Here is a 72089-nt window from a genome sequence, read left to right on the forward strand (position 1 = left end):
GCGCACTACGACCCAACAACGGAAAACAAAAGGTAAACAACCTAAACACATCGAGTAACACTCGAAACAACTAAAAACAAGAATCGAGATAAAACAAAAAGACACGACACTCAGACGTGCACAGGGAGCCTGTTTCTTTGGGTATTATTTCCCACCCTTTCTCATTTGTGATTCTCACATCACTCGGCCCTCAAGCTCTGTTTTTCTGAAAAAGCTCTTTTCCTCACTTTTTCTCTCAGCGCACATCTCTCTATTCTTCAATCTCTCATTTTTTATCCCTCCCCTGGGTGGTTGATGGATAAGCAGGAAGTTGTGGGCTCTTGCCCCTGGTATTCTACCATATTCTTGTTCTTGTTCACAATGGTGAATTTCTCCCACAGAGGGGTTGCGCTACAACTAGGTGTGTAGCAAATCTGCAGCTGACATCGGTTGACGATGCTCTGCTGGGGAGTTTAGATGTGATCAGATCTATCCAGATGAGGGAGTGGAATATCTTGATCCATTCGAGTTCGTGCTTCGCACTTGGCTCGATACCTGGCTACTTGGAGGATGAGAGAGCTTTCAGCCCTTTTGCAGTCAGCTTCAGCGGTGCCCTTTTCTGGCGAATACGATGCTCTTTCCGGCAAGTAGAGTGCCCTTTCTGGCAAGTATGTTGACAACGGGAAAAAGACGGAACACCTAACTCAACTGTGCCCCTAGTTCATTATTTTGACCATTTTTTGTTTTTGTTTTCTACTAAAACAATTTTGACCAATATGAGGGTTAGATTAACACACTTGTTCGATTTTCTGATTTGAAATCATACAAGTTAGGTTATGAGCACTGAAAAATTTCCTTTTTTGGTCCAAGAAATGGTCCAGTTTTGGAAAAGTAAAATAATTTTCGAGAGAATTAGTCAACCTCAGTAAAAATTCTCAAAACTGTTTTGCAAACGGCCACTGCTCAACGAGCACGAAACCCACTCTCGAGATGCACAACCTCAGATCCGAAAGAGAATTGCCCGTGTCTAAACGGCACTGCATGGCAATGGAAAGTTGCCCTTTGTTTGAATGGCACTGCAGCGCGCTGTATGACAACAGAAAGTTGTCCCTTGTTTGAATAGCACCGCAGCGTGCTATATGGCAACGGAAAGTTGCCCCTTGTTTGAATAGCACTGCAGCACACTGTGACCAGTTTTCAAGGTGACAATCACAACCGAACTCTCGGATACAGAGAAGACAATGATGATCAGAACCATCACATGGACACAATCAAATTTGAAGTGTTTTACGGCTGGACTTCGGAATGAAGTTGCCTACGTATCCCAAAGATGGGAATCAAGCCTTACGTAGTTCGAGGGGTTAAGGTACACTCGGGTATTAACCTCTCATTTTGCGCTCTAACTTTTGCTAATGCCGCCCTTTCTGGGTTTTCAACATTGCGAGCTTTGTTCTTCTTTTCTTTTCAATTCTTTTCATTTCTTTTCTTCTTTTTTTTTCTGTATCATCTTTTCTTTTCATTTTCTTCACTTTTCTTTTTCTCTCTCTTTTTTTTTTTTGTTCTTTTCTTTTTTTCTTGCTCTAACTTTTGCCTGGGTTGCCCTTCCGGGTTTTCAGCCCAGCGAGCCTCTCAAGGATAAAAGTGTAGCTTTGTCCATGTCAAATGGTTTTGAGATCCTGAAGTCATCTGAATCTAGGAGAGTGGTTGTTATGGATAGGAATTTGGTTGTTTTTCAACAAAACTTTCTTCTTTCCTCCCTTCTAGGATTTGGCATTCTTGCCAGTCTTCCCTGGTTTGCAGAAAAGACTCCTCTTTGACTCTTCGAGCACATCTGACATTTTGTGCCCCTAGTTCGAAGGGTGCTTCAAATCTGGCCACACAGGCCTCATATTGTAATTGACCGTTGAACATTCTGAATCCAAGTTCAAGGTTTGAAAGTAAAGGGGTTGAGTCTCGAGGCTGAGAGCGATCCTAAGCTGCACAATCTCAAGAGCGATTCCACACAAGTCTTCGCAGGACGGCGCAAAACATTTTTTTTTTGAAATCTTTTTAGAAAGCGACTAGTCGCTTGTGCCGAAGACAATGTAGAACCAATCTAGATCAAGTCAGGATCCTTCTCAGTACTCACATTAACAAACATGATCTCAATCATTAAGGGCTTAGGATGCCTCTCTTTCTCTCAATTGATCAAATTTTTTTGCAAATCCTGAGGAATTCCTTCATCTTTGTTTTCATCATAATGTTCAAAAATTTTTGAAAAACTCAGGTCAATGTAATGATTTCAAAGCACAGAAAAGACGCAGTTCTGGTCAAATACTGCCATCTTATTCAGAACTTCTGGCACAATTGGTACAAGGCAGAAGCAAACACAAGAGCATGAAAATCACTGCTGTTTCATTCAAAATCTGTTAGCACAACTGGCTCCAAGGCAGAAATAGACTAAAAAAAACGAAAAGACAAGCACAGAACAAGCAAGTGATGTCCGAGGGAACACCCCCGAAATCACCCGACTCTAACAAAACAAGACTGACTCGATACAACAAGACAGACCTAACTGACTCAGTATGAAAAAACTGACTCTATACAACCGGACAGACTTTAAACGACATAACAAAACTGACTCAATACCCGAGTCAGAAAGTACAAAAACCAGCATTCACAAATGCTCAAAACAGTGCGTGCCATACGCCACATCTGGAGTAAACTGAGTGCCGCCCGCAGGTGGTTCATCCCCTGATCACATATTCGTACTATCCCCCAAGTTCACTGATCCAGTGGCGATAGACTTTGTTGAGCTGGTGCGGCGATGACCTTGTTATCAAACAGATCTTGTACATCATGGCGAAGACGAAAGCAACTGTCGGTGTCATGACCGGTTTGTTGATGGTAGGCACAATATTTAGTCTAGTCATGCTTTGGAGATATAGGATCGGGTAGAGGTTGTTGTTCTAACGGTTTCAAATATCCTTTCCGGAGTAAGACCTCTAGAGCCTTTGACAAAGGCATATAAAGTGGGGTAAAAACCCACTTAACTCGAGGTGGATATTTGGTTTTCTGTGAGCTACTTCCGGACGCACCGGTGAATGGGGTAGCTGTTCTTGATGTGGCGATGGTGACCATACCTACTTCAAAAGATCTTGCAGCTGCATCACCACTGGTGGTTGCATTCGAACTGCGGGAATACGCCCCCCGGGGCTGTTCCTTCTCGTGGTCAATGAGGCCCTGCTTCACAGCGTCCTCAATCTGTACCCCCATCTCATGCAAATCTGAAAAGGTGGGGAAGGGGAGAACGATCATCTTTTGCATGAGTTTGGGCTGGAGATTGCGTATAATCATCCGAATCTTATCTTTGTCAGTGGGCCTAGTGGTCATCATTGAGGCCTTGGCCCTCCACCGGGTTACGAAGTCAGAAAAACTCTCCTTAGGCTCCTACCTAGTCGTCTCGAGATCACGGGTTGTGATCTCGATCTGTGTATTATAGGAGTACTGAGCGACAAAAGCCTCGGCCATCTCATCCCAATTCCTCTTAACATCGCCTTCCAGTTTTGCGTACCAGATGGCCGTCACACCCAACAAGGTCCGGCCGAATAAAGAAAGCTTCTGTAGTCTAGTGAGGCCCATTGGCCTTAATATGTCTGAAAAAAGCCATAAGAGCACCATGGGATCCTCGGACCCATCAAAGCGGTCAATATATGGCATCTTAAATCTGTTCGGCAGCGTCACGACTGCGTCGGTATACCATCCTCGATGTCCAGGATGGACTTCAGATCCTGAGATTTCTTGAATAGCTTTTCAAGCTTGCTCACTTTTAATGCCGTTGGGTCCACCTTGAATTCGGAGGGAGAATCCGGTAGGTTGGTAGGTGTTTTGGATAGTTGGGGTAAGATTGGGGGCGGAGCCGGCCCCGTTGGAATGTCCGTACCTTCCTGGACATTTAGTGTTTCTCCGGGTATCGAAACCCTTGGTGGGGGAGGAGCTTGATGCAAAGCAGAGGCTCTATTTTACTGTTGTAGCCTGGTGATTAGCTCTGACTGCTGGGCCATGATCGCAGTCTGCTGTTTGGCAAATTTCGCTTGGCGGACAGCGTCCTGTTGCATGATTTTCATACTTTCTTGAAGTTGACGCATCATTTCGTCCATTCCTACCATAGAGTGCTGGTTTATCTGGACAACCGGTATATCTATCCCTACAGTAGAAACTAAGACCTCAGCCTGACTGTTCACTGGTGCGGTGGATAAGGGCCACTGATCTGGTAACTGCTGAACTGGTGATCTGTGCCTGACTAGCCCTTTTACCTTGCCTCTGGCAAAGGAACACTAATTTCCCTTGAACTGAATCTCTGACCTGACAAAGTCTATCAGTACAAGTCCGTTGAACCTCAGGGGATATTGGAGCCTTCTGAAGCTACGGTTCCAAGACTACCTAGCAAACGAGAAAATAGACAGCATCTCAGCTTGATTTCACCAGAACAGGTATACGCATAGCTGAACAAATGTGCTTTCTATTGAATTCTGCCCAAAACCCTGCCAGTAAACTGATACCCTCAGGTAAAACTGATTCTTCACATACTGATGCCCGCAAGCCTAATACCCCGACTTGCAAACTGATACATGCATTCCTGTAGAGACGTACTCTAACAGCACATAGCAGGCAAATGAGAGCCAAAACACCCCTATGGTGGGGTAGGGTTTCCCTGTCCTATTTTGTCAGGAGCTAGGGTTTCACTACGCACACAGCAGTTTCAAACAACCTACAATCGGGTAAGCAACCTGTCCTAGCTTGGAATGGTCACTATGGATTCCGAATATGCACTAGGTCGAATGGTCAAAAAGGGTGCCTCGGTAAAAAACTGGGGTTTGTGTTCCCATCGTGGCAAAGCCCGTAACCGGTCAGTCTTATGGCACACTTCTCAAAGCAAGCCTCCGACAAACCGTTCAAGAATAGCAGATGGCAAACACGGTGTCCTAGGCACACCGATGTAAATGTAATGCAAAGAAACACATAAGTATAATCAACCAAGATATCATGAGTTCAAGTCAAGTTCTCTAAGTCCCCAACAGAGTCGCCAGAAACTGTAGACGTCCCCGAACGTCCCGGGAGGGAATCCCGTTTTGTTCATTGGGGCTCACTACAGTTCAGGACTCAATGTCACGGTCCTGTATCTAATCTCGCAGAGTGCAATACAAGACCGATGAATCATCAAAGAGTCCAAATTCAGCAAATCATTTTGAAAACAGATTTTTAGAAAGAAGTGCCAAACATGGACTGCTTTACCAGATACAGAGTCGCTGCCTAAATATTTTTTTTGGGGGGAATTTAGGAAACCCTGACTAGTGCCTAAGGCCACGTGTCCATCATCACCAAAGTTGTCTCGGCTCAAGAACTTGGATACGATTGGGGAAGGTCAGCTATGAGCACCCCCGCTCGCCCAATCAAAGATCGGCCACTACTAAACATGATATCTTATTTTTGAAAACACATGTGTTCTTATTCCGATTAATTAGCTAGAATTACTATGTGATGCGCACAGCAAAACAAGTATAGACTAGATCGCTTAATTTGGAACAAAGCATTGCATATCCGTTTGTTCGGAAAAATGGTTTGAGTTTTGCTACTCGCAAGTAGGCTAAAATACGGATTTCAATGAATTGTCCCAATTCAAGCAATCCAACCTTCACCTACAGGCATTCAGGCAATTACATCACATAAGCAAATAGCCTCATGGTAACCATGCTGTCATGGCAACACTCACACACATGCAAGGATGCTAAAGCGTAAATGCTTACCTAGTACTCCAAGCCAAAACAGAAACTAGTTAGTAATTAAATGCATGATCCTAGTTCATGTTAAGATGGCTAATGCAACACATGCAAAATGCAACTAGAAATAAACTTGGCTATTCTAAGATGTCATGTGAAATGCAACTTGATACATGTATTCAAATTGGAATTGAAATACAATGCAGTTAGCATGATGCGCCGAGCCCAGTGCATACAATACGAATGAATGTGTGCAAACATACTATCATAAGTATGCTAATTGAAGTGTGCCCTAAAACTAACCATTGTAAGCGGTTAAATAAAAGGGAGAAAGACGTGAGGTTGGAAGACATGCATCACACACACGCACGCGTATTACACAATTTGCCCTCTCTCGGAAGGACCGAAAGAATAATACAAATTAACTAACTAACAAGCTAATTAATTATTACATAACACTTAACTAATTAAATGAATTAATTAAGCTAAGAAAGCAGTAAAGAGGCCTCGGGAAGAGGGATGAATGCATGCATGTTCGGTTTTGCTCGGAAATCCATCGCCACACTCATGCTGCCTCTGTTTATACTGCTCTGCACTTCTGAAAACTGCACAAGTCTCCAGGATGTTTCTGAACCACCTTCTGAGCACTGTGGAAGGTCACCGGCCAAAAGGCAAGGCCACCGGCCATGGGAAACTGGTCATCGACCATGTGTGAGGCTCTCGGCCAACAATGCATAGCCGGCCGGCACTGAAGATGGCTGACCGGCCATCTCTTCCTGCAGAATCCTGTTTTGTTGCAACAGAAGGCAAACAGAGCATGTCAATGCATTTTCAAGGCAATGTTTGCACAACCACCCTCCTTATCATGTTTAAGACTCAAAGGAGTATGGTTTTCGACCCTCGGATCATCAATCACGCATTTCAATGCATGATGGCCAAAGAAGCCAAGTGTGTAACTCAATATGGAATAAAATGCACAAAACACATAAAGGGCCCCAACCTCTATCATGATTGATCAAGAGGCAAGAGATGCACACACAATGCAATGCAACCTAGGCAAGCATGCAAATAACTCAAGTGTGCAACAAATCTAATGCAACATGAGCATGTTAACATGCAATATGCAATAGGCATACAACCTAAACATGTACACATGTATAGCATGCAACAACATGCAAAATGAAACAAGCATGCAACAACATGGTGAGATGGACTTACACTAACATGGGTAGCTCTCAAGCATGCCAAAATCAGTGGCCAAATGAGATGAGAACAAGGCCCAAGATTTATGCAAACATGTACAAGGCAAGGGCTCCAAGCCTAAGGCACAAAATGCAACTCTCCAAGAGCAATGCAAGGATGAAACATGGCATACAATGGCATACATTCCAGCTCTGAAATGGCATACTAAATGGCCCCAAAATGACTCCGAAGCATGCAAACACTCATGTAATGCATTGTTAAAGACTCAAACACTGAAGCTAGTGAAATGCAATACACTATAGACATGCAAAGCGATACTCAAATGACGAAACCAACCCCAAACAGACCTGATGCAGGCCAAAATCAATGGCAAAATGTGTTGGGATGGTGGCTCGGAACGCACAAAGATGAAGTTCATGCAATGGTCCATAAATGAGGCATACAAGCACAACTCTCAAACGCATTTAAAGATTGATAAATGCATGTGCATGACCATGAAACATGAACTGAAATTACACTACAAATGATGCCAAATCATTGAAATAGGCCAAGTAATGCATACTAAATGACTCAATACACAAAGCTTACAAGCAAGATTGAACCAAAGCTATGCAAAACAAGTCATGGGTGACCAAGACAACCAAAATCAAACCTCAAGCATACCAAAACATGGATAAAATCTTCTTGAAGTCAAGCCAAAAGCATGCTAACACTACAAGAAGTTGGGTCTTGAATGACGAAATTTTTTTGTCTCCAAAGAGCTAATTTCGTCACTATAGATATTTGTGAGGAAATATTTTCGTCACCAGTTTCGTCATTGAATGTTTGTCACTAAAAACCACCGTGACGAAAAATAATTTCGTCACCAATGAAATTACTTCAGTGACGAAATTTTTTGTCACCAATAAAACAATATTTTGTCGCCAAAAATTCTCATTTTCGTCATCAAATAATTATTCAGTATCATATTTATAACTTTAGTTGACGAATAAATTTGTCACATATGTTGATCATTGATGAGGAAATAATTTCGTCACAGTAAGATGTAAAGGTGACGAAATTTTTTGTCTCCAAAAGTCATGCATGGGTGACGAAATATATTTCGTCGCAAATATATACACACGTGACGAAATTTTTAATCACCAAACAATAAAATCAATGAAAACTTTCATATATAAACTGTAATAAATTTTATCACAAAAAATATTTATTAGCGACGAATAATCACTTTGTCATAATAACAAGTACAAATGACGAAACAAATTCGTCACTAAACTTGTTTCATATTTTATATTTCAATTTAAATTATTATTTCACAAATATTCCTGCTCATATCCTAATAACTTTTTAATTGTACTAAGAAATCCACTAATTATTATACACCACTCCATAAAAAAAATTCACTAAATAATTTATATTATAAATCAAAATATATCCATTAAACAAATTTAATAATAATCCATTAAGTAAAACAAAAAAAACATCATAACAAATTCCAAAATGAACTAACGTGGAGTCCACAAAAAAAATCAACACGATCTTGATTTGCAACTCGAACTAAGTATCAGTTCATATAAAAATAAATAAATTCAGCACTTAATCTTGATTTGCAAGTATGCTTCCAAATGTCATCAAAACCAATCTGTAAAGAAAATAAATAAGGAAAACATTAATATATTGTCAATTACATCTAAACTCATATATAAATAATTTTATTGTATAAGCCAATTTAGTAGAAATATATATAACAATCCAAAACTGCAAAGAGTTGAAATTATCTTTGATGATAAGTAACACGGATAACAGAAGATGCCAGAAGATGCCAAAAGAGTACATGAATATCCTGTATCACTAGCACTAATGTCAACAAGAACCAGAAAAAATCAAAGAACCTGTTTCACACAAACTAATCAGCATTTTTATTAAAATCTAAATATTTTCCTATTTTATTTTTAACTTCAACGAGGCAAAAGGTCAAAACACATAGCTTTCAGGTTTCTTTGGTCACCAAGTTTCCTAGTGTTCAAGCTAGATTCTAACATAATTGGCATTGTGTAACATATATCTTGAATAAATTTAATGTTGAATGTCCTCAAGTATGATTTCCAAGGCATTTCCCTCTCATTGTTCTAGAGCCGAAAGTTTAAATTCCTAGGAACACTATACCAAAGCCCAAGTATGAACTAAAAAAGTCCAGATCTGACATTCCTACATCATCAATATAATGATTATTTGAATATAAAATTCCAATATTTGACTTTGATCCACATCCATGATACACATTATCTTTTCACAGTTTAATAAGTAATTCGTGGTCTTTGATCATACTCAAGCCTCTCTGCATAAAAATCAATACATAAGATTAAAATTTGTTGCCTATAGCTTTGACATACAGATTTTAATTTGATGAAATCTATCTAAGTTGATTAAATGAGCAACCTCATTCCAAATCTGCTGCATTTCAATAAGTGAGAAATCAAGTTGAACTATGCAGTAATAACTAAAATGCCTCTATTAGAGATACAGGGAACATAATATTATTTTGTACGCATTAAGAATAACAACAGTAGGAGGGCATAAAGAAAAGAAAACATATTAATGAACCCATATCAACAATTAGTAGCCCATAAGAATCAAACAGCAACCAGAACCTAAACAAAGAGGGAATGAGAGAGAGAGAGAGAGAGAGAGAGAGAGAGAGATTACGTTAGGTGAAGGGCAATAAAATGCTTGCTTCTCATCCTCATTCGATGGACCAATTGTTCACCCATTTCAGTTATGGGATCATTACATTAACTGTCTATCATCTTTATAGAAAAACATCCTTGATAGTTAGTTGATTGGGCATGTTTGCCTGCAAGAATATAAAGCTATAATTGTGAAGGTTTGGAAATAATTACATAGATGCTACATGGTTTATAGCAAAATGATTCTATTATTATATATCAATGAATAACACATACCAAGTCTCTCAGAATGACCATGATGTTTCTGCACAATAATATCACGCTTTCTATACTCTACAACCTCAACATCCTCTTGGTATTACAGTAACTTAACAGTATTTGGAGCATTATAAGCGCAGGGATCTACAGATGGATTAGCGCGAACAAAAATATGATGAGTGTCCAAGTCAGCAACTATTCTCAAACTTCTGCAGAACACCAAATATGGAGTTGAAGCCCTAATAGCAATCAAAAGGGTAATGATGTGTGGATCCAAGTTATTCAAAATCACATTTTTCCATTTTTTCCTTCAATTTCCGAGCAAGCAAACACATTAATAGAGAGATTGAAGCAGCCAAATATAAAAAGAGAGCCAACACATACAGAAATTAATCCAACATATTATCACAAATTTCCACTCAATCACATATAATACGTACCAAATGACTCCAAAATCTATAAACTGGTATTTTTCTCACATTTGTCTTATTTTATTTCAACACTAGGACATTATATCTTCCAATTTCAAATTTACCAGTTCATGCCTCAACAAATTCAAACTTGCTGATAATCAATGAAACAGTAAATTTGAAACAAATCTAGGAATCAAAACTTTTCATTCAATCGAAACTAATACCAATCCACAGATGCTATATGTTGAACTCACAAGACAACAAAATTCACCAAATGTAGCAATAATTGAAGACTGAATGATGGCAATAGGAACTAGTTGATTTCCCAAACAAGAAGAACAATATACATACAAAGCAATTAATTTTCCAATTCAGAGTAGGTTCAAATGAATATTCGATGTAATAGAGTAACTAAATTCAAATCAACAATAAAATCTAAAAACTAGTAAAATCCATTAACTAAATTCAAATCCACTAAAATCAATTGATGATTAGTAAATAGTATGTATTTAAAGTCAATGCAAGCATGGAAATAGAAATATTGATAATACTTGATAACATGATCATTCATCAAATAGTCCATAAGCGCTCCTTCTGCCATGTTGAATTGGCTTAATTCTTGGATAGGAATATCTTATCAAGTTAAACTGATATGATAGTATTCGATTTTAGGTGACATTTATGTAGTATTAAAAACATAGCATCAATAGCAACTCCTCTTTTAGACTAATATACACACTACTAGTTCTATTGCACACCCAATTCTATTGTTATTTCTGTCTTTTTGATTGTGTTGGATTGTATCCTGAACTCCAAGCATGCAACTTGATAAAAAATGAATGTACTAATTCCTTGCTTAACAACTTTCCTGTACCGCACACATCTAAAGTAAATTGTCAAATGTGTAAAATTTCAGGTATCTTTCTTTATAGGCACAGGTAAACTCAGATTCTGATTTATTATTGATATATGTTTTATGCAAGTCTATGTCCAGGGCAAAGAATTACCTCTGTATTGAACTCATCCAACAAATCTTTTACAAATGGCATCTCTTCGAGCAACTCGTTCTTTAATCCCTTCAAATACTAAGCAAGGAATGCAGGTAGAGTCAGTCAGCATAAAAGTTTATGTGCATGTGAAGCTAATTTAAGGGTTGAGTGGGGAACTCTGATAGTGGAAACACTGGTGGATGGCCCATCAAATTCAAACCTCGCCACGTGATGACCTAAAAATAGTTTTCCAATGCTTAGAAAAAAAAATTGTGTTTCAATTTTTTGGGCACTGTGTGTACAGTTTCCTGGGAGAAGTTGGTAGTTTAATCACTAACTTCTTGTGCTATGTACTTGTCAAATGTATCACTGATAATATCTAGAAACATGAGGAAATATAACATTTTTAAAACCTCAATTCTCAATAATATAAAAAAATTCCAGACCTGTATAAAGTTGGAGATTATTATCTTTCCATCTAGATTATGTGGCTGCACCATTTGCTTGAATTGATGATGACTAATCTGGATGACCTGAGAAAGTCTCTTAGTTCTCACCGTAAAAGGTTGTGGGATATTGAAAAGTACCCCTATTTCTCCTGCCATGTCTGCAACCCCTAATTTTGACAAGAACTGGAAATCCCATTTGAACTAAGTTAACATCAAATACAACTCTTTGTTCTGTTAGTTCAATGATTCAAATGTAGAAAAAATGGAATAACTAGGATTTATTTCAACAGATAGGAAACTTTCATCAGTTTGGTCTCATATAAGATCATCTTGTGATTTCCTTCGTTGAATGGATTTTTTTCTAGTGAAATTTCTACATATTACAATTTTTAGATTGGTGTTGGTCATTCTTTGCCTTGCATGTTACATAGCAACTAGAAAGGTTACTGCTTTCCTATGACAAATCAAAACTATATACAACGTAGCTGTGAAATGAAACCACAGTTACAGATTGGTTTTGGCTCTCCATTTTATTTTCTTTTGAAGTAATATGTTTTTCTGTGCAAGTAATTGTGTATGTGAGACTCAATGTGGGTTGATTAGTAGTTTCCTGTGCATGACATATTGTGTCCCATTACAATCACCATCATTTTCTAGTTTTACTGTTCTACATTTTTTTCCCCCCTGCAATAGGTGTTTTTCCATAAAAAAATTGTGGATCTTTGTAAAAACAAGGACCTTGATTTGTCAGTCAATGCAGAAGTTCATTACTAATTTCTTAGACATGGTCAATCATGCATCTTTCATTATTTTTTTTTGTCTTTGCAATACTCACGCACTGAACATATCAGCTCCATTTCATTGAAAAAAAAGTAAAACCATACCTGCTCCGTGCCATTTTTGTATATCACGACATCCTGCATTTCAGATGGTCAGATTTTGCTTCTGGTAGTGTACATAGAATAACATGTGAAAGGAGAAGTAACCATACCACTGCTCCAGATACTAGAATGTAGAAATCCGTAGGTATCTCATTTTGTAAGTTGATATCAACCTTTGGTGGAAAATATTTTGCTTTCATTTCGGACACCTGAGAGGAGAAGATGCCACAAGATGCTGCTTAATTAGATGACAATCTGGTAACTCTGAATTTAAAATTTCCACATTGATTTTGGCTCCTGCTATATGGACTCATTATGCATCCTGGATGTGTGTATGGACTGTCTATCAGACACTTCTTTTTCCCTATGTAGGACATGGAGACATGATGTTTTAAGTATCTGAATTCTTCTTAAACGTTTACACTAAAATGTTATTGTATCATATTATGTTTGACATGGATGCCTCTAGCCTCGTATTAGTAGTATCCATGGAACAGAAGAACAATTTAGTGAAATGAAATGCTAGAGCTAGGAATTGTTTACCCTTTTTTTTTCCCCTTTCTAAACATGTATGTATTTGACATGGGTACTTCACCTTACTTTGGAATATTCATATATTACCAACAATATATACATATATATATATATATATATTCTTAGCAAACATTCTCTTGGCTTCAAGGAACACATAACTAATAGTTTGTCTATTATTATGTCATGTTGAGTGTGAAATAGGTACTTCACATTTTGAAGTGTCAATGTGCTCAGTTAATAATATTCTTATTGTTGTTATTGTTTTGTTGCTATTAAACTAGAGTAATTACTATAATATTGCAACATGATCTATAATGTGAAGGAGAGGGAAAAGATATTGTACCAGTTGGACGATAAGGTCTTTAGAAACTCCTTTGAAGAGATAGGCATTTTCCACAGTTCCATGAAAAAGATGCTGAGCAATACTTGATCTAATTGCCTTAGGTAGGTCTTCAAGCACTTCCTCCTGCTGTAATTCTGCTGTCCTAAATTTCAGTTGCATATTTGCCAGCATTTGCTCTTTCAAACTTTCCGGAAGTCGATTCTTGCTTGCATATCGCAAAATCTGATTGATGGTGTTCCTCTATAAAGCCATTATTAGCTAATACTCATAATAGTGTAGTCTAGTAGATTAGGGAGGCACACTTCTGAAAAGTTAAGGGTCTGGTCATTTTGATTCCCTCCCCACACTAGAGAGAGAGAGAGAGAGAGAACCGTGACTCCAAAAGTCAAATGTGTTCATAAAAAGGGTTTTAGAGGAATTACCATGGCAAAGGTTCGGACTAAAATTACCATGGCAAAGGGTTTTAGAGGAATTACCATGGCAAGGGTTTTAGAATTGTATTTCCATGAACAACACATAATGAGAGTGAAAATAAAAATTCAAAAGACTCAAACCCCATTATAGAATAAAACACAACTAGAAACAATCTACTATCACTAAGACCACAAGCTCTGCTTAAATTGTTGCTCTTTTGTTACCTAGAACCAACAAACTAATTAATAGGCACCAATCAAAACATGAATTGATTATATTCAAAACCTAAATTCTGGCCATTTCATAGAGATGGCAATGAACATGACACTAAAAATCCTGTCCAGTAGAAACAAGCTCTCCATAAGATAACAGAGCCATCATTGTGAGAGAAGGTAAAGAGAGCATCAATTCATGTCAAACACTATTTTCTTTTCTGTAAAAAATTAAAAACCTTCCGGGAATAACAGTCAATCTCTGAACCCCATACAAGAAAGTCACTTTTTTCCAAAATCTAATAGAGCCAATCTTTTACCATAACATTAATTTTTAGTACAACGGTAAGTAAACCTTATTATTATTATCAAAGAACCTATGTTGGCATACTCACACATTAGGGGAAACCAAACCAGCCCTTTGCCGCAAATTATTAAAAGAATAAATAAATAATGGTGCGGCAATGACATTATGACAAGAAAACCTTTGCTAGAACTAGTAAGCTAGCCACTTAAGATATAAAGGTAGATGCAAAGTACACTGCTCACATAGGCATAAAATATTCATTCAAATGCTCAAAGCCCTTACAACATTAATTTAGTTCTTACAACTCAAGCACCCAATATAAAAACAAACAGCAGATTCATTTCATCTATCCATCAATTCAAGCATAGAAAGGGACAGATTCCACAGTGCATAAAAACAAACAGAAAAACAGAGAAGAGAAGGGAGGAGGGGGATATAAATATATATATATACCGAGAGAGAGAGAGAGAGAGAGAGAGAGAGAGAGAGAGAGAGAGAGAGAGAGGCTAAACAAGGGTTTCAGGAAGAAGAAAGAGAAGAGAGAGTTGAAGCACATTACAAATTGAAGCCAAGTTCAAGTCGAAGTAGTTGAAGCAGACTGCGTCCATGGACCTTTCTTCTAGTAAGGCGAAGCAGGCGTCAATGGATCTCCACCCATTCAATTGATTGAAGAAGTGTTTGAAGAAACCCTTCCCCTTCACCTACGTCTCCCTCTCTTCTTAGAAACTGTGTTTTTTTTCTTTTCTTTTTTTTGAATTGTATCAGTCTATTTGATAATAAAAAAATAAATTAAATATTTTTTTTTTTCATAAGTGGTGCCAAAAAAATTGGGTTTTGGTGCCTGAAGTATTTTGGGATACCATTCACGACCCACATAGTAAGTCGTAAAAAGTGACTTATTTTTAATGACTGGCAGACGTGTGCCGTATATAACTGATGTATTAACGGCATGCTATATGTACGTCGTAGAAAGTTTTATCAATTACGGCACGCAATGCAACCCGTGAAAAAATTATCATTTTTACCATTAACGGCCTACGCAATAGACACGTCATGGTTACTCTATTATTTACGACATGCAAAAAAATCAAGTCGTAAAAGTGAGAAATTACGGCTTGCATGCATTGTATGTCGTTGATGTGGTGCCGTAAAAAGTCAATTTTGTTGTAGTGCAAATAGTTTATAGCAAATCTAGTTCACTCTAGACTTGGAAAAAGCCTCGAATTCCCAAGTTCAAAAGCAACTAAAGATCCCTCATATCTTCTAGCTGACAAGAGCTTGCATAAGGAAACAAAATTGCAGTTTCTGCACCAAAACCTAATAAAATTAAGTCTGAACTATACCATTACTGATTAAAAAGAGAAAAAAGCATCACATAATTAACTTCAATACAAGTAACCACTGGCAAATGACAGTAAAGTAAGAAATTTGAGTTCCCTATTGTCTCATTAAGTAGCTGAATCCAAAAATAGAAGAAATTCTAGATAGCAAAATGATGTTTCACCCTATATGCAAAACAACTATGCCACGTAAACCAAGATTATGCTAGGCACAAAATTCTGCTAAAGCTATAAAGGTTAGGATCAGTTGATACCAAAAAATTAAAATAATCCTGTGTAAGGGAGATATTACTGACATGATAGAATGGTGGTGAACTGTTTAGTCCCCCTCCTTTAGAACAGCAGCAGCAACAGCCTCACATTTCTATTCAGTTATCTCTATTGTCCACCAGAAGCTATCAGCAATTTAGTCATCATGTTCCTTCTGTTTGGCATAAGAAAAGGAATTCTATTAGATGAAAAATGCTTGGCATAACACAAGGACATTCTATAGATCAAAGGTAAACAATGTCATAGTTAAAGCCCAAAAGAAAACTACTTTTAAAATTCGGACCGACTCAAAAATCATCAATGAATATCAAATAACATGTGAAAGGGCATCTGAGACAAGTATAAGATTGAATCAGCACAGATATACACACAAACAACTGAAGTACATCAGTAATAAGACACTAACTTGATAGGTGAGTGAATGCTTAATTGTGTGGTGTATACCCATTTCGATTCAGTGGATATGGGTTCTGATACCCAGTTCTTATACCAAAAATTTGTTCTCTTTGTCGGCATTTTCTGCTTCTCTGTCTCCACCTACTTTTTTCCTCTTTTTGATTTCTTCAAGAGATAACTTATCAGGTATTTCAAAACTCTTGTCTTCAATTTTCTTTTTCTATTTTTATGGTAATTAAAAAAATCTTACTTGTTTTAAAATCTTATGTTGTTTCTGATTATTTTGTTTGTTGCAGATTCAAAAGAAATGACAGGTCATCAGAGGACAACTCAAACCAATCGAAGGTTTCTTCTGCAGAAAACAGTCTCAAAGATTCGATTCCTATTGAGCCAAAAATAGAGTTACAACCGTGGATATACAGGGGTCGAATCCAAACAAGAAGACAAATGAATTTTCGGATGGGTTTGACCAAAAACAGACACCCGAGTTGTCTTTCAAATTCAAGTTTCCAACTTTTGAAGAATTCAATCAAAACAGGAAAAAAATGGGGGTTCTATCAGCTTTGAAGCTGCCCCAGATTTGAGCATCGCTAAGTACGAGTTCATGCCTGTTGTCAAGTGTTCAAGTATATATATATAACAACAGCAACAACAGCCTCTCACAGCGAAAGGAAGAGAAGAGAGATGAGATGAGTGCCTTACCGTCGAACTAGTCTCGCCGCGAAAGATATGAGTGCACCATTCACCTCTCACAACAATTGATTTTGATCCTCCCTCTATTTTGAGTGCATCGTTCGGCTGTGATCCTCTCTCTGTTTTGGGACATTGCAGTAAAGCTTTGATGAAGAATATCAGGACCGCCGTGTTCGCCTTCGATCACCACAGCTATTCGGTTAATTAGCAGTCAATCAGAACAAGGTTTGAAGAGCCCCTTTCCCCTTCCAACGAATTTTGGAACCCTATTTCTTGTCCCTCTCTTTCCTCTATGTTACTTTATCATTATAACCCACTAGAACCAGAGAGGCAAGAGTCAGTGTATCTAAATCAGATAAGAATTCAGATAAGCAATGAAAAGAGCGAAAAATCATATTCATGGCTTCAATAATTATTGGCAATCCCTAATGGAGGTACATAAAATACATTTAAACATATTGACAATCCCTAATTAAGGTACATAAAATACATTTATCTAGAATTTATATGTGCCCTTAATCTTTATTTTTTTAGTAAATCTGTTACATTTAATATTTTCTATTAATTGCATATAAAGCAAATAACATGAACGAGTTATTAACTTAACAAGTCTATATTCAAGTACTCATTTTTTCATAGCTAGTCTGAAAAAATAATATATGGGACACTATGTGTCTTAGTAGTTTTCAAAATTAGGAAAAACAATGAAATTAGTTTTGAAAATTAGGAAAAATAAAGATTGAAAAATAGAGAAATCGAGTGAGGGAGAGGGAGAGAGAGAGAGGATCTATACCTGAAAAGAGAAAAATAGAGAAATAATCGAATAAGCAACGCCGACGGCACTGACTATTGCTCGGAGGAGAACGCGGGTGACATCGGTGGCGGCACTGAAGGAGGAGAACGAATGACGTTGGTGGCAGCGCTAAAGGAGAAGAAGGGGGCTGAAGACAGAGAACGTATGTTTTGCAAGAGAGGGATGAGAGGAAAACTGAAGCACCAAAAAAAAAAGAAGGGGGAACTAGTAGGATTTTTTTTTTTTTTTTTTCATCACCGCCAATATCACAAAGTTCTCCCTCCAAAATTGGTGATAAAATAATTTTCTCCCCAAAAATTTTAAAATGTTAAATAATTGACGACAAAAATATATTCTTCATCAAATAGTTTCAAAATATTTAAAATCAATTTTTTCAAAAAAAAATATTTAAAATTATTGGTGACAAAAATATATTTCTCACTAAAAAGATTAGAGGAAAAACCTTTGGTGACGAAATTTAATTTTTCCTCACCTAAAAAGAAGTATTTATTGACGAAAATAAATTTCGTCACCTATTATTTTTACTTTTTTATTATATATAACAAAATTTTATAATTCGTCGCGGATTATTCTTATTTAGTGACGAAATTTATTTTCTTCACTACTTTCGTTACCATAGGTTACTTAAAGAACTAATTAACTTGTGTTTTGTTTTGAGAGTAAGAGAGAGAGAAAAAAGGAGAAAATAAAATTGATAAACAATAAAAAGGGGAGGGGGGAGTTAGTAGTCTATTTTTTTCATTACCGCCCAATATGTCAAAATTTTCCTTCCAAAATTAGTGACAAAATAATTTACTCACTGAAAAGCCTCAAAATATTAAAAATTATCAGTGATAAAAATATATTTCTCACCAAATTGTCTTAAAATATTTAAAATCAAGCTTCTCAAAAAATATATATATGTAAAATTATTGGTGACGAAAATATATTCCTCACCAATACCCTCACCAATAATTTTATAATTGGTGACAAATTTTTTTCCTCACCAAAAGTCTTAAAATTTTGGCGCCACAAAAAAAAATTAGCGGAAAACTTTCGGTGACGAAACTTATTTTTTCCTCACCTAAAAAGAAGTATTTGTTGACGAAAATAAATTTCGTCACCTATTATTTTTATTTTTCTATTATATGTGACAAACTTTTGTAATTCGTCACGAATTTTTCTTATTTAGTGACGAAATTTATTTTCTTCACTACTTTTCGTCACCATAGGTTACTTTTGTTGTAGTGTAAAAAGACATGTCACAACATGACGCATGTTAGGCTATTTCATGGGATTGCATGGCAAGTATATGGAGCATGCAAGGGCTAACCAAACCAAACCTAAACAAAGGTATGACATGATAAAATAAGCCCAAGAACATACTGAAATGGACACAACATAGGCTAAAATGAGATGCTACTTCAAGGAGCATACAAAGCTAGTGTGTGTGATTTACACTACAAGTGTATGAGGCAGGCAAGGGCTAACCAAACCAAGAAAAAACAGATCTAAGGCATGTTAAAAATACACCAAAAATCTACTGAGATGGCCCAAAAATAAGCTAGAAACACATGCTCAAACATGAGACATACAAGACTAGTTTGCAAAATTTACACTACAAGTGTATAAACCATGCATGGAATGACCAAGATAGGCAAAAACAGTGGCATATAACAGAAAAATAACCACAAATACTAGCTAAGACATGGCCAACATGAACTTAACAAAGGTGCTCACATATGAGGCAAATATGACAAGTATTGAAGACAACAAGGAAAGGGGATGACCCTCTCCTTATTAGGACCTCAAAACACCACCCCCACAAGGTGGTCTCGAAGCTCACAAAAAAAGGCACAAAAATGAGGCCACACGAGGCCTAAGAGGGGTAAACAATCCCAAACACAAAAGTGATCTTAATCAAAATCATGCAAAAATAGAACTTTTATCAGTTATAAGTTATGCTCAAAACAGCATGCAAGATAAGCTAAAAGTGTGTGCAAAAATGGAGAATAAAGAGGGTAGTTCTCACCCTTGATGCACAACTGTAAAACCAGCAGGTTCTTGGACCAAGAACCAACTCTTTAACCTCTAAAAATGACCTCCAAGAACCTTAGATGAATGGTGGAGGTGTGTGGCTATGAGGTGTGGTGTAATAGGCCAAGAACAAGACCCTTTTGAACCCAAAATATAGAGATCTAAAGAGAGATATATCTTGGAGCCTTAAACAAATTTTTGGAACCTCTCTAAAGAAGAGGGAGGCCCTCTCTTATAGAGAAACAAGAGGGTTCAAGCTTCTTGGAGAAGCTAGAGCAAAAGGTTCAAGCTTCTAGGAGAAACTAGAGCAAAGGTTCAAACTTCTTGGAGAAGCTAGAGCAAAAGGTTCAAGCTTCTTGGTGAAGCTAGAGCAAGGGTTCAAAAGGTTCAAGCTTCCTCAAGAAGCTAAAACAAAGGTTCAAAATCCTCCATACACGTGTATGGAGGATATGGTCTGTGCCAGCTGGCACAAAATATCTGCATAAAGTAGATAAACAGGGTTCAGCCAGCAAAAAAAATGGCCGATCAACCAACACCATGGCTGGCTGACTAAATAAAGTGCCGATCGGCCAGTACACTTGGCCGGTGGAAAGAAAGCAAGGTCAGTGGCCTCAGGCCATGGCCGGTGGGTTAAGGGGGGTGGCCAACAAGTCACTTCCTACCCTCAGGTGCAAAAACCACAACTCCTTGGTCTAGCCAAGCACAAAACAAACAAGTCGAGAGGTCTTGAGGCAAGGCGCACGACCGAAACCTCCGAGAACTCAAGACGAACACGAACATGGATGATCATCGAGTGTTCAAACGATGACGTCCAAGTCTTGAGGACGGTCAAAAATGGGGTGTCTACAGGGGTTCTTCTATTGTAATTGTCATCATGTTTGTAGAACTTGGAGTTGGATACAAAGTTTTAAGGACATGTAAATAGAGAAGTTGTAAATTTTAATTATTAGTTCAGTGAAAAGGATGGCTTTAAGGTGTGTTGTTATATTGGCTGCGATGGATTCATATATGAAATAGCAGGGCGTTACAGTTTGAAATCACAATGTCTTTCCTCCATTGTCTCAGATTCAAAATGTGCTATCATAAATTAAATTGGTTATATTCATATTAGATGGTTGAATTTAATTTAATAATCGATAGTGGTCGTAGCAGTGACCAGATCTACGCACCAAGAAGAAGTGGAGGAAGTGATGGCGATGGATCGGTGTGTTTTGGTAGCACTACGACAAGGGTGAAATGCCGATCGCCACCATAGACTGGAGGATGAAACGGCAAGGTACTGTGAGATTTCAACTAGTTGGTCGTGACAAGAGCTCAACGAAGGTGTGGAAGCTCTCTGGCGAGACAATAGTGGTGATCCTCGCTACATGGAATTATCATTGGAGCCACTACCGATGGGCGACGACGAACAATGAGGAGAGAGAGAGAGAGAGAGGTAGGAGTGAGTGAAACTGTCAGGGCTTGGGACCATATGATATATATATATATATATATATTGATCATTTTACTTGAGTTTGTCCTTTTAGACAAAATATTTTAACACCTAGATCTTTGGCCAAATAAAATTTAAATTTGAATTTATGAACTGAGTGCCTTTCTTGAAATGGGACATTTTATATATGGTCCTTTTTTTTTCATTTCGGTAAAATGTCTTAATATTTATAAGTTTTTTTTTTTTATTTGCCAATTTATGCATACAAATTTTACTTATATATAATCACTAAAATTATTTACTAATTTTACATATATAGATAGAGTAAGATACGAAAAATCATTACAAAACCTCAACAATAAAAAAATGGTCATAGTGCTTTATAATTTAAGAAAATCCAACTTATAATAAGAAAAAACATCACCCAGTTTAAAAGGAAAAAATAAAATAAAATCTAAAGTTGTAAAACACTAAATAAAAATTAAACCAACTACAACCAAATATGAGTTAAATATTACATTTCTTATATTTTCAAATATAAAATACTATTTAATATTACATAATCTATAATATCATTTAGGGTAAATTGCACTTACCTCCCCTAAGATTTCGAACAAATACAGAGATCTCTCATGTAATTTCAATAATTATAGAAATATCCCCTACTTTAATTAACAATATCAAGATTTTTTCAATCCGTCAATTTTACACAAACGACGTTACTTGTCTATACAAAATAACTATATTACCCTTTTATTTGAGCATGAAAAGATGAAAATATCCTTTGTTCCATCAAAGTCCGAAGATCTTCCTCAAAACTTAGGTTTTGAAAAAGAGATGACCTTGAAGATGTTCTACTTGAGGAAGCCATGATGGAATTTTTTTGCTTCAAACACAAAATCACACAAATTATTAAATCAAGAGAGAGTTATTTAATCAAAATAAGCAAGACCCAGATGATAAAAAACACTAATTTGGATATATAGATGTAGAGATTTATATGTAGAAATATATATTTATAGATAGAACACAACTGAGAAGGATTGAATAAGAATATGGGAATTACGTCAGTGTGTGGAATTTGTCATAAACCCAGAAACAAAGATATATACATATATATATATATATATATATAACAACTGGGTTTTGAATTTCAAACATGGAGAATAGGGTATTGAGCGTTAAGAAGATGGTTTTGAAAGAAGATGGTGAGTTAAGAAACCCCAAACTCAGATGAGAAAGTTAGGCTCTGTTTGGTAAGCAATTCAAATTATAGTTTTACCTATTGATTTGAGTGTGTTGTTTGTTTTGAGTTTTCAAATCATCATTTTACACCCATTTCTCAAAATTCAATTCAAAACATAATCATTACCTTTCAAAACTCATAACCAAACACATAATTCAAAACTCTTTTCAAAACTCAATTCAAATTAATATTTTAATTTTTTAAATATATTAAATATTTAAATATTTTAAAATATTTTAATTTTGTTAAGATTTTAAATATTTTAATATTTAAATATGTTAAGATTTTTTTAATTTTTTAATTTTTTGAATATTTTTAAATATTTTAATTTCAAAATATTACGATTTTAATTTTTTTAATTTTAAAATATTTTATAAAAATAAATTCAAACTCTATTTTATAAAAATATTTTTAAATATTTTAATTTTTTTGCTATGTATTTGGTTACGATTTGAGTGTAGAGTTGTGAAAGTAGTATAGAGTTTCGAGTTATGTGTTTGGTTATGAGTTTTAAAAATAATTTCTTAATTTAGTTTTGTTTTATGTGTTTGGTTACGATTTGAGTGTAGAGTTGTTTTTAAATTTAAAATATTAACATTTTAAATTATTTAAATTTTTTGAATATTTAAATTATTTAAATTTTTTGAATATTTAAATTATTTAAATTTTTTGAATATTTAATTTAATTTTTCACTTACTAAATTTTTTAGATTATTTAAATTATTTAAATTTTTTGTATATTTATTTTGAAAAAAATTATTTCCTTTGTAGTATTCTCAAATAAAAAATTGATTAATGTTATTTTCTGTTAATAATAAATTTTTTTAATTGAATTTTAGAAAGAGTTTGGTTATTAATGTTGATCAGAATTTTTAATAGTGTGAAAGTAGTGCGTTTTGTTATGAGTTATAACAATTTGAATTAAGTTTTGAAAATTCTTTCCAAAACTCATAACTAAACAAATTTTCTTACTTCACATGTCAAATCAAACTTTTAAAACTCAATTTAACACTTTATTCAAAAATCATAACCAAACAAATTTTCTACACTCAAATTATAATTTCACGACTCACAAACTCAAAATACAACTCATACTCTCAAATCATATTTACAAAACTCTACCAAACGCAACATTAGTTTTCCAAGAAAATAAGGATTTTCAAGAGAAAATCTAGAAAGGGGTCACCTTTTTTTTTTTTCTCCCCAGCTTCCTTCTCTCTTACACTTCCCAAATCCGAGACGCAAATTTGACAAAGACCACACGAACATCGACGGAGAGTGGGAGAAAGCAATCGATAGACACGGGCGACGAAGAGCAGCAACAATGACCCTTACAACATTATGTGTTTTATTACCAGATCTGAGATGACACTGTTGGGTTCTTCGAGATGAAACAATGAAAACAAACCTGAATCAGAGAACCAAAGTCGTGGTGTTGATCAGAAGCCATTTTTGATTTTGACTCAAGAAAACAAACCCAAATCTAATTTTAATTGGTAAAATTTGATTTCTTCTTCTAATTTCTTTGCTCTATGATAGAGTCACTATGTTCATCCTCTTCACTACACTCATTTTTTATTTTTTTTTTTCTCTCAATCGAATCTAGGCTTGGGTTTAGAAACTAACGAAGGAAGAGGAGGAGAGGATGACGATGTTGAATGTAATCCTACCCTTGAAGCTTTTGAACTAGTAATGAGTAAACAATATAAATTCCAAACTTTCTCTATGGCAGAAATCTGAACTGCCACTTTATATATATATATATATATATATATCATAACTCTCTACTGCTCTAATCAACCACAATTTCTCACTATGAGTGTCTACAAACCACTCTCCAAACACTAATTAAACTTAACCCATCAATTTCACTTGACAATACACCAATTTCTTCTAATAAAAACACAAACTAAGGAAAAAAGGTTTTTTCAATTTCTAGGTTTTATAACTTTAGATTCATTTTTTGGATTTATTATTATTATTATTATTATTATTATTATTTTGAAACAATGATTTCATGCATCTAAACCAAGACACTTGAGGGCATTATGGGAATTTTAGTATTTATCTTGGATGACATCAACAACTTATGGAGAGCATCTATTTACACACACACACCTCTCTCTATACACATCTTCCACACACAACTCTCCAACATATTTCTTCATTAAGTGTGTGTGAAAAGTGGATGTGGTGTGTGCAAATAGAACCTCCCCAACTTATGTTAGTTGCTTGAAGGGCCGTCAAAAAATGGGCAAATCTTGATATTGTCAGTTAAAGTAAGAGAGGTTTCTATAATTATTAAAATTACAGGAGAGATCCCTCTATTTATGAGAAATCTCAAAAAAGAGATAAGTGTAATTTACCCTATCATTTAATTTAGACTGTGAACTTACACATAGATATATATGTTATAGAAGGGTAAAACAATATTATTAAAGCGAATTTGCATCAGTCATAATAGAAGAAACAACGATGATGGAATATCTTCCATCCAAACACGCGGTCTAATACAAATAAAACTAATCTACTCAAAGAATGAGCCACAGAATTAGCCTCCCGAAAAACATGGCTTACCAAAGACTATCTAAATCCCTTCAACAAATCATGTGTAGCAAGAGCAAGATGACCAAACCAGATAACGCCTGCCCAGGATCTTGAATCGCGGTGATCACAATTGTGGAATCATCCTCAAGAAAAATACCATGTAAGCACAAATCTCTCGCAAATTGCACCGCACGCAAATGAGCCAAAGCTTCCACACATGCAACATCATCCCAGAAATGAATCCCCTCAGACATAGCAGCCACAACTTGTCCCTTAAAGTTTCGCTCAATGACCCTGACGCCAGCCGCTTGATCCATTTCCTTCATCGAACCATCAAAGTTGATCTTGTAAACACCCTCACAAGGCCCACTCCACCGCCCCTAACCCCGACAAGGGATAGGCACAGAAGAGACATGCACAACCCGTTTATATTCTTGAAGAAATTCACCGGCATATTGAGTAACTTCGTCCGCACTTCGGTGACTGTGAACTTATATTGATTGAATCGTATCTTTATTTTTTTTTAACTTTCTAAGAGTTAAAATTAATTGAGAACCTTTCAATTATTTTAAAATTTGAGGGTGCATTGAATTTTTTTCTCTCTGTGTCTCTTATTTCTATCTTTGCGTATATCTTGTTCATATGTGTATATGTTTGATGAGTCTGGACCGGCCCAGATTGGGTTACGTCGCCCACTTAGAAATGGCCGGCTGAGATCTGTTCGTTTAAAAAGAAAATCCAAAATTTTTCCATTAATGTTCAACAAGAGTATATCGATTTCGGTCTCCGATGAAGAGTCCGACGATCTCGCCGGAAAGATCCGAGTCCGTAGAAAGCGCAAGAAATCGGTGTTCCGAGGCAAGAACGAGTTGGCTCAGCGATTAGTCAGGAAGCTATTGAGATGGTGGCCCGTCTTGCTCTTCCTTCTCCCCGCCGGACTCCTCATTTTGGAGGCCTCCAGAATTGGCCGCAAACCGAGTCCAGTGCTCGACTCGGGACTCGCTTCTCAGAAGGAACCAAAACTTGTTGTGGAAAGGAAATCGGAAGCGAACTTGAATCGCAGCAAATCGAGTCCAGTGCTCGACTCGGGACTCGCTTCACAGAAGGAACCAAAACCTGCTGTGGAAAAGAAATCGGAAGCGAACTTGAATCGCCTCAATCCGACTACTCGGGTTATCAGAGGCATCAGACAACGTAAGTCCCTCTCAGAATCTTGAAAATTTGTTTGCTCATGCATGCATCTACTTGTTTGTTTAGGTATGCACTTGAGCAATGGCTTTAAAAATGACTGGTTTGATTCTTAGTTTCAGTTGCTAAATGCTTGATTGGTATGTTGAAACAAAACTTCTAGAATTCCCTTTGTATTGATGCATGTTCTCAGTTGATTGGCACGATGGAGAAGAAGGTTTCTTCCTTCACCAAGGATCTAGAAATTTTCCTAAAATTTTCTAGAGTACTAAATTATGTGGTTGAGATTTACTGACAAGTCACATCACAAAAAGGATACACGGTCCCTCCAATTTCCACAACTGACTTTCCCACCACCTTCGTATAGTAATTTTATTTTTTATTTTTTACTAGCTTTCTTTTAATTATCAATTGTTGCAAATATTATTATCAAATGAACTTGTTAAATATTTGAAATTGTTATATAAGAGCATCTCTATCCAAATTTTCAAAATTTAATATTTCAATTTTTTTTGAAAGCTTGGGTTGTAAATTTGACATAGAAATACTCCACTCGATATGTCAAATATATTATTCTATTATTTTTTAAATTTAAAATCTTTTATTTTACCTAGAAACTCTTTTAATTTGAAAAAAAAAAAAAAAAAAGCGTAAAGTGGGAGCATGTCATGTAAGCTTTTAGCACTTCGGTTGGAGCTGAGTCTTGCCATCAAAATAGAACTATTGTACTGTCATGTTATAATTGACATATCGATGCCCAAATACTTTTTTTCAACCATTTTTTTTTATTGGGATACATGATTCCTCCCACCCTCCTAAATAACGAATTAATTAGGCTTGGTTTGGGAAGTAGGTTGGCTTTTTGGTTTTTTGGCTTTTTTAGCTATTTTAGCTTGGGCTAAAAAGCTTGGTTTGGGAAGGACTTTTTGACTTTTTGGCTTTTTTGACTTTTTTTGTGAGAGAAGAATGTAATGATTATAGGTTGGATGTGATGTTTTGTTTGTTATGGCTAAAATAGCCTATTTTGTTTTTTGTGGCTAAAATAGCCAAAAAAGCCTGAAAACCATCTTGCCAAACAGAGGCTTAGTAATATCTACATAGGTGGTGATGTAAGTTTTTCTCAAATTTGAATTATCTAAATAAAAAATTTGAGAATTAAAACCAAAATTGACGGAGATGCCCAAGTCAAATCTTTTATAGTCAACAAGTATTTTACTAATCTTTTGCTTAATTTGATACATACTTTTTTTTATCAAAAGAAAAGTATTTTGCTAGTGTTTTGCACAATTTACTACAAATTTTCCTTTTCTACACAACAAATTAGTAGTGGTGGTAAATGATCTTACAATTTTGAGTTGTCAATAATAACTACAAACAAACTCTGAGCTGATTTACATATTATCTATATATCTTGGAAACTGACAACTACAGAATCAAAAATCTCTACCAGTATTTTGGTGTCATTTTCTTCATCTTGTTTTTTCATCATCACTTGCTATGATTACAACTGAAGGAAAAAAAAAAAAAAAAAAAAAAAAAAAAAACCTTTTTATCAGTTGGTTCTCTTTTTTATCAGTAGTGAAGATGTGGTCCAATAAATAGAGGTGGATATCGGCCCGTTGACTAGTCCGTCTGCTTAGCTCACTTATATTTTTTAGGGCTTGGGATGGTTATTTTAACCTATAGGGTCGGGTTGGGTCAACATTTTTAGCCTGTAATATTAATGAGTTAAGTTTAGGATTTATACTTTCAACGCAGCTCGACTCGACCCGATAATTATTTATTTATAATACATTAAAATATATATATATATATATATATTGGGATATAGACTTTATTTTTATTGATTTTATTGAAACTCATATTTATGATGATGTGTGATTAAATTTATTTAATTTTTTTTTTTCAATTTATATATAAAATCTTTCAATTTATAATGATATCAATATATTTATTTAAGAAATATAATGTAACTAAATTTAATATGGAATGTTTTAATTTTTTTTTTTTAAGATATAGCTTGATGGATGTGTTTGAAATTTATAATTATTTTTTGGATCAAACTTGGGCATATCAAGAAATTTGATGTTAAGACTAGGCTAAACGTAACCAAATACAAAATTCCTTATCATATAGTATTAGCTCGATTCGACGTTTGTCCACCCCTATCAATGGTGGCACAGTTGGGCTTTCCTAATAACACAAGGGTAACTTGGTCATTCAAAAATCAAAACAACAGCCAACCCCGTCTCTTTCGGGAACTTCTATTTACACACACTAAACTCACTCTATACATACACTTAATGAAGAAGATGTGTAAAAAATATAGTAAGAAAGATGTGTAAAAAATATATATTGTGTGTGTAAATAAAAGCTCCCGTCTCTCTCTCTGTCTCTCGGTTGATGCATATCCATTTACTGTTATGAATGTTATATATAAATCTCCTAATGAAAGAAACAGATCCGAGGAAAGAGAAACAAACAAAAGAAATACACAAAAACGAAAACGAAAACAAAAACAAAAAATGGGTTGTTTACGTTCTCTCTCTCAAACTTTAACTCCCATCTCTCTCCTCTTCTTCTCTCTCCTGTCCATCGCCAACTTCGCTGCAGCGTTTAACCTGTCGACAATCACCTTCAACCAAGGCTACTCACCTCTCTTCAGCGACTTCAACATCATTCGATCCGACGATGACAAGAGCGTCTCTCTCCTCCTCAACCGTCTCTCCGGTATCCCCTCTCTCCCTATATTATTTTTATTTTTAATATTTCCGTGTTTTTAGAAACAAAAACAATGAAAATTTTGAAAACCCATATCTTTTTCATGCCTTCTCATTTTTGTTAAAAAACAAAAATCAGACGAATTAAAAATAAATGTTTTTTTTTTTTAATCAGCAAAGAAGAAAATTATATTGAAAAACGAAAAAAAAAATTCTTAAAAAATAGTTTGTGAAATAAGTTAAACTCATTGTTTTTTGAGGTTTACTTTTATTTGTTCCTCAGGCTCTGGTTTTATTTCCTCGGACTACTACAATTATGGTCTCTTCAGTGCAAACATCAAGTTGCCATCGAATTACTCTGCTGGCATCGTCGTCGCATTTTATGTAAGTTATATTGATTTTACACCCCCAAAAAAAAGTTTGCGTATGTATGTGCATAGAATAATTTTATTATTAGAATCAACGATATATTAATTATTTTTATTTTTCAAACAAGTAATTAATTACAAGCATTCAAGTAGACTCATAGAATTGATATATGTTCATCAACAATGCTTGGTAATCGGAATTTTTATGGACCGAATGACTCGAATATTTCAAAACGATGTCATTTTAGGGGTAAAAAGATATCATCGTTTTGATACATTTGAGGCACACAAATTCGAGTTACCAAGCATTTTTCAATGTTCATTTGTGTGTGTCATGGAAGTGCCCTTGATTGATCAAAATGGAACATTCTTTTTTGCCAAACAAAATAATTGCTTATAAAAGTATCTTACGCATGCATGTTATTAATTTCTTATAAAAGTTCTTACAATGAATTGATGCTATAATAAGGGGGAAAAAAACAAGTTACATTATTTTTCCAAACCTCAAATTCCATCACTAACAATCATTTGAAAAAAAAAATTAAAAAAACAAAAAAAATCAATTGTAACATTAATCCATGCAAAAACATTGTTTGCCATAATTGTTTTATAATCATATTGGTTCCCATATATGATTAACGTTATTGATAATTAATTGTCATCGTTCCATATTTTCGACATAGATGTCAAATGGAGACGTATTTGAGAAAACCCATGATGAATTAGACTTCGAGTTCTTAGGAAACATCCATGGAAGACCATGGAGGTTCCAGACGAACTTGTATGGAAATGGAAGCATACACCGTGGCAGAGAAGAGAGGTATACTCTGTGGTTCGATCCGGCCAAGGAGTTTCATCGATACACGATTCTTTGGACCTCCAAAAATATCATGTAAGCATATCATCTGATTTTCCCTTTAATTTTCGTTTCTCTTTTCCTAGAAAGTTTTGAGTAGTCTTTAATGTGCTAATCCTAAACGTGCCGTGTTTAGCCACTTTGTTGTGTGCACTTTTTGACCTAACACAAAAGTGAGATAGACCTTCTCACGCATATTAGATTCTTACATTTGTGAATTGAATTTCAACCACAAGCAAATTTTTGGTTCTTGTGTGCTTTTAAAAAGATAGGCTCTGTTTGGAAGTGCTGTTTGGTTGTAAAAAATATTTCCAAAATTTAAAAAAAAAAAATTATGAGTTTTGAATGGGATTTTGGGTTGTGTGTTTGGTTATGAATTGTAATCTTTTTAATTGAATATCATATGTTACATCATTCATTTCAAACTCAATTCAAAACTATTTTTAAAACTCATGACTAAACAAATTTTTCATACTCAAATCATAATTCCAAAACTCATAAACTCAAGATACAACTCCTATTTTCAAATTATATTTAAAACCCTACCAAACCCCCTACCATAGATTTTTATTTGTTATTTTGTTTTTAAATGTGTGGATCATATGGCAATTTTTGTTTATTACACAAACAAATTTATGTATAAAATTTTTATACAAAATTATGGGGTACCTATGTCCATATTTCAATACCAATTAAAACCCTCGTTATTATGATCCATAATTTCAAATTTATTACTGTCACATCATCTTGAACGAGGTTTATTTTTAAAAGTTTGGTTTATTTATACCACATTTTGTCGTAGTTTTTTTTTTTTTTTTTTTTTTTTTACAACAACGCAAACTCATTACTTGTAAAGAAGTTACAATTTTTGTAAAAAGTTTTTATATGGAATAATGTGCCATTTATGGTCATTTCATTAGAAATCAAAACACGTACCATTATAGTTTATAGTTTCAAAAATTTTACAATCTTAGATGTGTTTCTATATAAAAGGTCAGTTTGTACATTATTTTCTTTTTAAAGAAACAATACGACTTTGATGGTTTTTAATATTTTTGATAGATTTGTAACTAAAACAATTTATACTCAATAATTGTGAAGAATTTACAATATGGACCACAAAACAATTTGCCTAAAATTAATCATTATACAAATTACAATATGATAGGTGTTGGACCACCTTGAAGGAAATTGTACTCCTCATGCCATTATGAAGCATGGAAGAACATTCACTAAGATGGAAAGATACTTTATAACCTTTGTAAGATTAGTACACCACTGACAATGATTGTTGCCCTAACATTGAGTTTTTTTTTTATAAATGTTCTAAAAAATCAAATTATTTATAGTAACCTATTTTTTAAATTATTTATCAAACTAATCTATTTTTAAAAAAATACAAATTGAAAATGCAAGTTCATTATGAAATTATATGTTCAAAATGCAATTTCATGACAAAATCGTATCTTCATAGTGACTTGACTAATTGATGTATAAATATGAATCGTGTCAATATGAAATTACATGTTCAAATTACAATTTCACCAAGAAATCGTATTTTGAATTTGTGATTTTAAAAAATAAGTTAGTTTGATAAATAATTTAAAAGGCTGATTATGTACCTAAGTACTTTATTTTTTTGAAATATTCACCCAAAAAAAATAATAAATTCTCCCCTAACATTACCTAATTATGGCATTCTTCATCATATAACTAGCTTTAGAATAAAACAACCCATAAAATTACCACTTTTGTGAATTTTGCTAGTTTGTGCAACTATGGCTATCTAGGCAAGCATAGCATGTTTAGTGTGCCAGCTTGGTCTGATAAGGCCTAGCTAGTGCTGTGACAAAAGAAATGATTGTATCAGTTAGGCAGAGGCATAACAGTGACGAAATAGCCAACTCAACTAAGATAGAGGAAAATCGTCCGAATGGGTAAGGATTCTCACTAGTTGTTTGGAGGTGATCATTTTAATAATTCGAATTTATAGAACTTGTTAGAATGATTATTCTTATAGAAAGTTAAATTAAACTAACTAGACATATTATTAGATTATATTTATCTTTAAATTAATGAATAATTTATTTTAAAAAATTACATTTGTTCCTTTATTTGTAACAAATTGTCAAATTTGTGAAGACAATTTTATTGATAAGTCTTATAATATGAGTGATTTAAATAATTAAAACGGGCTTTAATAACACTTTCAGTTGGTTGTCAATTGGATAGAAATCTTTTTCAAAAAGTAACCAAGTGGCCATTCCTCCTACCCAACACCATCTCCTGGTCCTGGAAATCCATGCAAATGCAAAATTCAATTCCTAAGTCCCTTTTCTTTCTTTTTTTTTTTTGGTAAATTACAAACACACTTTCTGAGATTTACTTAAATTACATATTATCCCTTGTAATTTTAGAAATTATATTATGTTCCCTAAGGTTTCTAATTTCATAACAAATAGGTTCTTTTATTAATTAATCATCAAGTTAATTAATAGATTTTAATAATGTTAAAATTTTATTTCAATTAATAATTCAGATAATTTTATAATGGTGAACAGTTAAAAAGTTCACTTTTTCAATTAATTTTGTCAAATAAAAAATTCTTATAGGGAGGTATTTATAATTTTCCAAACTACAGAGAAAAATTCGTATTTTAAGCAAATCTAAAAAAAAGTATTTGTAATTTAGCTTCTTTTTTTTTTTTTTTTTGGATCAGTAAAAATTTTCATTAATGTAAATATTATCAAAAGACACTTAAAATTCCAAGTCATTGTTCCAACTACTTAAAATGCAGTGTTTGGTTTAGTCAATTGAGAGAGAAATGGAATAGTCATTAGACTGTTTACTCTGTTGTTTAGTTTGTAAAGAATAAATGAATTTATATTGAAAATAGAAATCTCATAATTCATCAATTTAAAAGAATGGCATACCATAAGGATGTTACTGAAAATTATTTTAATGAATCAAACATTACCTTAGAAAATCTCCAATCCTTAACTCACATGTATCATATTTAAATTTGAATAAAAATCTCTTAAAAACCATTCATTCTTTGATCCGAACATACACCAAATTGAGAGTTTTACCCAAATCAAGAAGGGATTCAAATATTTATTCAAAACTACTTTGTGACTTCAAATTTATTAATCTCCATTAGTAAAACTTTTACTTAAATATGAGTTTTTCCACAATTGAAATGGTTCATATCAAATAAAATTTTTATTCAGATTCTATGTTGATGATGTCCCAATAAGAGAGGTGGTCCGCAGCAAAGCCATGGGAGCAGACTACCCATCCAAGCCAATGTCCCTCTACGCCACCATCTGGGACGCCTCCACCTGGGCCACCAACGGCGGCAAATACAAAGTCAACTACCGCTTCCAGCCCTTCGTCTCTGAATTCAAGGACCTCGTCCTCCAGGGCTGCCCCGTCGACCCCATCCAACATCTCCATGCCCCCCACTGCGACAACTCCACCGCCGCCCTCGAATCCGCCGACTTCTCCAACATCACCGCCGAGGGCAGCAAATCCATGAGCAGGTTCCGCGAAAGGTACATGTATTACTCATATTGTTACGATACCGTGCGGTACCCCATGCCACCCCCGGAGTGCATAATCGTCCCATCCGAGCAGCATCTGTTTAAGGAGACCGGGAAGTTGAAGGATGCATTGAAGATGAAGTTTGGCCGCCACCCGACTCACCGCCGCCGCCGCAGCAGAGGCTCAAAGCGGAAGAGCCAGGTCCCGGTTGCTCAAGCTGGCCAGGCTGCTTCTGATATGTGATGATGATGGTGTGTATGAAATACTTGTATGTGAATGTTATTAGTGGCGGTTCTTTTGTTTTATAATTGTTATTAATTATGTGGTAAGGAATTATGTATGATTGGTGATTGGTAATTGAACTATCAAATTTTTGAAAGAACACAAACTATGAAACAACAAATCAACTTTAATTTCTACTACCATTTGTCTCTAATTACAAAGAATGTGTATGTATAACACCTCCCCCAACTATGAACATCCAAATTTAAATAAAAATCAAATGAATAACAACCAATGTCAATGCATCCATTACACTCTCTCAAGGTGCTCTCATGCATTTTCCTTACAAGTTGCTAGAGAAAAAACAGCAAAAGAATCGATGAACAAGATTACCTTGAGAGACGAAAAAAAATCATGGGAATGTGAATGATCCACCAATTTGAGTAGTACCTGATGGTGGGCTGATCGCAATCCAGAGCAGCGAAATCGTGATTGCAATGAGTCCAGACCAAACAAACACAATCGTAGGTGTCCTTCCCCGTCTTCCCATAAGCCCTTTAGCAAAGGGATAGAGATGAGCCAATACCCAGAAACTGAAGAACACCCCTCCTATCAATCGGCTCCACTGCGGTAACGTGCTATATAGTGTCCGGCTAAACCCAACTGCTATTGCGATCAAGTTAGTTATCATAATTGTGATTGGAGGTATCATTAGGGAAGACCATTTGATGATGTAGAGATCGGCAAATTCATCATCGGCGTCATCACCGCCTGACTTCGATGTCAATGTAAACGATATCTCAATCCCAGCAACCACCTTGAGTAGGCCTTGAATGACAGCAGCGAGATGGGCACTCGTGCCTCCAATTAACCAGAATTGCTCATTTCGCCACCAGTCTTCAAGTGGAATGCCAGACCACTTAATCTCAAGCACCGCGAGCATGCAAAGTGTCAATGTGATGATCAGGAGGTACGTGAGGAAGGCAACATTGAGGCTCTGGACGATGAATTGACCTGAGAAGAGGGAAAGTGCCGGGAGGAAGCAGTATACAATGAGAAAAATGGAGGTGAACGGGTAGATACCGACGTTGAGGTAAGCAATCCTTTGCAATAATTTCATTTTGGGACTTGCCAGAAGAGCATTGTTGCGAGAGAAGAAAATCTCGACAGAACCGGTGGCCCACCGGAGGACCTGGTGAAGCCGATCAGTCAGGTTAATGGGTGCCGTCCCACGGAAGGCATCCCTTTTGGTGACACAATAAACCGATTTCCAACCCCGATTGTGCATTCGATACCCGGTCACCACATCTTCAGTTACAGATCCATAAATCCACCCTACTCGAATGCCCCATTCGGTTTTATCTTCGTACCAACAAGAGATTACACTGATTGCTTCGGCAACAATAGATGCATCGAGAAGCTCCCGAGGAACAGTAAGAGCACCGGGAGGTCGTCCATTCTTAATAGAAGGGTGATCGGCAATGGGTCGGCCTTGGAATTCCGATACCGGAATGGAATCAATAAGAAACGATGAGTTACCAAACTTTCTGGGAAAAAGAGACATGTTCATTACCTCATCATCAGAATCTCCCATTCGAAGTGCTCTGTTCTCCTCTGGGGCAGAAGCAACGGTTGATGATCTTTTATGACGAGAAAAGCAACAGCTGCAGCAACCGGAATGATATTCTTTTGATCGTGGAGGGTCAAAACCGTATAAAGCAATCCGACGGAAGAGACATCCTGTTCCGACATAAACCGGGCCTTGAAGCCCATCAAGTGCTCGCATGTTGACATCAAAGAAAACAGTGTTGTGATTGGCGTAGCGATCAGATGGGTCGATTCCTTCAAACCTCTGAGGAAACTGGACATAGCAAAGACGGTCTCCACCACGGTCCATCATAAAACACATGCCTTCTCGTAATGCCTCGGAGTTGTAAATGTAGTGATCACAGTCGAGGTTCAGAATAAAGGGTCCATTGGACATGATGGCTGAGGCTCGTACCAAAGCATTCATAGCACCAGCTTTCTTGTTGTGGTCATACCCTGGACGCTTTTCACGAGAAACATAAACTAACATAGGAAGCCGTATATCGACTTCTGTCAGGTCAATAGGATTTGAATCATCTGTTGTGCCTTGTAGTGGTTCATCACTTGGAGGTTTCAACATTACCTGAAATTGTAGAGCCAGCTAATTAGAAACCAATTCATAGTCATCATCATAAAGAATTCAAGTTGGGCTTGATGTGTTTTATGTGGCACTAGTTTGAGAAAATAGATATCTCATAGTTGGAAAAAATAATTACCTGAATAATTCCTGCATGATCACCCCTAGAATGCTCAGGAGAAGAAACAACCCAAGTGCCGGGCCAATGGGTTCCATCTGCCATCCAGGTAGCCTTAGGGATCTTTATATTTTCCAGTGGTCCATCATTGCCATTCTCTCTCTGAAGCTTCATAGTCTTGATTTCCTCTCGAGCATTATACGCATCTGAGCGACGCCGAATTGAATCAGGAAGACCATTGATTCGAACCTTGAACTCATCATACTCGCGCTTCACCCGTCTGCGATCCTTCACAAAGTCAGTTTTCACCTTATTCTTATAAGGATCTCTCTTCAAACTGAAATAACTTTCCGGATTCCTTGGCTCAATATCATGTTTCCGGCAAAATGGGACCCACAAGTTGGCGAAACTTGCAGCTTCAGCCATTGCCTCAAAGGTTAGAAGAGCACCACCGTCATCAGAAACATAACAAGAAAGCTTCTCTACGGGGTAATTGGCCGCTAGAATTGAGAGTATGGTGTTGGCAGTGACAAGAGGTGGTTCTTTCTCGGGGTCTGCAGTGGAAACAAAGATGTCTATGCCAGGAAGGTCTGATTTTCCAGTGGGGTTGAGGGGACCGGGGGTTTCAAACTTTTCTTTTAATACATTAAGATCAGTAGCGCGATTCACAGGGCAGAATTTCGGAAGCTGGTCCAGTAGCCATGAGATTGCAAACCAAACTTCGCAAATTACAGACATTAACCACAACCATGGTGCATCATTATTGGGGTTGCGGATCCTCCATGCAAGAAATAATCCGAGAACAGCTATCCGTACAAATATTAGGAGCCTGTATGCAAATGGCAGTAAAATGAAGACTAATTTCAGCATGCCCTTTCACTCGACATTCCCAATTTAAAAACAGACACAAACTTCTCAGTCATCATAATGAATGATATACCACATTCAAAGGAAGGGGCAAACACAAAACACAATATAGAAATAGACAGTTAAGAATGTAGCAAGCACAATCTTGGAACTTATTCAATATAGCAGCCAAGTAATCAACTTATTGTTATTTGTTAAAAAAAAAACACTAAACTGACAGGGATAGCTTGGGAAATTTTGGGTCATGAGAGGAAGATAGAAGCCAAATACATGAAAACCAATTGTTATGCTTCAGATATCAGACAAGGTGACAGAACAAGCCAAATAAACCATGCCAAATAGAAAGCGCAACCACAAATAATAATTTGAGCATCAAAAGATGGTTCAAGCAAGCATGCCATGCCCCGTCATCTAGTTAAAGTTATGAACAAGTCAACAAAGAAAAGTAAGCACCACCACATAGCGTGATCAAGTATTTGTATATCAGGAAGCAAAGCAAAAAAATGCACTGTCAACTTGTCAAGTGGGATTCACAACAAAAAGAAATGAATTTTAACATTCAAACAGCATTTCTTAAGAATCTAATAAAACCGTCTAAGTTCCAGAACTATCAATCCTTGCCAATTGTATTATTATCAGAGTTTTTCTTTGATGTAATTGTTTTCTTTTTCTGTTGGTTTCAACTTTCAATCATGAATTGTAACACAAAATGCTAAGATAAGATATCATGGTAATATGATAATATCACAAGGGACACAAAGAAGTCTTATCCAGTCAAATAAGAGACAAATGCACTATTAAATTACTGCTAATTTTTGTATCATTCAAAAAGAATTAGAGAGCAGAGACAATAATCAACATAAGTCATTAACATCTAAAGATTAGAGTAAGTGATTATACCGATATGGGCTTATAATCGCAGCAGGTATCTTCAATTTGCGAGTCAGAGGCCTCCAAGGCTTGCTAAGAAATTCTTTAGGCTCACCGATCTCATCACTATTCTCATTCCCAAATCCCCCCTCCTTTGGCCATATTGCATTCCCGTATCCATAAGTAGCATTGGTCTCAAACAACCATCGATTATGATCAAAATCCCCCGTCTGGCTCTTCATCAACCCCGATTTCGTAGATTTCATCAACGACAACCTCCTCTCTATCTTTGACGTCCCCACACTAGGTGGCAGTGGTAGTGGTTGGTTGTTCTCCACCACCTTCTCATCCAAATCTGTGGATTTGTAAGGGTCCTTACACCCCGGGCAAATCCCATCTCCGGTCTTCACAGCATCAGTAAAACAATCCCTACATATCTTGAAATCGCATTCACAAGGGAGGATATCTTCACCCCGCTCATCACTCATCACCTTTCCATCACAACCCGGTATTGCACACGAAGACCCTTTTGCACCGGCCATCTGGGGATGGTTCGTTTCTGAATCAATTACTTTATCCATCAAATGTGCACGAGTAGCACTGTTAAAACCACCTGTAAACAACGAATTCGACACATACTGTTCTTCAACCTTCTGAGAGATTGATGGATCCATGGGTTGATGGTCAGGCGTTGATGGAATGTGCACCGTGTAGTCCATGTATTCACTATTGCCAATTTCGCTATCGAGATCATTCGACTCCCTCGAATAGTTGACATATCGGCCTGAGGAAGTTCTCCTCGCAAAGGTCACAGCCATACGACCTGACTTTCCCTGATGTGATTCTGAAGCTTTGGATGATCTTGAAGCCATGCTATTGAAATGAGCAAAAAAAGACAATATGTCACCAGTTCCTGAAATTATACATTGGAAAGGTAAAAACAGAGAAGCACATCAGCAAAGATTATTCAGTCATAAAATTCTCACAGTTCAAACTAATTCAAATTCAACTCCCTTATCTTTCTGTCTCTATAAATGTGTATAAAGATTTATCTTAACATCATTTTAGATTGTGCATTTCAAATTCAAAACAGAAAAATTTGTACATAAAATTGTGAGGGAAATTTTCTGATAGATCAAAACAACAAAATAAACACAAATCTCTCTCTCTCTCTCTCTCTCTCTCTCTCAATTATCTCTATACTTGCAATCTTACACAATACAAACAGTTCAAAAGCAACAAAATTTACAGTAAGTACCTATAATCTGGAGATTCAAGAACAACACTACAGTCTACAGGTGATCATCAAACAGTATGTCCAAAACCCAACTTTGCCCAAACCCAAAAACTAGACGAAACCCAAGAAAAGAGCAGATAAGAAAATCCATAGACTTCTTCCTAAATAGCTATCTAGTATATATATGTGAAAAAGAGATCACCATTATTACACGTTTACCAATTCTCACAAACAATTAATTAATAATAAAAAATTGAAACGGTTTCAAAGAGTCGTGTAAGAAACATTCAAACCAAAGATAATGAAATCAATGGACATTTATGTAAACAACTGTCACAAACCAAAGTTCCCATTTTTTTTTCAAGTACCAACTTCAAACCCATGTCGCATTATGATTAAAAATGATGATGTGATCTCCTCAAACTCTCTCTCTCTCTCTCTCTCTCTCTCTCTCTCTCTCTCTCTCTCTCTCTCTCTTTGTGCCATTAACAATTCAAAACACAGAGAATGAGTCAGTGACCGAGTACATACAAACCTCAAAGAAGACTCAGCTTAGTTGTCTGGAAACCAAAACGCCTTCAAACAAAATCCACAAACCCACAACAGTTTAAGAGGCTGCCGGCTCTACACCCACAAAATACAGAATATATAAATGCAAAAGAGATTTGATTTTGGGACTTTTGGAAGAGATTCGATTGATTTACCCTTTTTATAAAAATGGAAATTTTATAGAAAGATATATGTTGCCGGCACTGGAATGTGTAATGTATATAGTATAGATGTCTTTGTTTTTGGATTTGGAAAGATTTTCCGACAATTCGAAAATTGGAAGAATGTAAAATGGAAACAGACAGAGATTAGGGAGTTCTGCTTCTGGTCTTTGTTAGAGAGAGAAAGAGAAGAGAGAGAGAGTATAAAAAGGCGGAAATTTGGGGACTGAAAGGATAATTTCAGGAATTTAGGTGGGGTCGGCGATTGAGCTTCTTGGTTGGTAGTGTAGCGCTACGCGGTGGTAGAGCCGTCTTTGGGCGTGGCAGGAAGATTTATGAAATAACCTCTTGGTTTCAAAAAATTGTGTTCGCTTTCTAAAAAATTAGGGTGTACGTCCACTCGACGGGTATATTATTAAATTTATAAAATATAAATTTTAATCTTAAATTAAAAATATATTAGTGTTTGTTGCTTAAATGATAACTCAAGATCTTATATTTAAATTCAATAATGTTGAAACCATTAAAAGTGGTGTTCTAAAAGTATCACTAGTGATTTGACAGTGGACGGAGCCTATTGCTTGTGTCTTGTTTTTATTTTTATTTTTATTTTTTATTTAAAGTGTTTACCAACTCATTAATGGTACTTTAAAGCACCACTTTTAGTGAGATGTATCATTACCGATTCAAATTTTGTGTACTTCACTTTATCATTTTTTTTTCTTTTTTGATATAAAAAAAATTATTTGACAAAAGGAGAGAGTAGTTGTTCACATATATAATGATACAAATTAAAATTTTTTATTTCTTATATTTTTTTATTTTTAGTTAAAAATTTTAATATTTTAAGATTTTTTTTATTTGGGTAGAATACTAATAAATTTCAAAATATAATCTTATGAACTGTTTAGTTTTTTTTTTTTTTCTTATGAACCCAAATGTCATATTAAAATGGAAATTACACAAAATGATAGTCACTTACACGTTTGAATTTAATTTTTAAGGGATAAAAGTGAATTTCTCTAAATATGAAATTATACATTTGGGCAATCTGTACTATAGAGGTTTTAAATTTTTCCTCATTTTGAAACAAATCTCACGTTATGAATAAAAACGTAACACTCTAATATAACACTCTAATAACAGAGCATTCTAATGTAACACACTAAAAAAAAAAATTAGTGTACTTTTTCCAAACGTAACAACATAACACTCTAAAAAAAATTCTCAGCGTACTTTTTCCAAATGTAAAAACACATCAAAAAATTTTTTAGTGTACTTTTTCTAAACATAACACTCCGTTTAATGTAATCCCAAACATAACACCTTAATGTAACCCATACAAAAACACTAAAAATTTCTCAGTATACATTTCCCAAACATACCACTCACAGTTTGAAATTGGCAGTGGCTTTAGTCTAGTCCAAGATCGGACTCGACCGTGCTGTTGGGCCCGTGGGAGCCCACCACGGGTCCCATTTTGATAATCTGAACCGTTCAATGTGTAGAAATCGTCGAGTATTATATGCCTGTCAAAAATCACGTTGATCGGATATCGATAGCTATGTGAACAAAATAGTTTTTTATCAACCGTTAATTTTTTCACCGTCCTTTTTTTTTATACAAAACTGATTTGATCACATAGCTATTGATATCCGATCAACGTGATTTTTTGCAGGCATGTAGTACTCGATGAGTTCTACACATTGAACGGTTCGGATTATCAAAACGGGCCCAAAAATGGGCCCCATTGGCCGAACTGGACGGGTCCAGTCTTGATCTTAACTTGAGACAAGCTGAACCCTTTGAAATTATACATTTGCCTAAAATTTACTAAGGAATTTTGTACTCCTTTTGAAATAGTGTGAAGAACCCAACATCTTTTTGGAATGGTTTTAAGAATCCCACATACTTTTTTTGAAGTATTACATTGAAGTGTTATATTTGAAAAAAATACACAAAGAAATTTTTTTTGTGTATTAAATTGGAATATTACACTAAGAATTTTTTTTGAAATGTTATATTAGAGTGTTATATTTAAAAAAAAATATACTAAAGAGTTTTTTTGAACTGTTATGTTTGAATGTTACAGTTTGAAATTATACATTTGTTCAAAGCATAATAAGGAGTTTTTGTATTTCTTTTGAAATGTTTGAAAAATCCCATATTTCAGATCATTTTTGTATTCATTTTAAAATATTTTCTAAATAAAAAAGATTCCCATATAAAAAATATTCCAAATTTAACTATCATAAATTGTGTATGTATCTTATTTTTCTAGCTACAAAGAAGAAGAAGAAGAAGAATGAAACATAATAAAAATAAGAGTATAATTGTATATCTAATTTCTACATAATATATTAAATCTACCGTTCCAAAATTGATGGAATTAGTTGGTTTATAAAAAAATTCTTAGGACCACACAGATTGTCATTTCTCAAGATTATTATTTATCGGTAAATTTTCCTTTTTATTTTTTAAATACATTTAATCAAGGTAGACTTATAAATGATAATATTTATGAATTTTTTTAAAAAAAATTCATCAAATAGAAAAATATAAAAATTTAATACATTTTTGTATTCTTATGTATTTATTGAATTTTTTAGATATATTTTTTTACAAATATTTTACTTTTTTGGTATATCTAAGTTATGTGTATTTAGAAGGGAAAATTTTACTTACAATATTTAAAATAATTCACTAAAAACAAAAACAAAAATACACAAAAATACACAAAAATAAAAAAATTTAATTTAAAAAAAATTAATCAAAACCACATAAAAATCAAGCCAAGAGTCTTATTAAAATAACTATCACACTAATTAGCCAGTTAAAATAAATAAAATAACATAAAACTGAATATAATAATTCACAAACTTCTTCTAAAAAGTTCTTTGAAGATGCTCTCTAGCCCGTTTGTTTTGGATTATATAGATATGAGGGAATTAGGATGGAGGTGAGATTATTTAGTGGTGTTTGTTTATAGAGTTGGAGATGGGATTAGAATGGAGGAAGTGATATAGATGGAGGTTGGAAGGGGGATTGAGATGGAGGAAGTGGATATGGTATTAGAAAAATAGTGAGGGGATTAGAAATTTTTTTTTATTTTTTTATTTTTTATATATTGGGAATTTTTTTTAAAATATTAATGTTTAATTTTTTATATTTTTTTTATTTATTTTATTATTTTATATAAAAATAATTTAACAATTCCTACACTAACAACTATCATCAAAACAAACACAATTTTACTTAATCCCCTCATTATCAATCCCCTCACTAACAATTCACTCATTATGAATCTCCTCCATCCCCTCACTATTAGGCTATCCTTTATAATTCATTTTTTAAGTATTAGGCTATCCTTTTCATTTTATGTTTTCAAAAAACACAGAAATAAAAATTCCTGTTAACCATAACCCATTTAAAGCAAGTTCAATATTTTTATTAATTTTTCTTGTGTGCACAACTTAAAAGATTAAGAATTTTAATTTTAAACATTTAAAGAGAGTTCAGTAATATGGTAAGAAGTATGATTTACATGTGATGTGATGTGATAAATATGTCTATGTTTTTTTTTTTTTTTCTTACCACATCATTAAACCTCTCTTTAGAATTTTAAAATTAGAACTCTCTATCATTATTATTTTATTAATTTTCAACTTGAAAGAAAAGACCAAACTTAAACTAGATTTAAATATATGGATCAAGCTATTCAATTTCAAATGAGGACCAAAATAAAATTTGGGTAAAATTGTAAGAATTAAAAATATTAATGGTAAGTCAAATCTTTTGTCAAAAATAGGAAACACAAACTTTGTGTCAAATATCGCACAAACTTGGTGATCAATTAATTATTTACTATTTGATCAATTTATTTTTGGAAAAATTAGTGAAGCATCCCTCTCTAACTTTAGATTGTAAGAGATGTCCTGTATATTTTTTTTATTAGTTAAGATCCCTCGATTAAATTTATCTATGATCATACTAGAGAAATTTCAAATTTCTTTGTGAAATTAAACAAATTTATCTATAAAACTTGAAATTTCTCTATGTTAGGGCGAAATTTCTCTGTGTCGAATTTTCTCTGTGAAAATGTTAAAGGACTCAAACTACTACAAAAATATTATATGTCATTTATCTTATAAAATCTTAATATTAGGAATCTTAAAAAAAATTCCCTTAATTTTGTTTACTATTTCATTCATCCACATGAATGTGAAAATTTTAAATATATATATACCGTTATTTTTTTTCTTTTTGATAACTAACGTGATAAATTGAACATGTTATTATTATTGAATTGACTTAATTTTTTTTGTATATGATAAATACAAATTTTTTTACAAAATAAACAGTTCTAATCATCAAAAAAATGAAAATTATGTCATAGTAAAAAACTTTAAATGATGTTATATTTTATTAAAAATGAATATTTTAAAATTTATGCAATTTTTTTAAGGATAAATTAGTGAAACATCCTTGTCCAACTTTTGATAGTAGGAGGAGTCTAATATATTTTTTTTCTTATCAGTTAAAATCCCTTAATAATATTATTAAAGAAATTTCAACTTGTCACAAAAAAAATTTCAAATTTCTCTGTAACGAGCTGAAATTTCTCTGTGAAGTTTTCTGTGCTAAAATTTCTTTATATTAAATTTTTTTTGTGTTGAAATTTCTCTATAAAAATGTTGAGAGATCACAACTATTATAAAAATATTAAATATTATTTATTTTTATAAAATCTAAATATTTAAACTAAAACTCTCTTTTTTTTTTTTTTTTTTTGGCCACACAATGAAAGAAATTTGAAGAGATGGTCCAAAACAAACTCCCGCGGGACTTGCCAACCTGCGAAGTTTCAAACGTAAACCGAACCTAATCTTTTACGCGGTCTAGCTAGCTGTATCATTATTCACATACATTGTATGAAACCCTGTTTCCCAACGAACTTTTTCGCAATCCAATCCACTGCCTATGTTGTTGTTTTTTGAAGGACTAATCTAATCTATTTTGTTTGATACACTCGAGGTCTTACTTTTGGAGAACCAAGTTTTGTCTCTGTTAATATAATTGATTTCCCCTAATGAGTTAAGAGAGTAAGGTTAGGTGATTGTATTTGACTATTATATTTAAGTATTATTTTATATGACATCTTACTTTGTTATGCTAATCATATTTTATATTTAGAGATGACACCATCACTAATGTTGCACGGAGATGATATGATTTATATGTGCGTGACATTAAATCCTAATAAAATGTTATCACTTTAATTTTATTAGAGGGGTGAATAAACCAATTCAAATTTGACAACAAGCATTCGAGATTCATTTTTGAAATTTAGAAAAATTATGCCAATAGTCCCTATATTTTACACAATATATTAATTTGGTCTCTGTAGTTTCAATTTACTTGATTTTGCCTCTTAATTTAACGAATTGTGTCATTTTAATTCAATAAATAATGGTTGTTAAATTAATTTAACGGAAAGTCAAACAATGTGTCAATTTAGTCCCTATATTTTCCACAATGTGTTAATTTAGTCCCTGTCAAAATTAAGAAAATTGAAACTACAAGAACCAAATTGACACATCGTGTAAAGTACAGGGACCAAATTGATACATTATTTGATCTTCCGTTAACCTAATTTAACAACCGTTATTTATTGGACTAAAATAACACAATCCGTTAAATTAAGGGGCAAAATCAAACAAATTGAAACTACAAGGACCAAATTGACACATCGTATTAAGTACAAGGACTATTTACATAATTTACCCTTGAAATTTTGAATTAATAGATTTAAGTTTAAAAATCTTTTTAGGTTCAAAGAAGTTTAAAAGCTTATATATCTGTTAATCTATTCAAATGTCACTTTCATATTCAATTATCTATTCAAATCTGTGCACGCGTCACTTATTTATTTAAAGATCTATTTAAATGTCTACACGTGCCACTTATCTATTAATTTATTTGGCCACACTACAACATATAAGAGTTTTAGAGACTAAATGTTTAAGTAAAAATTTTGTTGCAAAAGACATTTAGACCCTGTTTGATTTCAGGATATAAAGGGTGGGATTAGATATTATATCCTGTGGGGTCCACATATCCTATGTTTGCAATTTTTTTTCAAATATGATATAATATCTCATGGGATTGTATATCCCCCAAAAGTGGAGGATATACAATACCACCACCCTCCCATTATATCATATCCCCTTGGTTGGGATATGATTTAAAAAGTCCAATTTACCCTTTTATCTATCTAACATAATATAACTTAATATATTTTTTGAATATAATATAATATAATTATTTAATTTAATTTAATATTATTGAATTTAATATAACATAAATATTATTGAATTTAATTTAATATAATATAATATTATTTAATTTAATTTAATTTAATTTAATACAAATTTTAAATTTAATATAATGTAATATTATTGAATTGAATTTAATATAATATTATTATTGAATTTAATTTAATATAAATATTATTGAATTGAATATAATATAATATTATTGAATTTAATTTAATATAATATAATATTATTTAATATAATATAATATAATATTATGAGGGAATCTTGGAAATTACTTGTTTATATCCCACAATATATTTTGTAAAACAAACATGGATAATATATATCCAATCTTATATATCAAGTCAACAAACATGAATTAGGGGATATATTATCCAATACTTATATCTTATTCATTATATATCCTGACTAAGGCCTAGTTTGGGAAGACTAAATAAGTGTACTTTTTGACTTTTTATAAAATATGGGTTGGGTTTGGGTTGGGTTTGAAGTGATGTGTTAGAGAGGTGATGTGACTTAAATAAGATGATGTGACTTAAATAGGATAGTGACTTTTTAACTTTTTGTATTTTTTGCCTCATGCCAAACTTGACCTAAATCCCACATCATATTATATCCTCCATTTTATATTCAGTGAAACAAATAGGGCCTTAGGAACTAATTTCTATCATCATGAGGATAATCGCTAAAAAGTCGTCCCAAAAAGTCAAAATCAAGGCTTTTAGTGACAAAATTTTGAAAATGTCAGTAATAAATAGACTTTTAGAGACAAAATAATTTGGTTTCAAAATGATTTATTTTTTGAGATAAAAAATTTGATTTCAAAAAGATAATAATTCATCAGTAATGTCTAATTTTCGTAACTAAAAAGATAATAACGGCATTTTTCGCAACAAAAATATTTGGTTCCTAAAAAATTATTTTGTTCCTAAAATTTTGGTCTATAAAACCTTAATTTTTTGTAGTGCCACCCCACCAACTATCAGTAGCAACCGCCGGCGATTTTTATAACTACTTTTCAACATGTGTCTTTATTGTCAAAAAAAAAAATTAAATCTTGAATTAAATAATATATGACCCATATAAATGAATTTTTCACCAATTTAACACTTAATTAATTGATCTCAAAAGCAAATTCAGAATTTAATTAATTAACAAATAAATTAATCAATCTATCAATTAGGCATTAACAAAAAAATCCTACCAACTTAAAACCCTCAAATTACAGACTTTGAGGGGAAAAAAATACTGAAAATTGTCAACCTAATGTTTGGGAAAATATATGATATCATGAAAGTGTTGGAAACCTCTAAAATCAAATCGTAAAGTTAACCATAATATTGTAAACATAGCAGTCATTACTTTCATGTTTTATTGAAGATTATTCTCCTTTCACACGCTTGAAGTCAAGTATCATTATTACAAAAAGAAGTTTCATGTTTTGGAATTCTTTTAGTCAAATATTAGATAGAAGACTTTGTTATTTTATTTTTATTTATAAAAAACAAAACAAAATAGTTAAATACAAAATTGGAAGCCCTTTTCAAGTCATTCTTCTATTCTCTGCCATCTGCTTTTAGATCATGCAATTGCAGATGTTTATTGTCTCCCATAAAGCCTTGGATTCTTGCAAATGTATTTATGTGGTTCTCAATTACATCTAGAGGGTGTTTGGTGGGGGAGGTTGGTCCATTTTCAATTTAGATGAGAAAATGTGGGCACCATGAACTTTTTTGTGCTTATTATTTTTATATTATTTTTAATCTTAGGTATCAATGTTATTGTTACGAGTATTCTTATTCAAGTCTAAAAATTAGATTAATATTTTATTCTATTAAAATATCCAAATCCACTTTTTCTCTTATTTATTTTCTAATTATCAATCAATTATCTTACTGACACATTACTAGATCTAGAAATTAGGTTTACAAAATGGGCTTATATATCATTTTTCAATTATTATTTTATTGTTAGCAACATCCTTAATGATGTGTATGATTAACTATCGCCTGATTTTTTGCCTTGATTGATGAAATAAGACTTTTACTCATCGACCACAGCAATGCTAAAAATATTACCACCTTTTTAAAAAAAAAAATCATTCATATTAATTTAAATTAACACATGTTATCTACTTAAGTCTATGGTCCTATTAAGGGTAGAATGTTTCTAGCTTCTATTATCTTATAATCAACGGTCAACTTATAAAAAAGTTATGATAAAAAAAAAAAAAAAAAAAAACTTATAAAAAAGTTATATCAAACAAATCTTATATCATTATTTGAAACAATTTAATGTGCATAGGTTCATAAAATTCCATAAGTGGTCTAATAAAAAAAAGAAATGATATATCTCTTAATTTTGAAACTCTACTGATGTGATAGAGAATAAAAATAAAAAATATAAAAAAAGCACAAGACCAAAACATCACGTTATAATGGAATCCACTCCCATTAGAGCTCTTTTATTAGAGTTCTCAATCATTTTTGATAAAAAAAAAATTATAAAAATCTACAAAAGAAACTAATTTATTTTCTCTAACAAAATGTAAAGATTTTTTTAATATAATTCCACACCAATTAAATTAAATTTTTTAGAAGTATAAAATTAAGTTTAGAGTGACAATTATATGAAATAAATAAAAATTTTAAAAATTATATAAATAAAAAAATATTATTTATCACAATATTGGAAGGGCAGGATTTCCTAATCACTCCTTTCTGCCTTGATAATACACATCACAAATGTTTGTAATTTTCATAGAACAGTTATTAAAAGAATCATATGTATGTTGGTGTCCATGTTCCCACTAGAAAAAAAAAAAAAAAAAAAAAAAAAGGGTTGGTGCGTACGGCTTAAAAGAAAAAACTTAGCAATGGAATGGAACACACATGAAAAGACCAACGCTTGTCTCCAGCGTAAGGTTGTTCGCGGTTCAGATGGAGACGGTTTGTGATTCAGTTTAGATCTGTCCGCATTTATGTAATTTGAAAAAAAATTAACCTGGAATTGCCTGCTGTATGATTTGCGATTTGTGCGAATAGGGTTCGCGAATGTGCAGACGATTTGCAGATTGGACTTTTTTTTTCAAAAATTTATTTTTAAGTCTTTTTTTTTTTTTCTATTTTGTCAATATTTATTTTGGACTCTTTTTGTAAGAATATCCATAAAGTGGCCCATATGCCACATGTTTGTTTTATTTATTTATATTATATATATTCAATTGGTTTAATGACTAATTAATTGGTTTAATGACTAATGGGTAACTAATGTATGTTCACTAACCATATGGTGGTTTTATGGGACTTTACAACTTTCTTGATTGTGGGAAGTTATAAGGAGTTACACTTGGATATGAGTCCAAGCCTATCTATATATGTCTGTGATAGCCATCAAACACAGAACTTGTTTTGTGAATAGAATAGGCTTGAAACTCTATTCCTTCCACTTTTCTCATATGATTCTGTAAAAGTGTTCAGTAAGTGGGTTTTGTTTATACATTCAAGATTTGATCATTCAAGGATAAAGATTCAACGGCTTGAACATCATAGCAGGAGGTATTTTTCTTTTTGAATTAAAATTATTTTAATTCTCACAATTGGTATCAGAGCCAACCTTCTCTTATGTTGTTTAGTTTTTATTTCAAATTCTTACATCAAACTATTATCAATTTCGTGAATCGAATCAAGCCTATTCTATACATGCGATATTTGTACATTAATTCACACCATAAAATTTAACAAGTCAGAATCATTGTAGAATCAGAATGAGTAATTTATATTACATAACTTTTGAATATCACTATTAAAGAAAAAGAAAGCATTGTTGCAATAGTAGAGTCCATCATGATTTGTGGTAGTGGTATTTACATTTATTTAGAATTTTCTCCTACTCTCAATCTATTTTATTTAGGAGACTTGTTGTGTGTCATTAACTATTATTTTTGACACACACATTAAAGAGCAAAATACTTAATTTGATTCTGTATAAAATCTACAAATTCTCATACTTTTATTTGGATTTATTTGGTTTATTTTTTTTAAAAAAAAAAGCATGAAAGACTTGAATTTATTTCTAGAATTTTCATAAAGAAATTTTAACATGCTGTTAAGGATGTTTTGTTTATTATCGTTGCATGTTTAAATAGTAAGCAAATTCAATTGAATCTCATACAGTGAATTATAACATGTTCTTTTAGTTTTTATAATTTTTGAGATTCATTGTCATGTTATCTAAAATAATGTAATATTATATTACATGCATTAAGGTAATTATTTATGCATTGAAAATTCATGTGAAATAAGAGTATGAATACACTATGTGTTGGGTTTATGGAATTTATTTTGGTCGAATTTTTAAACAAAATCTAGTATAAGATTGAATTATATGTGTTTGGTCTTGGGATTTTTCATGTGATATTACTCTGATTGTATGTATTATACATTATCTACATTAGAAGATTATGTATTTGTTGTGACTATAAGGATTTGCTCACATTAATAAATTATTCCATATTTAAAAATTTTATTCTGTTTTAAGAGTAGCCACATCATCTTAAGACATAAAGATGTGATCCTCAGTATTGTGATCACATAAAGTTAAAAATTAATTTGGCATTTTTACATTGCAATTATGTTTTATAAATAATTTCTTGGTCCCACTAGAAAGTAATTATTTATGAAATTTAATTGGAATAAGATAATGGATTGGATATTAAAAGGATTGAACACTCTAAACCCACAGGTATGAGTTTTCTTTTCCTTACATATTTCGGAACCCATTAGTCTTATTATAAAGTAATAGCAAATCTAATACAGTTTAGTGACCTCTACCCACAAGAAGGTTTAGATTTGTTACTGAATTTGACATTGGTTGATTCAGACTACATCTATTGTTTTAAAGCATTAATAATGTTCTTGGTAATTGCAATGATTTCTACCTCTGTACTATCTAATAAGTCTTCTCGTATTTCATTCTTGAACAGTAATAATTTTTCAGACTGGAAGGACAAAATCCTTCTAACATTAGGGTGCATGAATCTTGATCTAGCACTCCGTGTGGATGAACCTCCTGAACCCACGGACGAGAGTTCCGCTGCAGAAAAGAGTGCTTATGATAAGTGGGAGCGATCCAATCGCTTAAGCCTAATGCTCATAAAGTCACATATCAGCCAGAGCATTAGGGGCTCAATCCCACCATCTGATAAGGTCAAGAACAACATGATGGCTATTGAAGAGCAATTTGTTAGTTCTGACAAAGCATTGGCAAGCACCCTAATGAACAAACTATCAGGAATGAAGCATAACAATTCTAGCAGTGTGCACGAGCACATTATGGAAATGAGGGACATTACAGCTCGTCTTAAATCCTTAGAGATTGAGAAGAAAGATAATCTCATATCTCTTGTGTGTTATGAATCTAATTTTGTTTATACTCATCAATATGATTGGTGGATTTATTCGGGTTCTACAATTCACATTGCTAATACCATGCAAGACTTCCTCAGCCTAAAGAAACCGACGGGAAGTGAACAAGGCATCTATTTTGGCAATGGGATCTTGAAAACACATTTTACAGTTTATTGGTGAACAAGGCATTGGGATCTTGAAACCGACGGGAAGTGAACAAGGCATCTATTCTGACTTGTTTTAAAAAAATGGCTTTGTTTTGGATCTTGAAAACACATTTTACATTCCATCTTTTTCAAAAAATTTAATTTCTGTTTCTAGACTAGTACCATTTGGATTTAAATTTCAGTTTATTGGTGCAAATTTTAGTTTGTTTAATGACTCTGTTTTTGTAGGATTTGGTACTTTAATTAATGGTTTGTACAAATTAAATTTGGATCCTGTTTTTGAACAAAATCTTTTAACCTTGCATGGTGATATTGGCATTAAGCGTAATATTGTTGATGAGTCCTCCTCTATTCTTTGGCATAGGAGATTGGGACATATCTCCATTGAGAGAATAAAGAGGTTGGTTAATGATGAAGTCCTTCCAACTCTTGATTTTACCAAACTTGGTATTTGTGTGGACTGCATAAAGGGAAAACAGACCAACAAAACCAGTAAAGGTGCCAAAAGGAATGAGGAAATTCTTAGAATCATACACACTGATAGTTGTGGACCATTTACTCCACCTTGTTTGAATGGTCAGAGATATTTTATCTCATTTATTGATGCCTTCACACGATACATGTATCTCTACCTCTTGTTTGATAAGGCCGAGGCACTTGATGCCTTTAAAGTTTATAAAGCAGAGGTAGAGAAACAAACAGAAAAAAAAATTAAAATTGTGAGGTCAGACAGGAGTGGAGAATATTATGGGAGGTACACAAAATTGGGACAATTACCATGTCCATTTGCTAAGTTCCTTAAGGAGGAAGGCATTATTGCACAATATTCAATGCCTAGTACACCACAACAAAATGGTGTTGCTGAAAGAAAGAACCGAACACTTATGGACATGGTAAGGAGCATGCTTAGTTATTCTAATGTCTATAAATTTATGAAGTGAAGCTTTGAAAACCGCCTTGTATATCTTAAATAGGGTTCCATCTAAGATTGTTCCCAAAACACCGTTTGAGTTATGGAAAGGATGGAAGCCAAGTTTAAGACATTTACACGTTTGGGGTTGTCTAGTTGAAGTGAGGGTGTATAACCCACATTTAAAGAAATTGGATCCCAGAACAGTTAGTGGTTTTTTCATAGGCTATGCAGAAAACTCTAAGGGTTACAGATTTTATTGTCCTTCAAATTCACTCAGAATTGTTGAAGCCAGAAATGCTAAGTTTATTGAGGAAGTTGACCCTAGTGGGAGTTATCCTCGAAAGATAGAGTGGAAGGAATCACGGGATCCAGATACAACACTTGTGAATATAGGTGATTTGGTTGTCTTTCAGGATAATCAACCTAATATCCTTGAAAATCAACAAATTCAAGAACTTCCACCACAGGAGGACCAAGTCAACATAGAGCCTGTAGCTCAAGTCCCAATTGAGACTACAGAATTAAGAAGATCCTCACGAGCTAGACAGTCAGCAATTTCTGGTGATTATTTTGTATACTCAATGGAGTCTGATTTTGACATCGGACCTAAAGATGATCCTATTTCATTTTCCAATGCCATGAATAGGGATGATTCTAAATTATGGTATGATGCTATGAAGGAAGAGTTAGAATCTATGGCTAAGAATCAAGTTTGGGAAATTGTCAAGTTGCTTAAAGAAGTTAAAGTTGTTGGTTGTAAATGGGTCTATAAGACCAAGAAAGACTCAAATGGTAATGTCGAACAATATAAGGCCAGACTTGTAGCCAAGGGTTTTACTCAAAGAGAAGGCATCGATTATCATAATACATTTTCTTCGGTTTCTAAAAAGGATTCATTTCGAATTATCATGGCATTAGTAGCTCATTTTGATTTAGAGCTACATCAAATGGATGTGAAAATGACATTTTTAAATGGGGATCTTGAGGAAGAAGTATACATGAACCAACCTAAAGGTTTTGTTCTGATAAAGATAGTCACTTAGTTTGTAAGCTCAAGAAATCCATATATGAACTAAAACGAGCTTCCCGACAGTGGTATTTAAAGTTCCACAATGTTATTACTTCATATGGTTTTACGGAGAATGTTGTGGACAACTGTATATAGCTTAAGGTTAGTGGAAGCAAATATATTTTTCTAATTCTATATGTGGATGACATTTTACTTGCATCTAATGATTTGGGATTGTTGCATGATACTAAACAATTTCTTTCCTAAAATTTTGAAATGAAGGATATGGGTGAAGCTTTTTATGTTATTGGCATAGAGATTCATAGAGATAGGTCCAAAAGGACATTAGGACTATCTCATAAAGCCTACATTGAAAGAGTTTTGAAGAAATTCAAGATGAGTAATTGCAGTCCTAATGCAGCGCCCCTTTTAAAGGGTGACAAATTCAGTTTAAGTCAATGTCCGAAGAATGATTTGGAAAAGGAACAAATTGTTAGCATTCCCTATGCATCTGCCGTAGGAAGTTTAATGCATGCTTTGGTTTGTACACGACCTGACATTGCATTTGCAGTTGGGATGCTTGGAAGATACCAAAGTAATCCAGGAATGGAACATTGGAAGGCTGCAAAGAAAATCATGAGGTACATTAAGGGAACAAAGGACTACATGCTTACTTACAAGCATGTTGACTGTCTTGAGGTGGTTGGATATTCAGACTCGGATTTTGCAGGTTGTCAAGATTCCAGAAAATCCACTTTAGGACTATCTGCTAGCAGGCAGTGCTGTTTCTTGGAAGAGCGCCAAAGAGACGATAATTGCATCGTCAACAATGGAAGCAGATTTTATAGCCTGCTTTGAAGCAACCTCACAGGCTATTTGGTTAAGGAATTTTATCATAGGGCTTCGAATTGTGGATTCAATTTCTAGGCCATTAAAGGTTTACTGTGATAATTCGGCTGCAGTTTTCTTCTCTAACAACAACAAAAGTGGTAGCCGAAGCAACCATATTGACATAAAGTATCTTGCTATTCGAGACTGTGTTAAGAAGCAAGAAGTCAGCATTGAGCATATTAGTACCGATATGATGATTGCAGATCCCATAACCAAAGGTCTTTCTGTAAAGGTGTTTTCAAAACACGTTGAGGGCATGAGACTGATTGGTTAGCTCAATAATTTTTCTAGTTCTTGTTTTATTTTTTTTTGTCATGACATTTTGATTATTATTAGTGAAAAACATCATTTTGTGCACCTAAAGTATTTGTGATGCTATGCAGTCCATTGGGACTATTGATCCATAGGGATCATTGGACCCATAATAACTTATTAGAAGTTATTCATAAACAATGACACCACATAAAGTTGAGAGTGTAATACAATGTAATACATGGAAGGAAATACTTAATTGATAGAGTATAATCGCCATAATTCGTGTATTATACCTCTAAGGTTTGGGTTTTTTATTTAATGGCCATCATTAGTTTGTTAGTTACCCGACAGTCAACAACGTGTGTTATATGTGCCAAGTGGGAGAATGTAAGAATATCCATAAAGTGACCCATATGCCACATGTTTGTTTTATTTATTTATTTATATTATATATATTCAATTATTTTAATGACTAATTAATTGGTTTAATGACTAATGCGTAACTAATGCCTATTCACTATCCCATATGGTGGTTTCATGAGACTTTACAACTTCCCTGATGGTGGGAAGTTATAAGGAATTACACTTGGATATGAGTCCAAGCCTATCTATATATATGCCTGTGATAGCCATCAAACACAGACGTTGTTTTGTAAATAGAATAGGCTTGAAACTCTGTTCCTTCCACTTTTCCCATATGGTTCTGTAAAAGTGTTCAATGAGTAGGTTTTGTTTATACATTCAAGATTTGATCATTCAAGGATAAAGATTTAAGGATTGAACATCATGGCAGGAGGTATTCTTCTTTCTGAATTAAAATTATTTTAATTCTCACACTTTTCCCCCCATTTTCTAAAATACTCCAACATTAATAATTAATGAATTAAAACTTATAAAATAAAAAAACACAACAAAATCAATTCCTAACCCAAACAAATCATTCAAAATCCTACATTCATTATTAGCTTGCATTCATCCTACATTCATCATTCTTAACCCAAATAAAAAAAATCCTACATTGAAAATCTTTCATTCATCATTACTAACTCAATTACAAAAAAGAAGAAGTAATTCTTCATTAACTTACATTCATCCAAAATGGAATAAAAAATAAAAAGAAAGTAATTTCATTAACTTACATTCATCCAAAATGCAATTATAAAAAAAAAAAAAAAATTGTTGTCAAACTTCATTCAATTCAAACCCATGAAATAAAATAAAAACATTTGCAAAATATCAAAATTCATCATGAATCACATCCAATCCAACTTTCAAAAATTCCAATTCCATGCATTTGGTTGATGAACCTTACACAAAAATAAACTGAAAAATATAAACTTTAATCTTCAATCTTCATAATTCCTTTGACAAAAAAAGTCTAAAAGAATAAAGTAATGAAAAGATAAACAGATGTCTATATATTGCATCTCAATATAGTAAGAAAATGTGTTGAGTATATGAAAAACTTACCAATGAGCAAATGGCTATTAGAGTTCAATTATAGCATCAACATTATAGGTTGAACTTGAAGATGAGCTTGACTCCAAAGTATCTAATTAGGAGTCAACGAGAGAAGATTAATAAAATTTACATTACAAAATGAACAATACAAATAAAAATGAAGATAAATAAATTCTCATATTACCTGAGTCATATTGCTCAAATTCCTCCACATCATCCATCGCCTTTTGAAGAGAAATTGGAAGGTTGCTTTGAAGCCAATTTTGAGTACATACAAGAGTTTCAACCATAGAAGGCGAGAGTGAACTACAAAATGGGTCAAGAATATGCCCCCTCCCCTCGATACTAAAAGCCGACTCTGACATAATGGTAGAAATAGGCATGGCCAACACATTCGTTGCAAGTTACGATAACACTCTATATTTGGTTGCAGTCACCTTCTAATAATCCAAAATCTCAAATGTTTGATTTTTTGCAAAATGTTCAACCTCAGATAAATGTTGTTCCAATTCTGACTTATATCCACTAGTGCATCGCCCCTCCAAATAAGAATTAAATTGGGAGTCAACCAAAGAATACTTCCACCATATTCACAACTTCACTCACACTTGAAAGTTTCTCATTTGAAGGATAAAGTATGACATAATGGCTATACAAACGACTCAAACGACTCAAACAACTCTTAATCTTGTCTACCATATCTTCCACCTTCTTATTATCTTCATGAAATAAATTTGAAAAGCAAAACTCCAAGTATGTTATTTTTTTGGTTGGATCAAGAACAACCGCAACATACAATAACAAATTGATCTTATTTCTATCCCCCTAATACTTGATAAACTTTTGTTTCATAGTCTTTGCCATTGTACTTAAAGTATCATCCTCCTCCAAAATTAATTGGTTAATTTTGCTTTCAATAATAAACATTTCTTTGTAAAAAGCATTGGAAGTAATAAAGAGAGACCCCGAAAATTTCTTAGTTGCAAGAAAAAATAATTTTAGAAACCTCAAAAAAATTCTACATTTTTTCCAATCCAACTTATTTGGACTTCTCCTTATGCCACCATCAACATTCTTGAAATAAGATTTGAAGTTGGAATCCATAAACTTCAAGCAGTTAAAAGCCTTCTCATACTTTTTGGCGGCCTCTAACATCAAATAGGTAGAGTTCCACCTAGTTGGTACATCTAGGCATACAAGAACTTTTGAATCAAGTTTGAGTGTAGCCGCACACTTCTTTAAAACATCATGCCTATGAGGAGAAGACCTCACATATCTCACCGCAAGTCTAATGGTGGCAATAAAATCGTCTATTTCTTTCAACCTATCACTCACAACGAGATTAAGAATATCTGCACAACAACGCATATGAACAAACTCATGTTGCAAAATAGTCCCCTTCCAATCTTTGGTTATCATTTTTAAATATTGAATGGTAAGATTATTTAAACTAGCATTATTAACTTGTTAAGGTGAATATGCTATCAATGTTCCACTCAATAAAACACGACTCGATTTTCTGACCCAATGTTTCTCCTTTGTGATTCTCAACTTGTTGAAAATTTATGATTTTTTTTTTGAAGTTTGCAGTTATCATTAATGAAATGAGCAGTTAAACACATATAACACAAATTCTGAATATATGTCTAAGTGTCCGTACTAAAGCAAATTCTACGACCTTTCATGGCTTTCTTTAACTTATCCATTTTCATTCTTGAATATGCTAAGCATTTCTCTAGATATGGTTTGACGAGAGGGAATTGGTGTGAATTTGGGTTGCATGACATTACAAAATCTTCTAAACCCAACACCCTCAACAAATCTAAATTATAACTCATCAATGACCACCATCTCCACAAACAAGCATCAAAATTAAAAGTTGTTGCTACAACCTCAACACCCTCTTCATTTTGTTTCGGTTTAACATTTAATGTTTGTTGGCCATCTGTATCCCTATTTGGATATTCTTTACAATTGGGTGTATGACTCCTCAAATTGCTAGTCCCATGAAGTCTAGAGTCAGCCAAATGCTCTTTTTTGCAATATTTGCATACGACTCTACGCTTGCCATCGATATCCCTATATGTTGGCTTTCTGTATCCCTATTTGGATATTCTTTACGATTGGATATATGACTCCTCAAGTTGTTAGTCCCATGAAGTCTAGAGTCAGCTGAATACTCTTTTTTGCAATATTTGCATATGGCTCTACACTTTCCATCGGTCCCTAGAACCTTATCAAAATGATCCCAAACTATGGATGGTGCTCTCTATCCCTCCACCCTCACTCTTTCTCTTTGGGGGTCTAGGAGGCTTAGGTTTAGGTTCGGTTTTGGCTAAGGGGGGATTCATTTGAGAATTAGAGGATTTCGGAGGTAAAAGATTGATTGCGGGAGATTGAACACTATCCTCCATTTAAACTGGATTACAAAAATTACAAATTCAATTTGAATAACATAACAGATTACAAATTTAATTTCAATAACATAATTACAGATTCAACATAATTACAGATTCAATTTTAATTATAGATTTAACACGATTACAGATTCAATTTCAATAACATAATAGATTTAATAACATATTCAATTTAATAACAGATTCAATCATCCTCTAAAAAAAATTTAATAAAAGATTTAATATAGATTCAATTTAATAATAGATTCAATAACAGATTTAATTCCAATAACACAGATTCAATTCCAACTCTCAGATTTAACATAGATTCAATCACAAATTAAATAACAGATTTAACTCCAATAACAGATTCAATTAATGTCCAATTTATTAAATAAACTCAAAATCTTAGCCACACAATTGAAACAGAATCTGATTGCATAAAATAAAAATAAATTCAAAGACAGAATCTGATTGCATAAAAAAAATCACCATTGAAATAGATGAGAGTCGATTGAGAGAGACATAGAGACATAGAGGCTTACCTGTGAGTTATGAAGAAAAGTCGATCTTGCGAGGTCAATTGGTTTCTTCCCCGGTGGACACAGAGAAAGAGAGAGATGGAAGAACAAGAGAGTGAGATCAGAAGAGAGGCTGCACACAGAGAGACACAGATCTGAATGCCTACAAAAAAATCAGAGATCGGGGAAAGAGAAAGGCAAAAACAGAGAGATGCATACTTGAGATTTTCCGGAGAGAGAATCGATCTTGCGAGGTTGATCGGTGCAATAAGAGAGAGTCGATCTTGCGAGGTCGATCGGTGCAGATGAAAAACGAGAGAGTGAGAGACTGATGAGATGAGATGAAAGAGAGCTGCGCAACAGATGTGTTTTTGAGTTTGAGAGATTAGATTAGGGTTTTTAGTTTTGTTTGTTTGGGTATAGATGAAGTGAGATGAGATGAAGATGAACGGTCCAGATTTGCAATATTAAAAAAAAAAATTGTTAACGCAGGCAGGTGCGGTTCACACCCGCAACCTGCTTGTAACCCGAAAATCAACCAAATTTCAAACTGCACCCAACCCTAATGTATTTGCGAAGCCGCCCATATATGCGCGGGTTGGATTGGGTAGAGCGGTCTAGGCAGGTCAGATAACCTTATGTCCAGCCCTACCAACTATTGTGTGACGTGTCTATTGCTTAGGCCATGTTTATTAAGCTTACTAAAGGAACGAAATTAGACGATGAATAAAGTAGAGCTCATGTATAGCTTGTTTGGTTATTTTTTTGACTTTCACATATAGTTTGTTTGGGTTTTTTTTTTTTTTTTTTTTTTTTTTGACCTGTCGTACAATATAGTGGGATTAACTTGTCTAGAAATGATACAGATTCCTTTTTTTTTTTTTTTGTGGACCTCCACAACCTCCCACAGACACATGTCAGCCAGAAATAGGAGGAAAAAAAAACAATAAAAATAAAAAATTGACCAATCATAATACATTAAGGATGATGAGAGTTTCCAAAAAAAGGAAATCTCAACCTTTTTCCTAACTTGCCTTGGTTAGAGATAGGATTGACAAATCAATGCAATGGAACAGTTTCCCTAGAGGCAAGTTTCCTTTTTATTTATTTTATGTCATAATAGTATGTAAATACATGTATATAATATGATACATACATATATAATATGGTGAATTAAAATATTTTAATAAATATTAAAAAATGGTTTTTCTTATATTTTGTGAATTTGTAAATGTGTAAATGATTTTAACGCAAAAATCATTATGTGGACTTAAAAAGTACAAAAACATATATATATATATATATATATATATATATAAATAAAAATTATTAATATTATATATAGTATTACTAACTTGGTAACGTTCTTTATCTTATATTTCCAAATTAATATCATTACACTAATAGTCTTCTCATTTAGGATTGTTTTAGGAAGTTAGTTAAAAATTGATTTTTTGACTTTTTTAATTTTTTTTTTTAAAAACGTGTAAAAAAATAGAGAAATAATGTGATTTAAAAAAAAATTAAAAAACTAACTTTTAACCCACTTATCAAAATAGGCTTTAATCTGATCATACTCTTAATCTCCTTCCTTTAATGGAGCCAAACAAAGTGCCGCTAACCACACACCAAAACCGGCGAGCAAAGGAATGTCGCAGAACATCCTGCCACTGTATTCCACGTGGCATGATATCCAACTGACGATGCATTGTCACCTCCCCTCTTTCTATTTTATTTTAGGATAAATTACACTGACACGCTTGATGTTTCTATTTAATATAAATCCTTCCACATTTAAAAAAATTATATTTTCTTTTTTAAGATTGGTAATCTCATTATAAATTATTCCTAAATTGCTAATATCATACTCTAAATTTTTTTAAATGACTATCTTGTCCCTTTTTGTATCATTTCATCTTTCTATCATCATGTCTATATTCTATATTTTTTTATCATTAAATTCTACATGAACATATTCTTATTTAGTGATGATAGACAAACATTAATTTTATATATAATTTTCAAACACAATGATATAGTTTAATGGGGTGATCTTTCACTTTAAAACAAAACACCCATAAACATGATTTATATTTATAATAATATCATTATCACAACATTTTTATGATATTTTTTTTGTATAAATTTTTATCTATGAATATAATTTTTCATTTTTATTTCCACCATTATATCTAAATTGAATCAATTTAATCTAAATATATTTAAAGGGTATAAAATTTGTTAATTTCTTTTTTTTTTTAAAAATCATTGAATACAACAAAATAAGATTATGTATTGAATTTTTGTATTTTTATATATTTTTTAATATTTGGTGAATTTAAAAAAAATCACAAAATATTATACTTCTTAAGTATATCTAAATTAAGTGTATTTAAAAAACATTACTTAAAATATTAAAAAAAAATTATAGTATGACAAGGGGGTAAATGAGTGTTATTTCTCATTTTTTCAAATTAATTTTTTTTTTTAAAAAAAATGACATGAACAAAATATCTACATTATTTTAGTATTTTATATGTATAAAGGTTAAAGGGTATGACAAGGGGGTAAATGTAATTTTTCAAATTTGAAGAAAGATCTATATTAAACAAAAATGTCAAGGGGTGTCAGTGTAATTTACCCTTTATTTCATTCTTTTCTTACAATAAATTTAAAGAGACAATATATAAACACATTTTTTAGATTCACTTTCTACTTTTAATAATGTGTAAAGATATTATTAATTAATAATTAGAAAATATGAAAAAGAGAAGTATAATATTTTAATATATTATGTTGTATTAAAAAAAATATATTTAATTTCTTAATGTGAATAGCACTACTCAAGATTAGGGATGTAATCAGTTTGATACGATCGGTATTTAGATAACAAAAATTTATCGAACTGATAATGTCTGTTTTATTATTTTGAGTACCGATATAGATCGCTTCTCCTATCAAACTGCACCAAATCGAACCAATTAAAGTGGTTCAGTTTGGTTCAATTTAATCGGTTTAGGACTTTCAAATTTGAGCCACTTTTTAGTATAGTCACTAATTTATATAAAAATATTGAACACCACTTCAAACATGTTCAATCCATCCATTTCATAAATATTTTTCAATTCCTAAATTTAAAAAAATACAAACAAAAAAAAAAGTTAAAAAATATTAAAGTTTCAAGAACAATGAGTTGGAGTTCAGATTATATACAATAAGAGTTTACAAACTTATATTATGGAGACGATAGAGTAAATTAATTAAAATTAATAATTTATTATACTTATTAATATATTATTATATTATTAAATAGTATATATATTAAATACAATAGTATATATATTAAATATAATACATGTTAAAGCGGTCAATTTCTATTTAGTTCGGTGCAGAAAGTGTTTTAACCGATATCAAACCGGGAAAAAAAAATTAAATTAAAAAATTACGCAAATCAATTTTTATTAAAAAACAGACTAAACATAATTGATTTATTCCAATTCAATCAATTTTTTATTTCGATTTTTCCCACACCACTACCCAAGACAATTCAATAATTCATCCATCAAACCACTCTCATATATAATTTTCCACCACCTTAAGTGTTTTTTCGAAAAACCATCTTAGGTTTTATTTATTTTTATTTTTTATTTTTAGAACCAAACAAACAAACAAACACAATATTATACATAACCCGTACAGCAGTTACCAGCTTATGGGGTCCTTCGGGAAGATTGGTAAGAAGTCAACTTTTTAATTTTTTTAGTTTTTTTAGTCAAAAAAGTCAGCTTTTTTACTCAAAATAATCCAATTTTTTTGTCAAAAAAGCCAAAAAACTAAAAAATTAATTTTTTTACCAACTTTCCAAAGCACCACTATGTGCTGTTGAATTACATTCATTCCTATCTTATTGTGGGGACATAATTTTTGAATGACAACACGTGGCCGAGGTGTCACCGAAGTGCCAGCCGAGGTGCCACGTGTCCTAGTCATGACGCCGAGATCATCTCGACTAGGCCGAGGTTATCTGCGAAGATACCGAAATTCGGGATAAGCGGATAAAGGACAAGTGTCCTAGAATGGGAGAAGACTTCAGTTTGGGTAAAGATAAGACTCTTAGAGAGTTTATCCCAATCCTACTGAGAGTCCAAGATTAGCAGTAATCTTAAGTCTATTGAAGCTAAGATTTTATTGGGATTATGTAAGTGTTGGCTAAAAAAGAGACGCACCTCTACGGGTCTAAGATATGCTTTTTATGCTCTGAATAGTGAGTTAAGCTCTTTTTCTATCTTTGAGAGATAACTGACTTGATCGTCGGAGTGCCCCTGGGTGGACGAGCCATCACCGGAATCTCTTCTTTTTGTGACAGGTTGTTCGGGCTTAATCTATTTTGCCAGTGTTCTCCAGCTGAATGTTTGATTGGCAGTTGTAGACGCGCCCGCGTGGGGCCTTCGCTACAGTTCGGACTCGATTTGTGTCACGGTTCCTAATCTGAACCAAAGAGTCCAAATCTGGCAAATCGTTTTGAGAAAACAGATTTTAGGAAAGAAGTGCCAAACATGGACTGCTTTGCCAGATACAGAGTCGCCACCTAAATATTTTTTAATGGGAAAATTTAGGAAACCCTGACTCGGTGCCGAAGGCCACATGTCCGTCATCACCGGAGTTGTCTCGGCTCGGGAGCTTGGGTACGATCGGGGAAGGTCAGCTATGAGCACCCCCTTTCGCCCGGTCCGAAGACCGGCCTCTACTAACCATGATATCCGATTTTGAAAACGTTATGTATTCTTATTCCAATTGTTAGCCTAGAATTACTATGTTATGCGCACAGCAAACAAGTATAGACTAGATTGCCTAATTTGGAAAGAAACATTGCATATCCGTTTGTTTTGGAAAATGTGTTGGAATTTGCTACTCGCAAGTAGGCTAAAATACAGATTTCAACGAGTTTTTCCAACTCAAGCAATCCAACCTTCACCCACAGGCATTCAAACAGTTTATCACATAAGCATCTAGCCACATGGTAAGCATACTGTCATGATAGTATTCACACGCATGCGAGATGCTAAAACATAAATACTTACATTGTACTCCGTGCCAAAACAATAAACTAGTTAGAAAACATGCGTGCCCTAGTTCATGTTGAATTGACTAATGTAGCACATACGGGATGCAATTAGATAGGCTCGGCTAACCTAAACATGGCATGTGAAAATGCACAACCAACATGTATTCAGTTTGGAATTTGAAATACAGATGTGGTTAGAATGATGCGCCGAGCCCGGTGCATGTAGAACAAATGGATGAATGCACGCATGCATTACATGAGGTATGCTAATTTAAACGTGCCCTAATCTACCATCATAAGCAGGTAAATAAAAGGGAAGAAAGACGTGAGGTTGGAAGACATACACACACTCACGTACACTTATTACAGATTTGCCCTCGCTCGGAGGGACCAAATAAATAATACAAATTAATTAACTACGCAAGCTAATTAATATTACAAATTGCCTAATTAATTGACAAATTAACTAAGCTAAGAAAGACAGTAAGCCGCCTCATGAGAAAGGCTCGATGCAATGCATGCTCGGTCCTGCTCGGAAATGCACCGCCATGCGTAAGCTGCCTCTGTTTTCCTTCCTTTACTCCTCTGGAGGCTGTCAAAATCTCAGGACTGCTTCCTTGGACATAGGGGGACACCACCGGCTGAATGGGATTACCACCGGCAGTGTTATTTGGCCACCGGCCGTTGGTGAAGCTATCGGCAGATAAAGGATTGCCGGTCGGCACTTGGCACTGTCGGTCGGCAGAGTGTTCCTGCAGAATCTGCAACTGACAGCAACAGAGGGCAAGGCAAAGCATGGCAGTACAATTCAAGGCATATATGCACCAATCATGTCCCTTATCATGTTTGTGACTCAAAGGGACATACTCCTTGGTTCTCGGACCATCAATCGCGCATTTCCATGCGTGATGGTCCAAGTGACCAAGTGTGCACATTTTGATGCTAAGTGTAATGCAAACCAACAAACCAAAGGGGTCCAATCCCTATCACTAAATCAAGGGACAAGACATGCATGTTCAATGCAACCTAGGCATGTTAGCTAGGGATGCAACATGGCAATGCAAGCAAGCAAGCAATGAACAAGCATACAAGCTAATGGTCATGCAAGACACGGTGCAATCAAAGCATGCAAAGTGTGAGACATGTAACAACATGTAAAGATTGGACTTAAACATCATTTGGGCAGCTCTAAAAGGGGCCAAAACAGTGGCCAAAAGTCAAGGAATTGGAATCAAACCTACATACACACATGCAAGTAAGTTGGACCAACACTTAGGCACAAATGCTCAAGCCTCAAAGGGCTACTTCTAAGCACATTTGAATGAGGCAATCATGGATATATGACATGCATTATAAACCTTGAAAACATGTAGGAAATGATGCCCAATTGACCTACCAATGCAAGCTATGCATGAGTCCAAGCCTAAGGACCTAAAACATGACCAAATGACTCATGATGTAAATGACCAAATTGAATCAAAACAACCCCAAATCATGCAAATGTAAGCCTCAAGAACCACTTAGATGGCGTCCAAATGACCTAATCTTAGAGACATACACAATGGCATAAACATGAAGCATGAAACATCAATTCTTGAAACATCAAAAGAGTCATGAAATGCAAGCATATGAGCATGATAATTGGACTGAAATAACATGGTGAATAGTCCCAAACCACTAAATCAATGCAAGAATGTCATGCTATACGTTCATACACTTAAGGCCAACAAGCCGGAATGCAAAGGAGCTATACTAGGCATGCCAAATCCGCCCCAAACAACTATGGACAGACCTCTAGCATGGCAAAATAAGCACACAAGCTTCACAAAACTAGGCCTAAAACATGCTCTAACAAAGGCTAACAACCTAAGGCATATTAAGGCAATAACATGGCATTACATGGTAGGTATGCTAAGCATGCATGGTGTACCAAAACCAACACACAACAAGGTTATATCATGGCATAATAAGCATGGAAAACAACCAAGACATGATCAATACACATGCTAACATGATGCTCTCTCAAGAGGCCAAAAGGGGTCCATTTCAAGGACAACAAGGAGAGGGGGTGGCCCTCCCCTTTTGGAGACTTCAAGGCACCATCTCCACCACTGAAATCTTGAGGGATTTCAGTGGTGAAGAGGCCCAAACACCAAAGTCTCGAAACTTGCTCAAAATGGCTCAAAATAGGGCCTTTCAAGGCCTAAGAGGGGTCAAACACCTCCAAACCAAAAAACACTCTTAATAAACAATCAAGAGGACTAAAAAACAGAACTTTTTTGTATTATACACTAAGCTCAAAAACGATTTTAAGACAGGTAAAAATGTAATGCAAAAATGGGGAATAAAGGGGCTAGTTTCTTACCCTTGAAGACCCCTTCACAAATGATGCTCCAACAGCCCTCCTTGGCTTGAATCCAACACCAAAACACCAAAATCAGCCCCTTAGAACCTCAGGAGCCAAAGGAAGGTGAAACACTAGGTGTTTGTGTGCAATGGTATGGACTAAAACACCTAGAACACAAAGAGAGTAAAAGAGAGATAGAGTGTGTATCTAACCCTAACCCTAAAACCAGAGCTTCTCTCTGTCTTTTCTATCTCTAAAATGTCTCAAGTGTCTAACCCTAAAGCCAAGAGACAAGGCTTCTCTTTATAGAGGCTTTTGTCTTGTAAAGCTTACAAGACAAGCTTCTAAAGAGGGAGATCCCTCCATACACGTGTATGGAGGGGAGCCAAAAGCAAGACAGCTGTCTTAAAATATCTGCAAAAGCAGATGCACAGTAGTCGGCCGGCCAAAAATGCCATTTTGGCAAAATTGAGTGCCGACCGGCAACAAAGAGTGCCGACCGGCAATATACATTGCCGATGGCATCAAAAACCAGCCGGTGTCCTCTAGCTACTGCCGGTGGTATGTGGGGATGCCTCACAAGGCATTCCCCTACCCCTCCAAGGCAAAACACAAGTGTTTGGTGCAAAACCAGACACTAAACAGTCAAGTTCGGAGATCCTGAGGCAGGGCGCGTGGCCGAAACCTTCGGGAACTCCAAACGAACACAAACATGGATAATCACCGAGTGTTCAAACGGTGACGTCCAAGTCTTGAGGACGGTCAAAAATGGGGTGTCTACAGCAGTGTGGTCAGAAATTGACATACACAATTTGGCACCGTCTGTGGAAATTTTAAAAATTTACAAGTTGAAGTTAAACCGATGATGTGTTTAACACTTGTTGAAATTTTAAAAATTTACAAGTTGAAGTTAAATCAAAGTCATGTTTAACACTTGTTGAAATTTTAAGAAAAATTTACAAGTTGAAGTTAAACCGAGGACATGTTTAACACTTGTTGAAATTTTAAGAAAAATTTTTAAGTTGAAGTTAAACCAATGTCATGTTTACACTTGTTGAAATTTTAAAAATTTACAAGTTGAAGTTAAATCGAGGTCATGTTTAACACTTGTTAAAATTTTAAAAAAAAATTACAAGATGAAGTTAAACCGGGGTCATGATTAAAGGAAGGAATGATATATGTTTCATCACCTCAGGATGCCGAGGTAATAGAACCTAGGGGCCAGTTGTGGGGACATAATTTTTGAATGACAACACTTGGCCGAAGTGCCACCGAAGTGCCAGCCGGGGTGCCACGTGTCCTAGTCATGACACCGAGATCATCTCGGCTAGGCCGAGGTTATCTGCGAAGATACTAGAATCTGGGATAAGTGGATAAGGGACAAGTGTCCTAAAATGGGAGAAGACTTCAGTTTGGGTAAAGATAAGACTCTTAAAGAGTTTATCCCAATCCTACTGGGAGTTCAAGATTAGCAATAATCCTAAGTCCATTGAAGCTAGGATTCTATTGGGATTAGGTAAGTGTTGGCTATAAAAGAGAGGCACTCCCAGGGGTCTAAGGTATGCTTTTTATGCTCTGAATAGTGAGTTAAGCTCTTTTGCTATCTTTGAGAGATAACTGACTTGATCGTCGGAGTTCCCCCGGGTGGACGAGCCACCGCCCGAATCTCTTCTTTTTGTGACAGGTCGTTCGGGCTTAATCTATTTTGCCAGTGTTCTCCAGCTGAATGCTTGATTGGTAGTGTGGTTGGAAATTGACACACACACTTACTAATATAAATAGAGTCAAAATCATGATAAAAGCTAATGATATCATTGTCAATAGACATAATCTGCCAATGTACTATATATTGTAAGATATTAACCAAAACTTGGCTGTCAAGTTTGTATGATTAGACTTGTTTTCTCTGTATCCCTAGCCCAACGTAGAGCTTGAAGACATGACATAGCTTCTGCTGGCAACAGACTTGGAAGTGAGTGCACCCTGGTTGAATGTTGATGAATGACTTGATTTGCTTGATGAGTAGTGATTGGTATCACTAATTTTACATCATTAAACTAATTTTAATGAGCTGAAAAATTTAAAAAAAAAAACACACCAAAGTAAAACATTTCATCATGTGGGACCTATACAAATATTAAAGCTATTAGTGCTTTTAAATTAGAGGTTGAGACATTTCTCTTCGCTTAATCCACATAGACCCATGCTATACTAGCTTCGTGTTGACTGGATTTCCAAGCTGCGTCCGTGATTAGTCGCCTAGTATTTGTAGCTTCTTATGAAGCACGGGTATAGGTATTGATATTGGTACCATATGGATACGTCGCTACGGTAAAATCTAAAAAAAATAGGGTACGGATACGGCTTGGTACGCTTGTAAAAAAATATTTATTTTTAATTTAGAGTAATGTAAAAATTAATTAAATGGTTTAATTTGTTAAGATCCAATCTATAATTAACATTTAATGCTAAAAGTAAAGGTATAAATCAAAATTAAATGTCAATATATTAAATAACTTACAAACCATAATTTAATTTTAAAATCACGCTAAGTACAAAATAAAAAATAAAAAAGAAGTCTAGTGAAAGGAGTTTTATTTCTATAGTAGAAAAAAATATTGTTTCAATTGAGGTACGATATAGCTTGAGTATACACGGTATAGCTTGAGTATACACTAGGTACGTCTGGGTACGCCAAAAATTAAGAAGAAAAAATTGGGATATGTATTTCGTGTACCCAATATGTACATAGAAGTATAATGTAATGTACCATATATTGGTAAGTACCTGATACGGGTACGACATACTTTTCGAAGTACCCATGTTTCATAGGTAGCTTTCATCTGCGCCCTGGCCTGATGCAAGACACAATAATTAAATTGGTTGCTCCCATTACCTACAACATCACTATTAAAAGCAAAGAACTTCTTGGACTCAAAAAACATAACCAAGCTGACAATTTTTTTGCTTCCTCAATGGTTTCCTCAGTATTCCTTAGGGGTGAATGAAAAACTATAATGACCCAAACTCGCCCTTACAGGTTTGGGGCCATAACCGGCCAGTAATCCGTGATTACTGAAGGCCTAAGTGAGTAAAGCAAATAAGAGGGGCTAGTGGAAGCTATTATGCAAGAAAACAAAATGTCCAATGAGCTGTGAATTTACATGAGACAAAGACATTGTTATATATATACACACATATATACATACAGAAGTACAATTTGCTCTTACGAGTTTGTCTAAAAAGGCAATCAAAAGGGAAATGTTACTCCCATTGACAACAACTATAATGCTAATGACAACCGACCAAAACACAAGAACGAATTTCAAAAGGGAGAACACTAGCTACATCAACACTTAGATAGATGGGAACCTCATAGTGAGGCACGGTGGTTAACTTGACAAAACCGGAGCAAGACCGACACCACTACGCCTTTTCCTAAGCTGGATCACCTACATGGTATGCCAAAATGTGAGCTAGGGCTCAGTGAATAACAACTGAATAAAGAGATTATGAATAATAATTATAACATAAAATGACACGCAAGCTAAGCAGGTTCATACAATATTTAAAAAGCATAATATTTCGCGTAGTATATTCAAAAGCAGTAAATACAGGCGGTCCAAAAGACTAAACAGACGGTCACAGAGACCGGACAGGCAGTCAAGAAGACCGAACAGATGGTCATAAAGATCGAAGATTAGATATGATAGCTATTGTCAGGAGTTCCATGAAATGGAACTGATAGAACTGTACTTATATGAAGATGTGCCAAAGTTATCATAGTAACTAATGGAAACTAGGATAGAATTATCATTCATCCACATAAGAAACATATCGGAATAACGCATAAGTTGAAGCAGAGAAGAGATAATTTAAATTATATATATATTTACAGCAGTGTTACTCACAGTCTGTTCCGTGTTGCAGGTAATTGGAATGAGGCGTTTGACCTACATAAACAAATACAAGCGTTGTTCACTTAATTCACCAAACACTTGATTAGTTAATTTCATAACTTAGGAATTAATTGGTTTAAATGCAGTTTACTTTTGTTAGATATTCATGCAATGCAAATGGATATCATTTACGGGTGTGGAAGTGGAGTAAAGAACACAAGAAAGTGAAATGGAAGGCGCCTACCAGCCGTACGTGCGGAGGTCCCTGGCCACACGTGCGGGACTCTCTCCGCACGTGCGCCACTATGTACTTTTTAGGCAGAATGCTTTCCAACCTTCTTCTGTAATCCGCACGTGTGGGTCCACTTGCCACACGTGCGCCAGCGCACTCTCGTACGTACAGGCTCCCTTGCCGCACGTGCGGTTCTGGGTGTTCCAAAACCGAATTTTTGCCTTGTTTTTCTGCACTTCAACCTCCAAATCTCAAGCCCAAATTCACCCAATCAAGGGCCAAAATTAAGAAACATAGAGTAACAACAATTACTAACTAATTCCCAAGAATAGAGCTTAAAATTCACTAATCAAATCCCTCAATCTCATAAACATCTAAAGATAAAAAAAAAAAAAAAAAGAATGCACAAGATAATTCTATGCCTCAATTAAACCATAGAACGTGTCTTAAATTCATATAAAACTATAGGAATGAGCAAGGTCATGGGAAAATCCCTCTTAGTAGGGTTTCTAGCCCCATTTACACCACTTAATCCCTCATCCATTCCTCAATTCTCATGAATTCAAGATGCAAATTAATCTCATACAAGTGATTAAGAGGAAGGTTTACCTTAATGTATTAGTTGATGAAATTGGCTCAAGTTCTTTCCTTCTTCTTTTTCTTGATCATCCACCCAAACCCAACTCTAGAACATCCTTCTCATCTCTTTCTCTCTCTCAGATTATAACTCTCTCTTCTCTTTCTAATTGAAGTCAATATCTATATATACATCCCAATTCTTTAACTTAGATTAACCACATTAGAGTTACTTTAGTTAAATTATTTAATTAATTTCACTATCACCTATCTTAATTTAAGGTGCAATACCCCACTCACTTAGTTTATTAACTAATTTTATAACTCTAGCGATTTAACGAATTAGACAGGTCTTTTCTCAAAGGAGCGTATCTGTTAATAGATACAATGCATAAAATAGACATATAAGGCTCGAATAAATGCATAATTCAGATTAATCATAAAAGTAATCATAAAAACAACAGCTAAGGAGAATGGCGGGTGTTACAAAAACATAGCCATTTCTTTGTAGCCATATAGCCCAAAGAACAGCTACTGAATGTACCAGAATTTGCTCATCCATAACT

The 72089-nt window shown here is 34.1% G+C and overlaps 3 protein-coding genes across 12 annotated transcripts; 1 reads left to right on the forward strand and 2 right to left on the reverse strand.

Moving 5' to 3' along the window:
• Positions 1-8329: 8329 nt before the first annotated feature.
• On the reverse strand, positions 8330-16205 carry LOC114287791 (potassium channel KAT3). 7 transcript variants are annotated; one of them, XM_082902004.1, is made up of 9 exons: positions 16065-16205; positions 13496-13735; positions 12729-12827; positions 12622-12654; positions 11735-11920; positions 11307-11384; positions 9905-10030; positions 9648-9795; positions 8334-8583 (listed from the first exon to the last, which is right to left on the reverse strand). In XM_082902004.1, the coding sequence occupies exons 2-7, from the start codon at positions 13664-13666 to the stop codon at positions 9962-9964; spliced, it is 636 nt and encodes a 211-aa protein (XP_082758130.1). In that variant the 5' UTR covers positions 13667-13735; positions 16065-16205; the 3' UTR covers positions 8334-8583; positions 9648-9795; positions 9905-9961. The 7 variants fall into 7 exon arrangements, with proteins under 7 accessions (XP_082758134.1, XP_082758133.1, XP_082758131.1 ...); XM_082902008.1 differs by lacking the exon at positions 16065-16205 and having other exon boundaries at positions 8330-8583; positions 9905-10125; positions 11307-11524; positions 13496-14694; XM_082902007.1 differs by lacking the exon at positions 16065-16205 and having other exon boundaries at positions 8330-8583; positions 9905-10095; positions 11307-11524; positions 13496-14693.
• Positions 16206-28667: 12462 nt separating this feature from the next.
• On the forward strand, positions 28668-34279 carry LOC114278139 (putative xyloglucan endotransglucosylase/hydrolase protein 30). The gene is made up of 4 exons (XM_082902010.1): positions 28668-29100; positions 29374-29474; positions 30142-30350; positions 33545-34279. The coding sequence occupies exons 1-4, from the start codon at positions 28794-28796 to the stop codon at positions 34098-34100; spliced, it is 1173 nt and encodes a 390-aa protein (XP_082758136.1). The 5' UTR covers positions 28668-28793; the 3' UTR covers positions 34101-34279.
• On the reverse strand, positions 34249-40266 carry LOC114278138 (cellulose synthase-like protein D3). 4 transcript variants are annotated; one of them, XM_028220145.2, is made up of 5 exons: positions 40040-40266; positions 39867-39959; positions 38129-39011; positions 36383-37190; positions 34249-36249 (listed from the first exon to the last, which is right to left on the reverse strand). In XM_028220145.2, exons 3-5 carry the CDS (start codon positions 38968-38970, stop codon positions 34492-34494), a joined length of 3408 nt encoding a protein of 1135 aa, XP_028075946.2. In that variant the 5' UTR covers positions 38971-39011; positions 39867-39959; positions 40040-40266; the 3' UTR covers positions 34249-34491. The 4 variants fall into 4 exon arrangements, with proteins under 4 accessions (XP_028075946.2, XP_028075945.2, XP_028075942.2 ...); XM_028220144.2 differs by having other exon boundaries at positions 39871-39959; positions 40040-40220; XM_028220141.2 differs by having other exon boundaries at positions 39871-40250.
• Positions 40267-72089: the final 31823 nt, after the last annotated feature.

The sequence above is a fragment of the Camellia sinensis genome, chromosome 13, assembly GCF_055761805.1.
Source record: "Camellia sinensis isolate YWXY chromosome 13, ASM5576180v1, whole genome shotgun sequence".
Lineage (NCBI taxonomy): Eukaryota > Viridiplantae > Streptophyta > Magnoliopsida > Ericales > Theaceae > Camellia > Camellia sinensis.

Coding starts and splice junctions, on each gene's coding strand:
- LOC114287791 (XM_082902004.1), bottom strand. CDS start 13,666: ATGCTGGCAAATATGCAACTGAAATTTAGGACAGCAGAATTACAGCAG. Junction 12,655..12,728: donor TTCTAGTATCTGGAGCAGTG/GTATGGTTACTT, acceptor TCTGAAATGCAG/GATGTCGTGATATACAAAAA. Junction 11,921..12,621: donor ACAAAAATGGCACGGAGCAG/GTATGGTTTTAC, acceptor TGGGATTTCCAG/TTCTTGTCAAAATTAGGGGT.
- LOC114278139 (XM_082902010.1), top strand. CDS start 28,794: ATGAATGTTATATATAAATCTCCTAATGAAAGAAACAGATCCGAGGAA. Junction 29,475..30,141: donor GCATCGTCGTCGCATTTTAT/GTAAGTTATATT, acceptor TTTTCGACATAG/ATGTCAAATGGAGACGTATT. Junction 30,351..33,544: donor TGGACCTCCAAAAATATCAT/GTAAGCATATCA, acceptor ATTTTTATTCAG/ATTCTATGTTGATGATGTCC.
- LOC114278138 (XM_028220145.2), bottom strand. CDS start 38,970: ATGGCTTCAAGATCATCCAAAGCTTCAGAATCACATCAGGGAAAGTCA. Junction 37,191..38,128: donor GCGATTATAAGCCCATATCG/GTATAATCACTT, acceptor ATTTGCATACAG/GCTCCTAATATTTGTACGGA. Junction 36,250..36,382: donor ATCATGCAGGAATTATTCAG/GTAATTATTTTT, acceptor CTACAATTTCAG/GTAATGTTGAAACCTCCAAG.